The sequence below is a fragment of the Amblyomma americanum genome, chromosome 10 (assembly GCF_052857255.1).
Source record: "Amblyomma americanum isolate KBUSLIRL-KWMA chromosome 10, ASM5285725v1, whole genome shotgun sequence".
NCBI lineage: Eukaryota > Metazoa > Arthropoda > Arachnida > Ixodida > Ixodidae > Amblyomma > Amblyomma americanum.
Window position 1 is genome coordinate 118,535,005 of NC_135506.1, and position 72,089 is coordinate 118,607,093.

The following is a 72,089-nucleotide window of genomic DNA, read 5'->3' on the forward strand; positions in this document are numbered from 1 at the left end:
TGCTTGAATACCGCTTTACAGGAGCTTCAAACGCCATAAACAAGTGCTGCCTTCACAAATGCAATGTTGGAGATGTGCATGCATTCTCTGCTAAGAACTTTATGCAATAAGCCAGCAGCAACACAGTCAGCCATATGAAAGAAACAAAGTGCACAGATTTCAATGAATACAAAGGTATTTCAGGTAAATGAGCAAAGGTAAGCAGCTGCTCCGGCCTCCTCTGCAGCGTGGTGAAATAGAAGCAGTAAACATTAAATTTATGGGTCACTTTTTACCCTGCAAACGCTGTGTATGGCATCAATAACTTTGGAACATGACATATTTCTTAATCACTGATACCCCTTGAAAAACTCAGTATCATGCAACTTCTATGCGGTAGTTTGTTTCTCAAATGCAAGGCCTCAGTAACAAGTGAAAAAATGGCAAAGCTGCTACCTTTCCTCCACATATGCTACTGCACCAGCCTGACAGCAGCCAAATATTCTGCTTTTCTTACTGGTCACGCGTGCACAGGTGACACAGCCTGGGAGAACTGTTTCTGAGACTTGTTTCACAGTTCACACTTTTCAAGATAGGTTCTGAAAGTGAAAAGCCTGATGGAGCATACTGTAAAACCAAAATAAAGTTTTTCACTGCCTGCCTTTGGTACTTACCTGTTGGCCACCATGCACTACTGGAGACAAACGAGTGGCAAGCAAAGCTGTTAACTCTGTTATTAGCTGCTGCATTAAAACTGCACTTGTGCAGATTAAAATCAGACACATGTGCTGTAATGTGTGGTAGTCAAATGAGGTGACCTTAGGCAGATTTGGCACTTCGGCGCCTAGACTACTCTTTGTGCATCCTGGACTTTCCCCCTGGGTAGTACATGCAGATAGTCTTTGGCAAGCTTTCGGTGGCCTCCCAATTTTGTTCCACTTTCCCTCTAAACTTCCTGGAAGAGCTTGCAAGCCACTCATGAGACGATGCTCACAAGGATGATGGTCCCACAGCGTGCACCAGCTGCATGTGGCGTGTCAGGTTGATCTTCCAGGCGGAGGCGTACGAGCACATGGTGCACTTGTGCTGCTTCTCACCCGTATGGGTGCGCATATGTGATGTGAGGTGAGACTTTCGGGCACACGCGTACGAGCACAGCTTGCACACAAAGGGCTTCTCACCAGTGTGGCTGCGCTGGTGAATAACGAGGGAGCTCCGGTCCGCCGCACTATACAGGCAGACGGTGCACTTGAAACGCCTGTCGCGACCTTCCATGTGCGTTTGCATGTGCCGCCTCATCTGGTTTGCGGTGGTCGTGGCAAATGGGCAGTGGGTGCAGCGCAGTGGCTCAATACTGCAGCCCTGGGAGGCCCTCGGCTCCTTTCCTGTGTAAGAAGAGCCCAGGTCCAAGCTGATGCGGCCTCCGTCCAGGCAGTCTCGAGGCAGTAAGGGCTCATCCAAGTTGCACCTGGCAGCTGCGGCTGCTGCAACCCCAAAACAACTATGTAGTCAGGTTTGCACCTTGAACATTTACATCAGGCTGTACAGCCAGTGCAATATGAACACCAATGAAAAAATAAATTAATTGAGCAACTTATTTCCACACGAATCCATAAGTCAGGGGAAGGAGGTATTGAAAACAAATATTTCCTTCCACCTTGTGAGCATTTACACAAATCATTGATGTCACAAAATCAAAATGAGGGAAAGAAAAAAATGCTAATTAGCAAACAAACCACAGAATATTTTAATTAACAGCAAGAAGAAAGTGAAAAATCAATGCGACAACACGCACGACATACATAAAAATATTAGAGTTCAAACACTGAGGGACACCAATGAATCCACATCTACCGCCAACACCTAGGAGGCTATTCTGCCGTTCCAGTGACGGTGGCGGCACTACGCGGCCTTTTCCTTAAGCGGCGAGGCGGTGATCGCTCTGTGTGGCGTGTGCAACCGCAGTGGTTTGGAGCCAAACATACGCGCCAAAAATGAGCATATTCTGTTATTCTACAATCTGCTGATATTCCAAATAGCAAACATGTTGTTTCTGCCAACACGTAAAGAGTTCAAAAAGCAGTGATTAAGTTCACTTTGCAGGTTGGTAACGTGTTTCAGCCCAATGACCTATCTGTTAATCAGCGACGTACTCTGTTGACGCCACGACACCGTGTCGTCAATGCATTCCTATTCGGAGTTCTTCATGCTACTAGCGTACCCTATTACAGCTGCATGAAAGCAGTGTAGAGCTTAAACACTTAGCTGATATGGAGTATATTGGTTACATTTTAAGGCGGACATTTGCAGCAAATAGATTTTTCATCTCGCTTTAGTCCATTCTGGTCTAGACTAAACATGGCTTTCTGGCCACGACGTGATTGCTAAAGAGTGATATTATGAATGGCAAGAACTTCACAATTGTACCTTCATTCCGTGGGTATAATGCGCAAAGTGGTTGAATAATTGCAAACGCTTCTTGGCAACTGTCGTCTGCTCACTCGATCACAGTGTTTTCCCCACTAGTCAAAAACACATTTTAAGCGCTAATTTCGACTGTATTACAAAGTTCGAATGGCCCCCTGGCTGCCGCTTCAAGCAACAGCTACACTGCATCTTTTTTTACCACATATGTGACCGACGTACGCTGCAGACGGACTATAATAGGATACAATTAAATCTGCAGTAAAGCTCCGCCCACATTCAGGAGCACTGAACAGAATTCCTCCATGAGAAAATGGAGACCACTGGTAAAACTTTTCTGTTTACGTAAACAAGCAGCAAATCATGCGTCGAAATTGTAGGCTCAAGGATTTTGACATTTCTGGCTTGTTTGATGCAGCCCAACTTTAAAAAGTTTACTTTTATCCCTGTTGTAATTGGTAAGTGTTGTAATATTACGCTGCAAACCATAGCCAGTGTTACCAACTGCTGATTTTTTTTTTTCAGTTGTGTCCTTACAAGATCAGCACGCAATAAATACACATACCGTGTTTACGCCAGTAAGGGTCGCACTCGTGTAGGCGCGAAATATAGCGTCAGACTGTCTGGGTCATTAAAGTGGCTTATTTGCGCTTTCGGGTGAGTCGAAAGAAGAAAGTGAACGCGCAGAAAAATTACACTTTAAAGCGTTCGTCGCACTTCACCATGCTGAGTTCGCAAGTTTCAACGCCGAGGGGGATTTTGCGCGCGCGGCACTTGCGAAGGAGCGATTCCATGCTCATACCGATAAAAATTTATTTTGAGCCTGTAATGCAGCCAAACTGAAGCATAGGATCTTATTAATAACCAAGAATAATTTATGCTGTTTATCCAGACTCTAAAAATCACACCAAAGTTGCCACAGCGTCAAGAAGCCGCTTTGCTTCTATAGAGACGCACGCTATGGCGTCCGAACCATCACAGCCTCGTCCGCCACGTCGCACTGCCGCCGCGCCACCTATAGGAGCTGAAATGACCGAATAGCTTTGTGTTTTCAAAAGTCTGGATAACTGCCTCCTCTGTAGAACACATGCCATCTGTTTTGTATTGCCAGGGAATCAAAATGACGTATCATCTAAAAAGATTGTTTGAAGAGTGAAAGAACCTGCATATGTGCAGTAACAAGAAGTATTTACATTCATATGACAGTGCCACTGAACAGCGGTACCAGCAAAGCAGAATAACACATAGCAAGCACAACCTTTTAGATTTGTACTGCGGTCCAACATTAGGCTTTAATTCCTAGTAAATTACTCACACTAAATCTACCAAAAGCCGCCTCGGTGGTGAGTGGTTATGGTGCTCGGCTGCCGGCCCGAAAGACGCGTGTTCGATCCCGGCCGCGGCGGTCGAATTTCGATGGAGGCGAAATTCTAGAGGCCCGTGTACTGTGCGATGTCAGTGCACGTTAAAGAACCTCAGGTGGTCGAAATAATTTCGGAACCCTTCACTATGGCGTCTCTCATAGCCTGAGTCGCTTTGGGACGTTAAACCCCCATAGACCAAATCTACCAAAATCAAACTTCATGACTCGCATTAAAAATGTGACAAACTTTCAAAACATTCTTCTGTACAGCTTTGTAACAAATATAAGCCTGATAACTACAAAGGACAGGTGAGCATTGCTGCTTTGGAGAAAGAATGCGAACAGTGCTGAGTGATCCAAAAGATGAGAAGCATTGAGAAGTGGCCACTTAGCTGCTGATGTAGAGCTAAACAAAGCTCATTGTGTTCATTAGTGTGAGCTCATAGGTTTTGTTTCTAACAGTGGCTGCATAATAACCGAAACAAAGGCCCTTCTCACATTATATGCATGCTGGCAAACAAAATTTGGTGATACACTGTTTGACAAAGTGCCACCATTGTTCAAGATGGCCGTGATTAACGAAAGATTTACAAGCAGTCACAGGTTATGACAAACGCCCACAGTAAATATGGGTTGCAGCCGGTTGGCTTACGTTTTCATTTAACATGAATATCTCTCATTACAAGGAGCAGTGGGAGCAACAAGCATACCAGGTTACATGAAATGGAACATGATATCAGAACCTGCAACCTTGCAACAAAAATAAAGAGGCGACCACAGACCATAGCAAAAACAGAGCATACTTCATTTTCAAGCAAATAAAAGAAGTGAGTGCACACTTGTGCACCCAACAACACACATCACTAATTTGTGGTTTCAGCTAGTTATTCCAAGCTCAATCCAAACTTGAGGCGATACTTCAAGTTGCTAGAAAAACTCTCAAAACAGACTTAACAACACAATGGCAAAGTACAAGGCAATATGAGCTGCTAAAATGATAAGGACAGACACATGCATAATCATGCAGTAAACTAAATGTGCAGCAAGACACCTGCAGTACACAGCCGCATAGCTCAAATCTTCATAGAGTTCTTACTGCGCAGAAAAGATTCTAAAAGCAAGCAAGCATGCGTTATATAACAAAAAATAAGTCTTCTCCATTTCCATAGTGGAAACTTCTACTAAATTGTGGTTTAACTATGCAAACTCAGACAAACTATCTCTTACCCATTAGTCCCCTCCTATCAAGAAAAAATATCAGAGCTAGAATATTAATCCCCAATGAAAAGAAAGGTAGGACGAAGTAGTATAAAGTTTGAAACTATTAAGTGATGATGGCTTCTTTCTTCTTCTCACCTCCAACAATCAATAAAAAGAGAGAGAAAAACATGAATGAAAATTCCCAAAAGCATAAATATGGAATTGACATGGAAGTGCATGGCCCTTGCCATTGCAGCCCTTCTTTGTCCAGTCAGCTACCCTGAAAACAATGAAAAGTAGATAGTAACACATGTTTGTTCAGAAGCTGTCACAGTAACAATCAGAATGCAAAATAGAAACCTGTACAACCTTTGAAATCCACTTACTCAAGATAATAGGAATCGTGCAACGTGAAATGCAAGTCATCCTTTCACGATGAGACTTGCAAGGAAATGCACCACTCAAAACAGGTGGCACCGTGCACAAAAGATCTAATTAAGTGCCAGATACAATCAACACATAAAGCCCATATAAAGATGCCACTGTTCACTTGACACTTTAAACCTGACCCGCCGCGGTCTTTAGCGTTTGGCTCCTGATCCCAAGGTCATGGGTTCAATCCTGCCGCCTGCAGTGGCCGTATTTCGATGGAGACAAAATGCATTAACTTCCACGGCTGTCCAATGACTGTGTATGTCAAAGAACCCCAGGTGGTCTAAATTAATCCGCAGCCCTCCACTACAGCACTCCGATAGCCCATCTGTCACTTTGGGCACTGAAACCCACAATTTACAATTAAAATTTGCTTTAAATTTAATGCAAATGATCACTGATAATGACAATAAAAACAATGGCAAATAATAAAATTTAGATAGCCATCATGAAAAAAAAAACCCCAAAACTGCGTCACTTTGCACACATGCCAGTGAACCCACATAAGGAAAAAAAGAACAAGTCGTAAACAACCATATTTTCCAACCAAATAAATGGTTGCCCAAAAACGCATTACATGAAAACCGTAGCTCAGCAGGAAACTAAAGTGAATGAAGGCCTGTGCAAAAGAGTACAAGATCTTTTCATAGACTGCAGAATAACAGGGTACTCAGAAGTCTAACAAGGTACCCAAAAGAAGAAAGGTGGAGGTCAACAAGAAGTGGACATAAACAAGGTGAGGCACCAGCAGCCCTGATCATTTATAACTGAACACAGTCAATGCATGTCCTTTTTTTCTGGGGAGGAGGGGAAGGGGGGGAAGGGTAGTAAAATGCCTCTGGATAGTTGATGCATGAATGACTGAACAAGAAAAAAATGGCCTGGCTTAGCTAAGGTTAAGCCTAGGATGCGAAGCATCCCTGTCTGTAGGCGGCATCTCGCTGTATGACTGCCTCGGCGTGAGGAGCGGGAAGACTCTTTAGCCTTGGTGGTCGCGGCCGGGCGGCGACCGCGCGAGTTGAGCCCCGTTTCTCTACAGCTGGCGTGACGTCAGACCACGTGCTCGGCTGCAGCGCCCCTAGCGGGAGGAGCGGGAGTTAGCCTTGGTGGTCGCGGCCGCGCGGCGACCGCGCGAGTTGAGCCCCGTTTCTCTACAGCTGGCGTGACGTCAGACCACGTGCTCGGCTGCAGCGCCCCTAGCAGGAGGAGCGGGAGTTAGCCTTGGTGGTTGCGGCCGCGCGGCGACCGCGCGAGTTGAGCCTCGTCTCTCCTCAGCTGTCGTGACGTCAGAACAGGTGCTCGGCTGCAGCGCCCCTAGCGGGAGGAGCGGGAGTTAGCCTTGGTGGTCGCGGCCGCGCCAGGCTGGGCTATGGTTGAGCTAAGTAGTGTCCCTATTATGCTTCGCATAAAAAATAGCAGTGTTACCAATGACATGGCACGAAATAATAAAGCGGGAGCAAAATATTTGGCTAGAAGAGAAGTCATTATGTTATTAATAGCATATGGATACCACAGGAAAGGATATCAGCAAGAGCCCTAACTCAATAGCATTCAAAATGACAGCTAAATGCCCAATGAACGAAAACAGTTGCTTTTGAAGGATGACATTGCTGCACTAAATTACGCTGCTCATACACCCACCGACTAGTATTTTGAGTGCCCTGATCAATGACAAAAAAAAAATGAGAACAGTGCAGAGCTGTTGAAAGAAAAATAATAGGTGTAACGTTAAGCGACGGGAAGAGAACATAGTGGATCAGAGAACAAATGCGAGTTAATGACACCCTAGAGGTAATGAAGAAGAAATGGGCACGGGCAGGGCATGTAATGCAAAGGTCAGACAACCGCTGGTCCTTAAAGGTAACGGAGTGGATTCCAAGAGAAGCCAAGCGCAGCAGGGAGCGGCAGGAAGTTATGCGGGCAGATGAGATCAAGAAGTTTGCGGGGATAAGGTGGCCGCAGCTGGCACAGGAAAAGGTCAATTGAAGAGATTGCTGATGATGATGATGTTCAAAGAAACAGTTATACTTGAAAAAAGGAGCCATCCTTTGCTGACGCCACTAGTGGCCTTGTGGTAGCAATGGTTGTAATGTAAGGTACCCATGAGCACCTGAAGTACAAAGAGAGGCTTCAGGTGATAAAAACCAGCTCACTACATAGCGTGCAAGAGCACTTCTGGCGAGCGCCAATTGCTGTAGCCATGGAAGCGCTAACTAAACAAGACGCCAGGTTTGTGCAAGATTAGCTGCATCAGGTCAATCAATTCGCACCAGTCTGTAACCAGCGCCACATTTTAGCAGAGTGATCTCAGCAATACATTCACACACACTGAGTGCAGTATCCATCCCAGAGGTAAAGCAAGGGCTGTAAACACACAACAACCACACTACTGCAAAAAAAATGGATATGCACAGAGACCTCCTGCCGCACTTATACAGCAACAGCAGCCATCAGTTATGACTATTTCGGCAAATAAATTTTATCCCGCACTCTCCATCTTACTGCAACACTTGAAGAATAAGACCAGACCATGAAGGTTAACCTTAACAGGACTGGTAGTCAACAGCTTTAGAAGACAAAGAATCCTGCAATATACTACACAATCTGGTCCTAGCTCAAGTCTGTGGTGCATACACGGCGCAGGTGGTTCGGTATAATGTGCCATGGTGGGATGAATGAATAAAATTTATTTCAAGAGACACTGAGGACAAGTTATAGTTGGCCTGTATTCATAGGGTACCATGCTATAATCACAAGAAGACCGCCCTCACCGAAAATGGAGCTTTTATAAGCTAGAACAAACCAAGATCCGAAATACAGATGCTGCCATCATTGGCCAATTTCATAACTGAAATGCATGCATCCACACCAACTTTTGGGTGTGGATCCCGGCGGTTAGGCTAAACCTTGAATCACTTCACAATGGCAACAACCAGTCCTTCTCGACATAAACGCCACAAGCTTGCATCGGGTGGCAGGAATATCTTCAACCCTTGGAGACACGCATTGCATTCCCTACAGAGAAAAACTTCAAAATATGTGTGCATATATTTCACAAAACTAACAACATGTATGGCTCAAAAATTTTAGGAATTCACGCATGCTGCACACTTCCACACAGAGAATTTCAGCCCTCTTAAAACAAAAAAAAAACACATGCACAATTATTTTCTTTATCATCGGAAGCTGTTCCCACACAAAAAAAATCAGCTACAGTGGCCTTAGTAAAACACTGCACCACATGAGAGAAAAAAAAAGTTACAGCACCCTACAGCACTTCATAGGAGCACTGTAGAACTTTGGGACATTCATCTTAATTTCTTGTCCTTTAAAAGCAATCCTTTTCTTTCTAGACACGAAATGGTCCCATCATTATGTCTAGGAGTGATTTCAAATGTAGCCAGTGTCACTGACTTCATGAAAATAGCTCGACGCTTCAAAAAAAGCTTGAAAATTTGCTGCACAATCGAAGACGCGCAAAGGGTTAAGTTCAATTTTCACAGCCATAAATGGGCCTTTTTTTTCCGGACAAGCGCCAACATACCCGGAAAGAGCCCGAGAATAATTTTTACTCAGCACGATAAATGGATATAGTTGTCTTCAGACGACCAGAGTATAGTTTTGTAATAAAAGTTTTCCTCCTCCTCCTCCTTTCAGAAGAAGATAGACTGTGTATGACAGGAGGACGAGGAGGATTCTTGGTGGTTTGTGGCTGACCTTTTCTTGCCCTTGAATCAAATAGTGATTTGAGTTCTCAAATAACTGAGCTGATCTTTTCAGCAAGATTACGGCCTCCAAAACTACAAATGCTCTTCCAATTTAGAAGGCACCAAAGCTACTTTATGAAAATTTTTCTCCGAAGTTCAACACACACTGGTTTAAGTTTCATGCTGGCAGATTTATGCACATCATGCACTTCTCCCACAACATAAAAAAACTTCCTCACATTATTTTCCGACATCCACCAGAACCCAAACCTTCTGTGCCTTTGAATGAAGTTTCAAACTGAGCTTGCACAGCAGTCAGGTTTACATGGCGTGCTAAGTGGGAATAGGTTTTAAAAGGAATGTGTCTGCCAAGACTAAAATGTAGCCAGGACATAAGCAATTAACAATGTTGGTTACATCTTCATAACAAGAGATGCCAGAGAACTGCCACAGAGAGAGAGAAAGATGTCATTTGATACAGCTGATGCTGTCTATCAAATTAAGGACCTACTGACAACACTTTCTGCACATATACCTTGGTTCAAAAACTTCTATTCAATGCTGTAGGGCACTTCTTTGACTGCTACATCACCATTTTCACTCAGATTATTTTTTTTGTGACGAACCAAACATTTCAAAGTCGGAAAGCAGCTGGTGAAACCTACTGTCACAATCTAAATATGCCATAACAAATTCATTCGTACATTAAAAGTAATTTAGAAATTTTGAGGTGCCTGAAATTAAAAGGCTTTCGTCTTGCAAAGGACTTAGCTAGGGCTGATGATTATAATTGTTTCCAGAGATGCTGATGACAATACTACAACTCCCCAATAAAAACATGCTAACATGCTGATCAATAACAGGCTGGTTAGGCACTCAACGATGGACCATACTCATGCCACCAATCAGGTTATAGAGAAATATACAGAAAATAACACATCACTAAATATAGCTTTCATGCCACGATAGTAAAAACCAGGAACAGTTGAAAGCTGCTATCTTGGCCAAGTTTTTGCGTCAATGAAAATGCCATGCATGGGGAACCAAGTTCAGGGTCCTCCCTGCATCTGCAGACATAAAAGGCAATGTTCAGTTATGCACTAACACACACAAGACGATAAAAAAACTATCTAGCTCCTACAAAACTGCTACTCCGCCAGATTTCACCTATGAATTATAGATGAAGGCATCCGCAACTCTTTTTAAATGGGCGTTTACAGGAACTTCATTAGAAATGGGACTATAGATTTTTAGCTGCACCTCTACCCTTTCTTGCTTCACTTTACACCACTCAGGCTTGAGACCACACGAAGACAAAATTTGAAACTGACTGCAAAGAAGTAAAAGTATGTGTGTTGGGAAGTATTTCATTCTATTGGAACCTATTGGAAGGTGTTATTAATGCAGATATTTACACATTAAAGCACACTGACATTGCACCTCAAAGGGAGACTAAGGGCAAAGTGAAGTTGGCCAGCAATGACAGACTATGGCAGTCTAACAACAAAAAAATCAGTCTCACCGAAAAAGGCTCTTTTATAAGCTAGAAAACGCTCCCAAAAAATTAGCTGCAGTTTAACTACTACTGAACCTGGTTAGAGAACGAAAGCTGTGGTGCATCGGGCAAGTAGACGTAGCTTGGCGTCTTGAACGTTGAGCGAGTTCCGCACACTGGACAGGGAGCGCGCTCACCCTGCCACCCTGGCAGTTGAATTAATGGCTGATCGCAAGATCATCCAATGAACGCTGCCGCCTATTCTACTGCCCTCTACCCGCGAGCTGAAAGGTCAAGTGGCGCCACATTATGGTGGACCACATATAGCAGGGCCTATAGCCACACTTCACCTCTGGCTGACTTGAAGGACAGCCAGCAACGCACTAAATCTGCTTTATCTTGCGTAGTGAAGCTTTCGCTTCAAAATTGAAGCAGACACTTAAGCTCTGCCTTAACGATTACGACGTGAGAGCGTTAATGGGTTAATGCCTAAATATGTGGAATTGGTCATTCTTGACTTTACATTCATAGATTCGTGGCAATCCTCATACCACTCTTAGTGCAGTGGTGCAGCGGTTAAGCAATGCGCTCCTGCCCTGTGATGGCAGGTGCTACCACCGGTGGTAGTGTGAATCAGCTGCTCTTCCCAAACAGCCTATCGCAACCAATCACTAATTTCACTGCGACATTGGGCAGTTTGCTTTCAATCCAGACGGCAGGTTATGATGATGCCACAAGGTCACATGACCTACTTGGCCCACCTAGGCTGCCTCTCCAGGGATTTTTTGCTCAAAATGCCGACACCGCCGGATTTTCTGCAGAATGGAAGCCTTAACTCTTGAGCTTAAAACACACACAGGTTGTGGAATCACCAGCTGATGTCACAAAGAAATGTGTGCGTGCGTGGCACCTAATTTTTTACACCGATCTCAGAGGCCATGCTACACTGCCAATCACTTCAAAAAGGCAGCAACCAGTCCTTCTGGTACCAACTTCACGAGTTTGAATCGAGTGGCAAGAAGATTTTTAAACTCAACCTGCTCGGCCATAAATGTGTCTTCTGCTGCCGGACAAACATTAGCATACCAAGAGAGTTAATTCTTACCAAAAACAATAGCTTGATGGAGCTGTCCTCAATGTCCCTTTAAGATCCATTTTGTACAAAATACAAGTACCCAACAGAAAACCCTGCCGAGTGCTACTGGAAACTTTGCCAAAACAGAATAGATGCAGATGGAGCCTGCTGCTGCAGATATTCAGCACCCCCTTCAGGACTGTTGTACCAGCAGCAGCAGAAGTGATTTTATGACTAAAATGAAGAACAAGAAGGCAGACAGAAGATGTTTGCCAGGTCTGAAGCTGATGCATGTCTCTCAAGTACATTGTCCATGGCTGATCAAAATAAAAGGGGTAGCAAGAATGAGAGGTAGGTAAAGGCATGCACAGGTCTCTCCATACATAAGAGAGGGGCCAAAGTTCATAGTAGTGTCCTTTCACGTCTTCTGGATAGCAGGGGAACAATATGGTACAAAATTTGTGCCCCCTTCCCCATGTCTGTTGAGTTGGGGGGAACAGCCCCCTTGCCCCCCCCCTATGTAGGTAGGATGAAATAGACAGCAGGGTTAATGAAGCATAGTGGAGACAACTACTGTATGCAATTAAGTACAGTGGACACATTCACATAAACACACAAACGTTTTACAAAAAAAAAACTGCAGCCACACAAAGGGGAGGAGGGGGTACTTCCGCTTTCTCCGCAGATGAAAGGGATCGCAGCACCCTTCGGTGGATTCTGAACGGATGGAAACTATCCGCCAGACGGATTAGAAATAATGTCAAGGTAGCAGTGCATCACCATGTGCAAGCGCACTCGGCGGCCTCGAAGTGGGTTTATACCTGTTTTTTCACCGATTAGTGATGCCCAAATCACATCTTACACATCGATACATCACATACACATACGCATCAAACCATACAAGTGCAATGAACCATCTCAGAAATCAAATTAATCTGGTTAAATTATCTAATCACTAATCAGCATAGTCACAATTAACTATGCATGCATCAGTACATGTCCTGAAGACACCATACTAAGTCGAAGTCCACAGCGCCTTCACCAGGTCCATCTATAACCTGCTTAAATCAGTGAGCATTTGTGGCCTATTGATAGCGTGCCTATCTTGCAATCGAAGGGTTGTGGGTTCAGTTACTAACGTCCATCTACAAATCTCTAATTGCAGTCAGGTGCCTATCGGTCATAGTTAAACAGTTAATTATTAGAAATTAGTTAACCAGCTTACTAGCTACGATGATTCGCCAGTTTTAAGGCGCCCACCAACACTAGTAATACTATGCCGCAAAAGCCGTATTTTTGAAAATTACCTAAAGTCTTCCCTGAAACACCTGGTATACAGAAAGCAGGAGTGTGACTGCACTGGGGTGTATGAATTAATTGTGCGAGGTCATGTGATTGTGATGTCACGAACCGGCTCGTTAGTCCTAAATTTTCAGCCACGCCGCCGGTCAACGCCGACACCTTCCTATGACACAGGGCCTTGAATGCTAGCGCGTTAAGAAGTTAAAAGCTCCAGCCTTGCACATACGCAACTATAAGTGTGTCAGCAACTCGTGCAAGCGAGCATGTTACAACCTAATTTAAGACCCATTTTGCAAAATGAACGCAGTTTCATCGGCGCAGACAAACAGAAAAGAACTGATGGTCACTAAGTTGTATTCCCTTTGGTGACAGGTGTATTTATAGAACTGCGCCTTTTACTACATGGAGTGCACCATGATGGCTAGCAGCTGGTCTTTGTGGCATACCCTTTAATGGGGATGTGCTTGCATAACAGGCCGTAACAGTGTCACAAGCTTTTTTACATCCACAACCTATGCCCTTCATCGTCACTTCCTCTTTCTACTCTACATCCCCTCCTCTGGTTACATGCATTCCCTTTTTTTTTTTCTCTGACTAAAGAAAATACAGCTTTCAATGACATGTACTCCATCCCCCATTACTGAATACTGATGAACAAAAATAACTTATCCGCACTTTCTGCAGGTTCTGATATCCATTTCAAGGAAACCTGATTAAACTAACACATACCATGTGAACTCTACGTCATGCAAGCGCGTGCACCACACACTTTGCAACAGCACCAGTGGCATCAGAAGAAAGAGAACACAATTCTGAGATCAAATGCACTTACACGCATCCCTGGTACCAAGTTACAAACTAACAAAAAATGCTGAATTTTCCACGTTGCATAAAAATCAACGAGACCACTTTTAACGATTGTAGTTATTACAAACGCTCACTTAATAAGAGTGAGCACCTGGCTACTGTCAGTACATGCATGAAGGCTATGAAACTGGGTCTCACGTACAATGAACAACTCTGGCTGCACCACTCAGTTAAATCAAACGAGGGAAAAACACCTATTCCCGCAAGCTGGGACAACGCCCAGAAGGAACGTAGTGACCAAGAAACCAAAACAAAAGATGACATTTAAGCTTTAAATAACCACTGGCCAAAAGCACAAATACAAAGCCTACAAGGTCAATCAATGCGTGCATTTCTGTGTGTCGGCTGGGCAAAAGGTCCAAATTGGAAGCAGAAGCATGGTTGGCAAGCGACAGGGGCGGCGTTGAAGGTGCGACTACAGCACATTGTAGTCGATCAATCAGCAACGCAAATTTATGGCATTCGAATACCACCCATGACAATATCAGAATAAGGCGACTGCTCTTTCAAAGCGTGAGAAAAGGGCATTCTTGCATGACTGATTTGAAGCTTATAAGGGAAGCACCGACGTTTGGAACAAACTTAATTTATTCAGTCGTGCATCAACTGCATCTCCTGTCAGTGGATTAATTCATGAAGGGCACCACATACAAGGATCAGAATTGGCCGAAGCGTTTAATAACTTTTTCGTACACATTTTCGGTAATGTGCCATCATATGATACTATGGAGCTAGATATAAGACGTAATTCTGATAGTATTTTTCTTGGACCAACTGAAGAGCATGAAATTTGCACCATTTTTACCTGTTTCAAAAACAGTAAAGCCTGCGATATTGATGGCATTTAAATAGGACCAGTGAAACATGTTATCAGTCTTGTAGCTCCCGCATTTAAATACATATAGGTATAACCTTGCTTTGTTTTCTGGGCAGTTTCCTAAATTAATGCAGATTTCTAAGTTATTAAACAGTTTAAAAGTGCAGACAAAAATAATGTCTAATTATAAGCCCATATCCATCCTACCAATTTTTTCTAAAGGTTTAGAAAAGGTTATCCACAGTAGACTAAAGAAGTTTTGTGCTAAATTCTCCCTACTCTCTTCATACCAATACGGGTTTTTGGAGGGCAAGTCTACTAAAACCGCCCTGTTGATGCAAAAAATAAATTATTTTGAGTGCTTTTGAAAGTAAACAGATCTGTCTAGGAGTATTTATAGATTTTTCTAAGGTGTTCGACCGCCTTAATCACCACCATTTATTTAGAAAATTTGAAATTCTAGGCATCCGTGGCACTCCTCTGTGTCTTATAAAGTCGTATTTGCAGCACCGTCTTCAATTTGTAATGATAACAAAGCAGGCCTCACCTTTTTTTAATACTAAAATCAGTGTTCCCCAGGGTAGCATTTTAGGTCCGCTATTGTTTCTCTTGTATACAAATGACAACATGAACATTGACAACATACCGGAATACATAATATACGCAGACAATACTACTATGCTTTTTAATGGCGACACTCCTTATTCAATAATTCCTGCTGTAAATAGCACACTAGACAAACTGAGGGTTGGAGTGAGGAAAACTCTCTAATCATAAATAAACAAAAAACAAAAACAAGTCATATTCCACCCCAAGCAATGTGTAATTCCCCAAAAGTGTGATTTATGCGTGGGGGACTCCATTATAAACGTTTCACAATCTGTTAAAGCACTAGGAGTTTTTTTTCAAGAAAATTTGAACTGGAACGCTCAGATTGACAATGTTGTATCTAAACTTTCAAAATGTACAGGTGTTCTTGCAAAATATCGCTCCTGTTTACCAGTGCCGATCAAACTCATAGTGTACAATGCACTGTTTTTGCGCCATCTCAGTTATTGTTTTTTGGTCTGGGGCAGTACCACAGAGACAAATATCCAAAACCTTTTTCAATTGCAAAAGAAAGCCATTCGTTTTATTGCAAATGCAGAATACCGAGCCCACACAGATGAGCTGTTTGCCCGCCTGCGTCGTTGTGTATGCTAGCCGCCTGCTTTCACCTGCCGAGCGAAATTACTCGATTACCGAATGGGAGTGCTTCACACTGGTTTGGGCTGTAGCTAAATCCTGGCCATACTTGTTCGGGCGTGCTTTTTCTGTTGTCACGGACCACCATGCCCTTTGCTGGCTGTCCTCGCTGAAAGACCTTTCCGGGCGTCTTGGCCGCTGGGCGCTACGCCTTCAGGAGTATTCATACACTGTTGTGTACAAGTCCGGACTGTCTCGGTACCCTGTCGAGCCACCTGATCTCAGTGACACTGACGATATCCCTTCCCTGTTTGGCATTTCTGATCTACACAACATCACCGAGGAGCAGCGCAAGGACCCATATTTGCAAACCATCATCGAGGGCCTCAGCTCTGGAAGCTCGAAGCGCTCCCTGCAGCTCTTCGATACCAAAAGTGGCACCCTCTATCGTCTCAACTTCCGTCCTGACAGGCCCTCCCTACTTCTAGTCATTCCCCAGCAGCTGAGCTCTTCTATAATCGCAGAACTCTATGACCTGCCTGCAGCTGGACACCTTGGGGTGGCAAGAACCTACGACCGGATACAGCGCCGCTTCTTTTGGCCTGACTTAGACCGTACAGTCCAGCGTTACGTCACCACTTGCGACCTCTATCAACACAGGAAGAAGCCTTCGGCATCACCTCCTGGTCTTCTGCACCCTATAGATGTGCCCGTGGAGCCACTCCACCGTGTAGGGCTCGACCTCCTTGGACCATTCCCGACCTCGGAATCCGGAAATAGGTGGGTCGCAGTAGCCACCGACTATGCCACTCGGTACGCTATCACTTGTGCATTGCCTACGAGCTGCACGACCGATGTCGCTGACTTCCTTTTGCACAATCTTATTCTGCCATCGTTCATCTCACCTCATTCTTCGACTGGCCGCCACGTAACGTTTGGTGGAGCTTGCGGGGTATCATCGACATCCTTGTCTGGGGAGCTTCGGCGTCCTGCGTCAGCCATGGTCGTCGGCTGTGAGTTCTCGGCCGTGCCCCAGCCTTTCAGACCCGAACCTACCTCGCCGTTGTTCCCCCCTGCCCTGTCTCCCGCCCAGACCACTCAACCCGACGAACTGAACCCGACGCAAGGACCTGACCTATCGACCCCACATACCCGAGACGCCGCTTACATCTGAAGACACCGTTCCCCTGCCCAGGCCGTTCAGCACGTCCTGGGGCCTCGACCGTCTGCTCTTGGCGACCTGCGGCCCGGAAGCTTCATGGACCAGGAATCTTTCAGCCATCTCATTCATTGTGGCAGCCAGCACCTCACCCCTTTCTCCTCTCTATCCAACCATCCTCTTAAGCCCATAACCACTTCGCGCGTCTCTTTGTCACCGATCGGGATGATCGCTCGGTGGCCCCGGGTAGTGTGACAAAGACGACGACGAACTGTGCAGTGGTGCGGGCAGGAGCGCTCACGCTAGGTCAGCAGCCGTTAAATCATCTCATTGCCAACGATCATCATGTCTCCTTCTTCGGCTGGCCGCCACGTAACAATATCATCAAAATTCAGAAACTCTACGAATATTACTTAGCCACAAGGTATAAAAAGTCCCTTCACCATATCTGCGATAGCTTTCTAGACGTGTGCGCTAAAACTAAATGATCCAACATAAACTCTTCGAAACCTGAGTTTTGGTGGATCCCCTTCTCGCGCAAATGCTGCGCCTTAACGTTCCAGTACTGCTAAATAAACTTACTTCGAAGAACGTCTGTATTGACACGTGCAGTCTGAAAGACATCTGCAACATATGTTTACGATTGTAATCTCATTTATGTTGTTTGTACCTGAGACTGCATTCGATCACTTGATGCACTTCTTTTTGTGGTATATTTTTTAACTAGTGACTGCCTTGCTTGACATGTTTCTTGATTTAACAGAATGTACACCTTACGTGCCAAATGTTTTGCATTTTATTTCGCATGCAAATTTTAGCCGTGTTTTTTTTTTCTTTGTACACGTGTCCCCCCACGCTGCAAGCCATGTATATGGGGGGGTTCAGGCTGTTTCAAGTGGAAGTTGTTTCCACTTTTTGTCTGAGCCAACCCTCATCATTTTATGATGAAAATAAAACGATTGATTGATTCATTCATTCCTCCCTACTGGCCCAGCCGGCCCCATGGCATGCGTCATCTGCCCAGTCAGCTGTCCATCTTCTGAGCTGCTCTATTTTGCCACTGCATTTGTCACTATACAGTCATCAAAAAGAAGCACGCAAGAGGTTAGGGTGCTGAAAGGATTTCAAGCAATGAAGAAAAGAGCCAAGGAGGGGAATTTAAACTGTTAAGCAAATTTGGGGGAACCTGAAAGAGTTTGAAACCATGAAGAAAAGTTGCCTCCGGTTACTGTAAGCTGCACTAAACACCGGACGCACGCACGAGCACCTCAGTGCAGGTGCCAATATCTGACACGAACAGATATCTGCACTGCACTCGCACCTGCTCCCGTGACGTGCTTCACTCATGCACAGACCGGCTCCCACGTATGCCAATGCACGTAGGTCCTCCGTGCCTACGCCTCGTAAGTGTCCATAAGGTTAGAGCTTTATGTGGTCATTTATCTGTAAGGAAAGAGTTAAAGCCTCAACACAAGATGTCACATGCATATGGTACAATCTCCCGCTGCAGATACATATGCATGCATTTCCCCTTGGGAGGGCAGGTCCTCTTACACAACATCTACTTTACACAACTTTCACTCAGCACCAGCCCCCCAAAGAGTAACTCTGCTCTCTCTTATTATTTTTTCTCCTACACTAAATGTTAAACAAGCATTCTCGTGTCTGTCATAGCACTGTTTGCACAGTTAAACTTTTCTTGGCTGTGGAATATCTTGGCCTAGTTGACCGATTTTTAAATTTCAAGAGCTACCTAAGAACAGGCACACAATGAAGACGCACAGCCAGATTTGCTTCTCGAAATTAAGGCAGCGTCTATTTTGTCTTCAGCTGGGAGAATTTTCATCCCAGCACTCATCTCTGACTGCCTACAGAAAACCAAGTGACACTTCACCATGCTAAATTTTGTTCGGTACTTTAATGGCCGTCATTCAGGAAAGGAATTGCTCTGGACATTCCATGCAGCACCGCAGTTATAAATTTTCATGGAAAGAAACTTGCTTGCTTCTTGGGACATGAGAATCTGAAAGCAGGGGCGTATTTACGGGCGTCTTTTTGAGGTAGACTTCATGTGAGCCAAAGAACACCCAGCAGTCACGGCGTCCAATATCAGCGCATTGAACATCGAATTAAATGCAGTTTACCCGGTGCATACTCTCGGAGAAACTAATAATAAAGAGCTAGAAGGCTAAACAAGACAGGGAAATGACGTGCACCATTAAAGGGTTCAGTTCGCGAGCTCAAGGCACGCGCCTGCGCTTGACATGCGGAACTCAACGGAACTTAGCTGAACTTTTTACCGCACTTCGCGTTAAATATTGCTCATTGCGTCCACCTTTGGCTTCGTCGTGCCACATGGATCTTTTAAATGCTCGCTGAGCGAAGTTACTAGGACAGCGCCAGCACGTCTTCTCTGTTCACTACAGCACCTCTAAGTTCTCAGCAGCCAAGTTCACAGTAGCCGCAAGAAATAACAGGGGGACTACAGCCGTTGCCGATCACTGGCAACAGCCCGGTCAGACACGTATAAATTTCTCACGACGTTTTAACAAGCCAGTCAGAGGCGAGTTACGGGAGAATTTCAGCCCAGAAATTATCCCAGTTAAAGCAGGCATTCGGAATGCCCGCCTTGTGCTAGCTAGAAATATGTGCGGCTTCAAGAAGGGTACCGCAGCGCCGTTTTCTGCCACAGATGCTACTGCCGCTGTGGCAGGACTGGGGGCCGACTGCCGTCGGAGATTGGGGCGCGAGTTGCACGGCCCGTCCGCCAGCCACCGGCGCTTCGCAGAGTACAAATCACAGCATAGTAGTGGAGCACTACGGACGGCACAGACAACGGCACAGCTGGTAGCTAGCACAGGTCTTCATGTCGGCACTGCTGCAGAGTCGGCGTCAGCTGTTCACAGAAGTTTCAGCCCGGCGTTGCACCACTGCCGCGCACACATCGGGTGCTCGACATGGTAGCGAAACACACATTTTCCACCATCCGGGATACGTTTGCTATCAAACAAGATCCTCCTTGGTCAAACACCGGACACGTAGAACACGTTTTTCTCCAAAATTATGTGATAAAACTGTCAGTAACACGCAGTACTCTGTGCAAAACGCATTGTTTACAGAGCAATGCTTGGATCAGCTTGGATGTCGCGGTGGATTGGATTGACACGCTGCAACCATGAGCCGGCGGGCCGGCGTTATTTCGACCAGCTGCAGGTGAAAATAACGGAAAGCCAAGCCAAATCGTTTTTTTTTTTTTTTTTTCAAAGATTGGCTTGGCGTCATTTGTGATTTGTGGATCGCGGTCGTGCGGGCGCGGGCGTTTTGCTGCTTTTGCATCGCTTGCTTGTTTGGTCGGCCTCTGGATGCTCTGGACGTGTGGTGTGGCACATTCGTTGTGAAAGGACGCTTGTGTGGTTTGTGTGCTCGTACTTGTGTAGTGCCTGTGCCTGCGAAGGCGCTCCAGAAAAATGAGTCTTTTCGAAGATTTCTCAGGAAAATCTTGTCGTAATTGACCGTATGAAAATACGCTTTCATTTCGCGTAATTTATGGGTTGTTCGAGTGGCCATATGTGCGCTTATCCGTTCCGAGCTTTCTTTACAACGTGTGGCAATGGTCAGAAATACGATCAGGCACGGTGGTTCTGCCGTCCCCGAGGCATCCGTCGGTCGAAGCGAGCAGCGGTCCCATACGTACAGGGTCGTCCACCCTGAACACGCGAGTGCGTGGCTGCACTCTCTGGAGGGCCACTGCGTCCGGCACGGCCATTCATCGCAGTCGAGTGGCGCAGAAGTTGGACCTGGGCGTGGCGCTTCGCGTCATCTGCCACTTCGCTTCGATGCGCGGCCGTGTCGGACGCAGTGCCCCTCCACAGAGCGCAGCCATGCGCTCGCGTTACGACAAGAGAAAAAGGCTGTTATAGTGACACGTCGGCAGGACCAGATGGTATTCCGATTATGTTAATAAAGAAGCTAGGACCAGAATCCAAGCAAACATTAATAGATTTAGTGAACAAAATGATAGTGGATGAATGGCGATCAAGTAGAATGAACATGATATATAGGGGAAAGGGGGACAAAGCTGACATAAGCAAATACCGTCCCATAACAGTGAGGTGTGTGGTTTATAGGGTGGTGATGCAGATTATAAAGGACAGACTGCAGGCTTGGATGGAGAACGAGGGGGTGCTAGGGGAGCTACACTATGGGTTCCGGAAACAGAGGAGGTTGGAGCTATAGACAATCTGTTTTCATTGACGCATTATATGGAGATTGCTGATTGGTGAAGGCACATTGGATGTGCCCAGTATGGCACATCTAGTGGCGATCAAGTAGAATGAACACGATATATAAGGGAAAGGGGGACAAAGCTGACATAATCAAATACCGTCCTTCAGAAACGCACTGCGATGAGTCTCAGTTAGCCTGAGCAGCTGTCTGTGGAAGGTATTTAGCAATGAAGAGGGAGCATACCTGGAGCGTGCGAAGATGCGGTACGCGTGCTCTTCTTCGCTGCTATCGCGGTGGCAGCATTAATCCCATAGAATCATCGCTATATTGGAATCTCTAAATTGTGTATTTTAAGGTGCAGGCGACAAGAATAAAGCGGATGGCAGAAACAAAACTGTCAGAGCGAACCCACGCAAGCGCATTTCGTACAGCGCTGTTTGTGCCGTTTGCCGCGGCATAGTTTCGTTTTTGTGCTGTGGTTCGCGCTAGCGTCGCAGCGTCGATGTAACTGTGCCAACAGACGCACAAAAAATCACATGGTCTGTAAGTATGTTGGCGTTGGCCTGGGTGCTTCCAGACGTCGCCGAACGCAGCGGCGAACAAGTGCCTATATAGAGTACGTGTATAGTATCGCTTTTTCTGGCCGGCGTCGCCATTACGGGCGCATTGAATGAATTCCGGGACGGTGTAAACTACCATCGTGAGATGACTTTCGCGACGTACGACAAGGGAATTATGCAACAATTGCATTATGTAACAGATATAGGCGATCGAGCTTCAGTCGTAGGGGCTTCTGTGGCAGGTGGACTATCTGGCTCATATGAAAAAAAAACGTACCGGGAAAAACGCAGCAACCGCGAACATAACAGCGGGTTCTACTGGATGTTTGCTTTGCAAAGGGAAAAATTAATCCTGCCTCTTTTCATTGCGAGGGCTAGAAGCGCCAGATGCGGAATTTCCATCTCATATCGATATCACCGTTTCGCTGTGCCGCATGCAAGCACTATGATCAGTACGTTTAGTGGTATAACCTTTTATGCGCGATCCTTCCTCAAACACACGCTCACACAGTGAATTCTCGTTGTTTCGTGCTAACTTTTATACCTCAAACTTCGGTCAATCTATTGGAACTGAATTAAGAGCGCCAAGAGTGAGCGCGTGTGTGCGGCGGTGGTTTTGTAGTCGTGCTCCCTTTGAGCAGTCTCATATATAAATTTGTCGCTATAATAAACTTTTGAGATTTTCGACAGGTCTTTTGAAGATGAAGACAATATATCCAACGGTCATTACGTTTAGGGACAAATTGTGCGCGCGCGCACAATTTGGCGCGCGCCATGGGTGGGAAATATATATATGGTCACGTACCAATGCTCAGGCATTCGACACCTCGATACTTCAAACTATTAAGCGACCGAAAATTTGTTCAAACTATGCTGATTAGAAACAAAGGGTAAGGGAAAGAAAAATAGTTCTTTACGCAGAGTTCGGAATAAAGAGAGCCCGACCATAGGGGTTGGTACGGGTCTTTTCATTCTTATGCGACCGCTCATCAGCACTGTCAGCGGCGCCTCATAGATTCCACTCAATAGGCCCCGCATACGGTAAAGTAAACTGGTCCCACGTCGTGGCAGGAACAGGGGCGCAGCTGGGGAGAGAAACTGGACTTCGAAAGCACCGTGTGACAGGGGTAGTAGACGAGTGGTTCTCCATGATGGCCACATGCAGCCATGCTTCATCGGTCAGGACAGGTAAGCTGTACGGCCGTTGTGTATGCTTATATTACCGGCAGCTTTGTCGCACTGAAATACGCGATTTTGACGGGAGCGAAGTGCCAGTTTGTAAATACCGTAGGTTTGAATTAAGCGATTTACCTGTCTACAGTACACATACCCCTCTGGCAATAATGGCCCTCAGCAGCTGAGAAAAGAAAAAATCTGACATTAACAGGCGATGTGAATTCACTCAGCTACCGTTCTGCTTGAGGAAAGATAGGTTACAACAGTAAGAGAAGACTATAAATCAAATTTAGCGAATATTTAGGGCCTCTTGTTAGCAGTTAAAGCCTGATTTTACCCAGTTTGTGCACCCAAAACATAAATCACGAAAACCAGGGTAAACCCAATTCCTGCTCAAAAAGTGCCTTCAAGAGAAATGTAATTTTCCAGTGCAACAGTCTCAAGCTACCGTATAGAAACTGGCAGATGTCTTGAACCTGAAGGCAATGAATAAACTGGCCATGTGATGGTTTCCATGTCATGAATTACCGAGGAAGGCATCGTTTTCTTTATGCTCTTTTACAGTGCAGTTTCGGGTAATGCGAATTTCATAAACTGCCATCAAGAGCCCAGTGCTACAGAATCCACCTCGTTTGCAGCGAGTTGCAATCCCAGTAGCACTGCTATCTTGCCTTTGTAAAATACCTACAAAGAACATTCAATTCAAAGGGCCTCAATTACAATGTTCAGTGGGCTTCAGCACCCGTTTAGCAGTTGTCTCAAAGCAGTATGTTGGCGAAATTCATATTTTTTTCATTTGCTTTGTGGAGCATTTTCTGCTGCAATGGCATAAACAGGAAGGCAATATGCTGTTCTGCAGCAACACTTCAGACTGTGATGCGACACACGGCAAGCACTTACCTCAAAGATGAGTAGGTTGCTCAGAGGAAACAATGTGGTGGCTGGGTATGGCCTTTAAAAAAACTGCTTTGTAACACGGTTTTTCTATACGGCCAACGAAGTTGTTGCTCATTTATTCATACGCTTCATCAATTACTGACAAGGCGTGTTGGTAGGAACACTATTTGGCAAGGAAGTCCTGGCCGACGTGGGCCTATTGCGACTCTGCCTGTAGGCCAAGGTGCAGACTTGTGGGCACAATCTTGAGCCAGTAGCCTGGAACGGGGAATAGGTGCCTTGGACCAGAGAATGGCGTGCCATGCAAGGTCGGCTGCTGCAGTCCCTCCACTAGTGTCAGTCATACACAGGGTTGGATGCCATGAAAAGAGAAAAAAGTATGCAAGCTCAGAACGATAAAATGCAACTAATAAACCACTAAGAGAAACCCACAAACAAATACATAAAAAATGGAATGCATATGAGGGAAAAAAGATAAGGACATCTCCCACCAGATACAGCAGCAGCCCACGCGCTCCTGTAGTTGCTTTGCGTATGGACATTAGAAAGATCCTTTAATAAAAGGAACATCGTTCAAGATATGCCAGAGAAATCACACACAAAAAGAAGTGTTTACAAGGCAGAGACCAAGAATGAATAAAAATAGTCAAGACAAACAACGAAAGGGTTTCTGAAAGGCTTCTGACACTGGCACACAGGAGGTCACAAGCTCCATATGCTAAACCCAAAACCTTAAAGGGGCGGAGACATCAAATTTTTGGTTGGAGTGTTCTTAGTTTCAAACATTGCATACTCCCACCCGGTGCGTGGTACATGCTCCGCAATTTAAATATGAACATTAAATATTACCGCATTATTTATACTGAGCGATTTCGATTTCTGAGTGTCGGGGTGCATTATGACGTCACTCCCGAGGAAGAGCAGCAACCCTGGTCATGTGGGCTCCAAAAGTAGTGACGCAGGGACCGCTGCATCGTCTGCTCTCGTACACATGCTGTGCATATCAGGGCCTTTCGAAATGCCGGCCAGTACTGCGATATGCTTTATTTTCGAGTAGTTCAAATTATAAAACATTTGAAATTACAATACAAACATGTTTCCACAAAATGCAGTGATTAAAAGAAACATTTCATACAAATATTTCATTCCTCTTCATAATTTATGGAATCCTAAAGCTTACTGAGCGTCTCAGTGAATGAGGGAAAATCATGTAGAATGGTACAATTAGCCTGAGCCATAACTGTGTTCAGGAAAAAACATGACAGCTTGACTCTGTAAGCTGCCGAACGACAATTTTTCGGCTTTTCATTTCTCGGCCTTTTGGCGAAGATCATAGCACCGAAGCGCGACCTTGTGGTAGAGCATCCGCCTCTCATTTGGGAGGTGCTGTGTTCGATTCCCAGTGCCACCGGGTGCCCACCGGTTTTAAGATTTCCCCGCCATGGCGCTCGGCTCATCTAGGGTGAGATGTTTGGGAGAAGACTCTTCGACCAAACCGTTGCCTTGATGGATCAGATATAAGTTCCGCCGTCAAGTAACCCTAAATCCACCTCGTGCGGTAGAAGCCCATCTTTTTTTTTAACCTGTCATGCACACCTGCTGATGCGTGTGAGCCAGCCAAAACGATAGCAATCAAATACCGCCGCACTTTGCTCGAAGGGGGTTTGTGAGCGGAGAGTGCTTATGGCACATCTATCTTGAGGCTAGAGAAGTGAACATTGTGAGTTTTGTAACTGGCACAAGGCGAGAGTTTTGGACTGCGGGTTTGAACCATGTGGAGACGTTTTCGTGCCCGCATTTGACCGGAATTTTGAGGCGCAGTCTATCCTTCCCACGCAGTGCTGCCCTAGAGAGCTGAGCACTAGGCCGGTGGACCGCCTGTTCCTATTGGATTAATTGGCTGGTCGACCGGAGGCCGCGGGAATCGTACCCACGACCTCCCGTAGCCGAGGCGAGCACTCAAGCACGGGGCCGGGGCTGCGGTGGAGATGCTCGTCACAGTTTAGACACTGAAAAGGAGTATGACGTGATGTGGCATTGTTGAGAAACATTAATGACACAAAAAATCGATGAACAGCAGCTTGAGCTGGGAGTGGGAGCATTAACAAGATGACCTCTTCCACACTTTCTTGTGACACCTCCAGCTGTGGAATGCTGCCCCAGATGCAGCATCCTTAACGGGACATGGCCCACTTAACTCTTGTGTATGGGTTTTACCACACTGGAATCCCTGGCCGTAACGGACCCACAGATGCTGGCACATTTCAACTAGGAATCTGTGCTGAAATTTCAGCAGCTGTTTTCCTTCTCACTGGACGAAAAGTGCCTGACTGATCCGGACTCTTAGATTTGGAAGTTTGTTAGAATTATGCTCACAAGTTTTTGCTTTCTTTTAATGGTTCATAAGAGTGGTGGCCATATGTGCTGACATTACATGTGCTTTCACAACAGTAACACAACTCTACTTTGAGAAAATTCTGGAAAAATTCTAAACGGAACACTCTGCATGCTTTCAGGGACTCCATACACAGTTCATTGTACTGCACAAGAATATTTCAGGCTTTCAAGAAGGAACCCTTGAACAAGAGGGCTGACAAAGGTTGGTTTGCTCATCACTGAGAAGCACTGCCTTTTACTGCCTTTCCAATGAAGGCACACACTGGCATCCCTTTCGATAGCAGCAATGCCACAGGACAAGCATCAAGCGATTTCCACAAAAAGTAACAGCTTTTTACGACCTCGTCATCACAGCTCGAACCGCAGAGAAACTAGCCTCTGTTTGTTTGTTTCTGCAATTGCCTACAAGATTGACGAGGCCTGAGAGCAAGATTTACAGATCGATTTTGATGCCACACGGGTGGCATGGCACCTCTCATCAGTATACTGAAAGCGCATGAATTCTGCACATTCCTATGACTACGGCTTATTCCACAGAAAATACTTTTGAACGTAGCTGTGTCTATTCATATGCACCAGACCAAACTTAATGACGAGTGTGGCAACCTGTACAGAACCAACTAGTAGTATATACAATGCTCACTTAATTGAAGACACAAAAAAGACAGCTAAAACAGACAGGCTGTCATGCCTAATATATACTCATTAAAAGCAAAACTATGTCATGCCAATAAGAACGGACCGTGTGCTGGACACTCACAGTATCGTTAAAACTCGCAGCAGACCTCTGCGTTAATTTCAGTCCGTCCTTTTCAGAGACTTGACCACTTTTTTGGTGGTATCCCTCACAACTCCCAGATTTTTCCAGGTAAACGAAATGCCTCTTGACAATTATAGGTTGCTAGACACCCTTTAAAACCGTCACAGCCCTTCAAAGAAATACAGTAGAACCTTCCTGTTCTATTCTTGGTTCGTGTAATCTTTAGTATCTCAAAACGAAAATTTATGCGTGTTGTGCTATTTTTATTCACAATACAAATCCTGGATAACTTTTTGAAACAATTCCCTGGTATACATGTCCATAATTTTGCCAAATTCTGACCATATGATGCATTCAGAGACAAAGAGAAAATGCCAGCCAAGCTAGTCATCATTTTTGGATGCTTTGCCCACATGCAATTGAGCACTGCGGAGAAGACGCCGCTGCTGCCCTGCACAAAGGCAAGGACTCAAAGCATCTTAAGAGCAGCTGCGGCTCTTCCACAATGCACAAGTGTAACGGGACAAAGTATCTGAGAACGGTAAGAAATAGTTGACGGACTGGACATGCCATGAAACTTCACCCCCATGGAAAAAAAAAATATGGAAACAACTTGCAAGCGCTAGCAAAGGAACTTTTCAAAATTTGTGCCAGCACATTCACAAAAGTTTTATTGAAGTGAAAGTGCCAATAAATGCCAGGGACTAGGAACTGGCGCAAAACCTGGACATAGACAGTCACGTGCAGACCAGCAAAAAAATTTTTCATAGGGGCTAATTCAAGCTTGTTGCTAAAACATTGCATTCATAACATCCAAAAAAAACATATTAAGGGGGAAAGGGGAGGGAGAGACAAAAATAAAAGGGAAGGTGGCACAAACCTTTGCCTTAAAAATGCAAAAGGCGTTGTTTCGTACCATTTGCAAAAGCTATCATGTCAGGATTTCGCATTCATTGAAAAGCAGTGTTCAATCACCTTGAAATCAGTGTGTGGCAGATTAGCCAGCAATTAAATTACTGTAATAAAATTACAGTAATTAAATTACTTTTCTAGGTAATTTCTAATGTAATTCATTACTTTTGTGGACTGGCAATTTAGTAATGTAATGAACTACCTTCAAGCAGTATTTCCGCAGAAAAGTAATTAATTACTAGCGATATTACTCTTGCTGCATACCGAGTCCATGCTTCTCCTCGTATCTGCCATGCTTTCGTTCGCGTTTGTGGAGATGAGCATATACAAGGCAAAGATAGGGTATATGGGGGTTTAATGTCCCAAAGCAATCGACTCGGGCTATGAGGGATGCCATAGTGAAGGGCTCCGGGAATTTTGACCACCTGGGTGAAGTGCACTGACATTGCACAGTACAGGGGCCTATAGCATTACACCTCCACCGAAATGAGACTGCTGTGGCCAGGATCAAACCAGTCTTTCGGGTCAGCAGCCGAGCACCATATAACCAATGAGCCACCGCGGCGACTCCCAAAACAAGAATAAATTACTGAGGGCACTAGAGACTAGTTCCATGCTTTGAAGGCGAAAAACATTCACTTTTTAATTTATATTGTTTCCTTCCTTTCTAGTGACACACCTTCTCATTAGCATACAGTCATAGGGCAACGAATACAATAAATGAACCATTACTTGCCACGAAGCAATGCGGTTTTGTGGCCCATGGGTTATGCGATCGCCTCACAATCTGAAGGCCCTTGGTTCAATTCTCTGCACCCTCGGAAGAAATTTTTCTCTTTGCTGATGATGTCACTGGGGGTTGTGAACCACTTTTCCTGGACATCGACAACATAGCCGGGTAACAACGTAAATGTGCCACTTAAGGCTCTTGCCTTAAAAGCGCGCAACCAGTAATAGCCAGCACCCCAGGGAAGTGGCGTACGCGTACGAGAGGTGATGTGCGCGCAGGCGCCAGCACTGCCTTTGTGAAAAGTCCGCATATCAGTCACAGGACTGCTACGCATCTTCCTGCACTGCATACTGTTTCATACACAAAGGCACTGCATGGCCACCAGAAGAGCTCCATGACCAAGGCATGCCATATGGCACCTATGCACAGATGCACTGCGAGTGCTTGAGAAAGTACTTTGACATCACCCCACTGACAAGAAGTCTCAACTGACACGTTTAAGAAAGTTGGTCGTGAGTTGTCGGTATTTTATGGCCTCATTTGAGGCCTTATTTCTAACTCAAGGGCAACAAAGGCAACAGCGTCCCAGCAACATGCAATTTATTTGCACCAACTTGCCTGCAGAACAAATCAATTGAACATCAGCAGAACTGGCAGCTTCTCTGCACCCCTGTGCACTTCTGGGATGATGCGTGGATAAGCAGTCAATGTACTCCCGCTGTTTATGCGGATGACCAATTCTTCAAAATCAGGATGGTGGGACGATATTACACATTGAATGATGTACTTCTGATTGAAGAGTGATATGAGAAATACCATCTACATCAGCAAAGTGGCTGTTCAAATTGACTAAAGAGGGGCAAAATTTCCAACTCCCATTTTCAAGCTTAGTGGCAGTGCAAACAAAAAACTAGAAATTTTGCACAAACTATGACCAATGCAACACATTTTAGCATCAAAACTAAGAAGTAATTTTCATTACTTAAGGCAGGTAATTGTAATGTCATGTCATTATTTTTTTAGAGCAGTAATTTGTAACGTAATTTAAATACTTCTGTGAGATTTCTAGGAAAGTAATTAGTAATGAAATTTAACTACTTTTCAAAAGTAATTTTGCCATGTATGGTGTGTGGTCAGCGGCTGCGTAGGGAACTTGTCAGTGTCCTTAAGTTCATACGCAAACGATGATACACCACCCAGTTTCCTATTAGTGACAATGTTCATGAGAAAATGGAATATTGTGATGGAGACGACAAAGCTGGCAGTGGTGCGGTACAGAGCACTCGCTACAGAGCACTCGCATCCCATCCATGCAAATCATATCTCTGCCATCGTTCATCGCGCCTCACTCTTCGGCCGGCCACCACGTAACAATATTATACACCACACAGCATTTGCATTGGAGGGAATGGCCAAGAGCATTTTCCATTTGGTTTTTTTCATGTTATAGGAGTATAGGCACGTAATTGCGGTTGCATGTTTTATTCTCTACAATGATGTGGAAAATACTGCTACACAAGAATCACCATGTAATATTTGCCCACGGCCGCTAAATAAGTTATAATTTTTTCTGTCATGCTGTTTCGGTTTCAACAGCCAAACAATGGCGACGACGCTTTTGTGTCACGTGAGGCATGGAAAAACGCCCATATAATCGCTGCTTCATCGTTATAATTTACTGCAGTGCTGAAGCCAGCCTTCCTCAAGAGCCGGAATGACAACTAATGTAGAAGCAGCGATTATATTGCAGTTTTTTCATGCCTCACGTGACCTGTAGGCACACGTTGGCGTCATAGTCCTCATTTGGCAGTTGAAACTGAGACCAAAACAGAACAAGAAAGAAATGAGATTATAAATTATTTAGTGGTTATAGAAAAATACCAGATGGTAATATATTTAACAATGCCTCATGCATCCTTACAAACAAAAAACAAGCACCTGAAAGTTAGGTGTCTATACTCCTTTAATTCTTTAGACCCACCATTCTGCTCACTGATCTTGCTTTGCAGTTCATCTCCTGAGTGACTTAGCGACATCACCTGTGAATCGCAGATTACTAAGGTGTTCTCCATGCACTCTTATCCCCAACTGCTCGCAATCCAGGCTTCGGAATAGAGCAGGTATTCCTAAATACCTCCTGTTTACAGGAGGCATCGTGGAGACTCATTTTTTTTTTGCATGATTGGTGATGTATTAGACACTGCAGTCCAAGACTTCTTCAGCACAGTTTGGTATTGACACTGTTGCTTCCATCATTGGCAAAACGCCGTCTAATGAAAGTAATGCCTACATGGAAGCTGAAGAAAGCTAAACCCGTACTGTTGGAAAAAAACTGCATGCGAGCTAGACACTTGCTTGTTCACTCAAATACGGCCTAATAGAGCAGCAGGGACACGAGGACCTGGCTTACATGCCTTTGAGGCTGCACTCGTAGCTATCTGACTAAAAGGTTTTGCCTGCGCATTATTAATAGAGCAGGTGGGACCCGGGACCTGGCTTATATGCCTTCGAGGCTGCGCTAGTAGCCATGTGATTAAAAGGTTGCACATGCACATTCTTTGAAATGTCTCAGGTATCATCTTTTACCAGGTCAACGGATATATTCAGGCTGCTTTCAGTTTGGGCATATTGTTATGTGGCGACCAGCCGAATAATAAGCGGCGATGAATGATGGCAGTGAGATGATTTTAATGGGCGCTCGCCTATAGCGCAACTGTTCTGTTCCCGTGCCACTGCCAGCTTTGTCGTTTTCGTGACACTAACCGAGGCTGCCGAGCGATCGTCCCGATAGTGAATAGAAGAAGACACCGACGGAGAGATGCGCTCAGTGGAGATGGGTTCAGAGGACGGTACAACAGAAATGGCATGGGGGAAGTGCTGGCCGCCACGATGAAAGATATGTGTGAATGAATCCTGGTCCACGAAGCTTCCAGGTCACAGGTCGCCAGGAGCAGATGGCCGAAGCCCTTGGAGCGCACCAAATGGCATGGGCAGGGGGTGGTGTCCTCGCGTGTGGGCGGCATCTCAGGTTGCCGCAGCGTAGTCATGTCAACATGTCTTGTGGTCAGGGCAGGGGATGGGGCTGGGGTGAGCAGCGAGGTCGGTTCAGGTCCGGCGGGCTGGGGCACATCCGGGCGGGGTGAACCAGGTACACACGGCCGGCGGAGGACTCCGAAGCTCCAGGACCAGGATGTGGATGATGCCCTCCATCTCACACCAAATGTTACGTAGCGACCAGCCGAATAATAAGCGGCGATGAATGATGGCATTGAGATGATTTTAATGGCCACTCGCCTATAACGCGACCTTTCTGTTCCTGCACCACTGCCAGCTTCGTCGTCTTCGTGACAATATTGCCGCTTTGCACAGTTTTTCCGCAGTGCCACGAGGTACGTCTTTATTTATTTATTTATTTATTTTTTATTTATTTATTTCCTCAAAGGTCTCGGTTGAGACATTACATGAGGGAGTGGACGGTATCTGGCAAACAATGGTAAAAAATGTTAAGATGAAAGGTTGGCGACGCTCCGCTTGAATTCTAGTGGGTTGATGGTAATGGCAACTTCGGTGGGCAGGTCATTCCAGTCTCGTGCAGTACGCTGAAAAAATGACTGCTGAAATGTCACAGTATGGGCTTGTAGGGGATACACTGCGTTACTGTGGCTGAACCGGGCGATCCGGTGGGCTCTTTTTATGTAGGGGTTATCAAGAGGCAAAGAATGGAAAAATTTATGAAAAAGGTTAAGACGTACTATCTTACGGCGCGAGGCTAGGGGGGGCAAGTTGATTCGAGCTTTTAGTGCTGAGATGCTTGAGTGGTAGGAATAATTTGATAGAATGAATCGTGTTGCGCGGTTCTGAACCAATTCGAGGGCGTTAGTAAGATTAACGTGGTGCGGATCAAAAATAGCGTTAGCATACTCAAGCTTGGTACGCACAAAGGTTTGAAAAGCAAGCTGTTTAATAGGGGGAGGAGCGAGTGAAAGGTTACGGCGTAAATAACCTAGAGCACAATTAGCAGAATTTATAATGTGATTAATATGACAGGTCCAAGTTAGGTCACGCGAGATATGCACACCAAGATATTTGAATGATTCGGATGTTCCAATCTGCAGGTTAATAATATTATAATTAGGCACTACGTAATTACGACGACGGTGAATGGACATTAACACGGTTTTAGAAATATTTAATGGCATAAGCCATGTTTTACACCAGTCTTGTATGCGAATAAGGTCAGTTTGTAATGCGAGATGGGCGGTGGGGTTAGTAATGCTTCGGTAAACGACACAGTCATCGGCAAAGAGTCGGATATGAGAAGAAATGTTACACGGTGGGTCATTAATATATATCAAGAAAAGGAGGGGCCCGAGTACCGTTCCTTGAGGTACCCCTGAGAGCACAGGTGTTAAGGATGAAGAGTGTGAATTGGCATATACGAACTGCTGACGGTTAGATAAAAACCCTCGAATCCAGTTCAGAACACATGGATGAATATTAAGGCGCGATAACTTTAGTAAGAGACGACCATGGGGAACCTTATCGAACGCTTTTTCGAAGTCTAAAAACACTGCATCAGTCGGGATATTACGATCAAGGTTTAAATGTAAGTCGTGCAGGAAGAGTGCCAGTTGGGTGTCACAGGAATGATTCTTGCGAAAACCACGCTGGCTTGAGTGAAAAAAATGAACGGACGATAGGAAGGTAGCAATATGCGAGTATAAAACATGCTCCATTATGAGGTTTTACTGTCCATGAGGTTTTACTGTACCTGTGAGTACTTAGGTTGCTGAATTTGATGCGTCTCAATGTGAAATCTGAACCTATTCATACACCTCCTGCATTCATACGCCCATGAGCCAACTATAAAATTGAAGTTCTGATCTATTGCCATGCGATGCGTTCAGAACAGGTGCTGCCCTATATGGTCTCAGATAACTTTGACCACAATGGCAATACAGGCACCAAAGGTTGCCTCCAAACTATAGCTCTCCACCATTCATGGCAAGTTTTCCGCTGCTCTACTGTCTCTTTCCACAGTGGCCCACTCATAACTTACCTCAGTTCTGACTGCGGGGCCAATCCAGCAAACAAGCCTTACGCAGTGCTGTTTGGATGGACCTTATGGCCATGCCACTGCTCTAATTACACCCCACCACTTTTGCTCGGCCCCATGGCGACATTCCTAACAGAGGTGGGGGAAGGAGGAAGTTGGAGCACCACGAAAGCCAAATGTACAACAAGGAGGTAGTGCAGTGGCCTCACTCAAAGCTCTTGCCCTGAGCTCAAACAGCACAGGTACTTCTGGTTGAGCTTACAACTTAGTCATGCCTGAGCTGACAGCTCACCAGCCAGACACATCGAAAAAAATTTTAATTACACATCTATGCCACATCTATTAAGATACGGAAGATGATGTTAAGCCACCTATGCTCTAGCCAACCAAAAAATTCTTACCACTGTCAAACTGATGACCTCGATTCTCTTCGGCAATACATCCAGCGCATTACTGTTCACAGCTATGGTAAATTGTCATTTTTACCTCTCAGATTTTCTCATCAAGAGGCACAAGGGCAATTGGTTAACTGTCTGGTTCTTGGGACCAAGTGACATTAAGCAATCACTACAAGCTCTGGGCAAACACTTCCTGAAGGGGCCACCGAAAATCTTGCACCAAAGTTGCAAATTATACTGTTTGAAAGGGCACTACTTTTTTTTATCTATTTGTACCTCAAAGGCCCACAAGGGAGTATTACATGAGGGGTGGGCTGACATGTATTAAAACCTCCTGCCACAGAATTTTTCCCGTGCTTTTAATTTTTTAAATATGTATCACCAACTCGTCCACGCTTGTCCTGTGTTTTCTACTCTTGAAGTCCCCGTTTTCCGTGCTGTTAATTTTTTAAATATGCATCACCAACTCTCCCGCCTTGCTATCGTGTTGAAGAGCTAAACTATTAAGCCTTACTCACGCAGCCTTCCGTGGTGTTAATTTTAAGGGCCTCTACAATTTCCCGGGCCATCCTATCGAAAGCTCGCCCGAAAACAACAGTGGAACGGAGGAAAGGATGGCACTGCTGTTTCTTCTTCTTATTCGTGTTAGTATAGTGTTCGCATTTGAGGCAATGCAAAGACGGGTTCGAGCCGTCACTTCGGTGGCGGTAAGGCTTCGGTGGCCCTTCTCAAAAAAGAACTCGCCTTACTCAGCAATGGATTGCCTGCTTTTGTTGTTCAAATCTGATTAGTTCTGATAAGATTCTGCATGTGCCTATTCTTGATGCAATTTTTACTGTATCTATGAGCGTGCTCTTTTGTTCCCACACGTGGTGCTCTGAATTTTGTACGCTTGCGCCCTCTCTGTTTCTTAAGGCGGTGTATCTTTTCTGGAAATACAGTTGCAAGTTCGCGCTCGTGTGTGTGTGTGTGTGCGTGTTTCTCCCTCCCGTCCTGTGTTATTTTACGCAAAGTTTTTAATTATGTCGCTACACCAACTGGCCCAACGTTCTACCCTATGAAACTGAAACAGCACGAGAAAGAAATTCAGTTATAAATTATTTAGCAGCCGTAGGAGCAAATCACAAGTAATCCGTGTATAATAATGCCTTACACCTCACTACAAAAAAAGATTGGTTTGGTTTACGGGGGTTTAACATCAAAAGTGACTCAGGCTATGAGGAACACTGTAGTGAAGGGCTCCAGAAGTTTCGACCACCTGGGGTTCATTAACGTGCACTGACATTGCACAGTACATAGGCCTCTAGAATTTCGCCTCCATCAAAATTCGACCACCGTGGCCGGGATTGAACCCATGTCATTCAGGTCAGCAGCTCCCTTAAAGAACACCAGGTGGGCAAAATTTCCGGAGCCCTTCACTGCGGCGTCCCTCATAGCCTGAGTCGCTTTAGGACGCTAAACCCCCATTAACCATAACCTTTTAGCAAATAACTGTCATCATTTCATTAAATAACACGTGCCATACCTTCTCTGCTTCTTCAACCTACACATGGAGGAGTTGAGTGACTGTTTGAGGCGTCATAATGAAAACGTAAGCGGTCAAGTCGAGTCGCATGGGCAGCATTTCAGTGCTAATTCGTAAGTCGCCTGTGTGTATACAAGTAGAATTTCAAAGGTCGTCCGTTTCTTCGAGGATGGTTCACAAACCCTTCCTCTAGTGTCGTTCGGCTTGAAACATGAACAGGAGGCGAGCTTGTAGATGATGACAGCAGAGCATATATTTACAACATACATATACAGAGAGTTAAACTGGAAAAAGCAGAACTGAATTTACAAAAGAACAAACTTTGCGCTACTTTACTCATCGACCGGGCAGGTTAGAGCCTAAGTAGCATCACGTTACATGCTAAGTATGGAGCCCCAGCTCAGACTGGACTGGACTGCATCCGTTTACATGCGCTTTTAAGCACTTCATTAACAAAGGACTAAGGGCGGTCTTTTTCAGTGGCCCGCCCTGAGCATCAATTCTCCAATCAAAAATAACATGAGATGGGGACAACCCCTCGGGTTGGGCTTAGCCTCGAACCCAGAGCCTTGTTAACAACACAAACTTAATAAAAAACAAATACGCCACCACTCTCTCTCAAGTGACAGTATCCACACGCTCTCCCTTCGGAGCTAATCCTTGCCTCAGGCATACCGCCACCCACCAACGGTCCGCGTCGCCCGTCAGCAACAGAGGAAGGGGCGAAAGGGCCCACGATGTTGCCGCGCTACCGACGGCGGGACACAGCTAATATGCATGAAGGGGTTTGTCTGCCGCTCCAGGAAACCAGATAAGGATCGCCCCTGTCTTCCCACATTCTTGGTGAGCACTGCCTGTCCGCCATGACAGGTGTCCGTCACGGCCCTCCTGGGAATGCGCTTTTGGCTCACGAGGCACGGCGGGAAGCTGTGGGTGCCTTCCCGGCGATAGCCCACGTCGTAGGGGGGGGGGGGGTCTGTGCTTCAAGCGACCATCTTCGTTCCCCGTATGTACTCGGGGGCTCTCGCTTATACTGGGGAGCGGTTTCCGCGAGTGCCGGTGTCCTGCTTCCTGCAAAGGTATGCAGCTGGAAAAGTTCGGCGGCCTTACACGCCCCCTCTAAGAGTATAAACCGAGCTTGCTTTCAGCTCGTTTATGCTTCCTAACAAAGAGGCCGCAGCACTTTCACATTACAAATGTCAGCCCTCCCGGGGCAGAGTTTCTCCTGGGTACTCGAATCTTCGAGAACCAAAGCAAAGAAACAATCAATAAAATAAACTAAAGCGCAACATTTGTGCATGCTGCTGTACAGTTCACTGAATGGGCAGCAACATCATGCACTGCGCAGAGTCCACATTAGAAGCACACACAAAGCCACATTGTTCATCACTGTTCACAAGTCTGCGCACAACAATCACGGGCACCGTTTATGCAGACGCCAGGCAGAAGTCTCTTCGTAAGTGCCCTAGTTCAACACACGGAACCCTGCTCACCAAGCGCCGGTTGAGTGGGAACATTCACGCCTTCTCGAGGCTGGCATGGTGGTACCTGACTCCCATGTCAAGTTGGGGAGCCTGGATAGCGCATCTGTGTTTCTATTCTTAGTGCGTTTCCTGTGTTTCACCGTTATGTTATAACGCTGAAGTGGCAGCGCCCATCTAGCCAATTTCGCCCCGTGTGGAGTGCACGTCGTCAAGTATGACAGGGGGTTGTGGCCAGAGACCACATTGACCACGGCACCGAAGAGCCAATAATCGAGCTTCTTCAGAGCCCCTATAATAGCGAACGCTTCGCACTTTATGGTCGACGACCTCGCCTGAGTCGCGTCGCAGCGATGACTCGCGAACGCTATAGGTATTTGCCCTTTTTCGTCATTTGTGTCAAGGAAGCCCCGGCAGCCGCTGCTGATGCGTCAGTGAAAAGCCAATACGGCTGGTGAGGTTGTGGAGTGCTCAGCGCCACTGCTCTGCAGAGCGAGTCTTTGAGCTCTTCTAATGCGCACTGCGCATTTTCTGGCCCCTCATGCGTCACAAATGCGGTAAGCGCTTGGCTGTGCGCGCCCATCGGTACCTGCCAGTAGCCACACCTTAAATCCACTAGCGTGATAAACTGCTCGCGGCCGACCTGAAAAATTAGCTCCTGGGAGTTAGTCCTCGGAAACGCATCTGAACGAGTTCCTGCATTCAAAGTTCGGTAGTCAATACACAGTCGCACCGACCCATCTTTCCTTCCCACGCACATAACTGGATGTGCAAATTCACTTTTTACAGGATAAATTAATCCTAACCTAAGAAACTCCTTTACTTGGCGGCTTACTTCTTTCTTGAGCAGTTCAGGCCCAGTTAATGGGGGGATAGATATGTTGTCAGTGTGACACCTGCCTGGGCGGATCTGGCAATCATGACAAGACTGGCAGCACTCTGAAATCTCCTTTTCCATACCGGGCCAATAGAAGTTGTACTTTATGCGTGCCTTCGTCTTACTTAGTCCCAGGTGTCCACCCCACGGCGATTCGTGCGCCAAGGACAGAACTTCCTTTCGTCTCTCTTGGGGAAGGACCAGTTGTCGCACTTTAGTACCCGCTATTGAATCCCAATGGTGTAGCAATCCCTCAGTAACGAACATAGCCGCCTTTCCGTGCTTAGAATTTTCCCTTGCCTTCCTCAAGCTCTCGTCAGCGGTCTGCGTTGCTCGAAACATTTCTCGCTGGTTAGACAGTGAAAGTGCATCTTCCCTCCCAGGTGGCTCTGCTTCCTCGCGTGGAACGTCGTCATTTGGTGCCCTGCCAACTTCGCTTACCAGTGCCTCACAATTCTGATTTGCCGCGTTTGTAGGTTCTTGATTTGCCGCCATACTGACTGCAGAACTAGTACTTGTGAACGCTCTATCGCTGTGCTTCTTAAGCATCTGCCAGTCTTCTGACGACAGCAAACAGTCCACCCCCTCAGTAAGCTCATTGGTGAGGGCACATACTATGCCTATCTTTTGATCGTCTGCGATTGTTCCTGTATGAGATACACTTAGAGGGACCGTCGCCAATTTCGCCTGAATAGATCTGCCGAAAGCCGACACTAGCTTCACTGTCCCCGATGGTTCCGTCAGCGCCTGCGGTAGTATGCTCTCTCTTATTACCGTCATTTCACTACCCGTATCAAGCAATGCCTCGGTGCAGACGTCTCCGCATACAAGCTCTACGAACTGTAGTCTCGATGCGGCTGCCCTTGAATTTTGCATAGGCACTCCTACTTTAGCAGTTAAAGCCGCGCCTTGGTTTACCGCTGCGTCCTTTACTCCTGTCTCATCTACCCGCACGACCTTTTGCACCCTCCGCCTGTGCCCATATGCTTGTTGCTGGCGCGGCTCATTTGCTGTTACTCGCGGGCAATTCCTAGCGCCATGGCCCAGTCCATGGCACTGGTGGCACTTTACTGCGGGTTTTTCAACATTACCCTGCTTTTGGCCCGTTTGCAGTACTGGCACTGTAATCTGTCTCGCAGACCGCTCTTTACCTTTTGCTTGCTCGAAGGTCTGTAGGGCCTTTGATATTTATTTAGGCTTCAGCCAACTCTCTCCTTCTCGAAGGTGCACATATTCAATGCCCTCCGGGCTGAGGCTTGCCTTAATGCGATCGGACACCATGAGGTCAGTCAAATCCTCTTTTGAGTCTACCTCTCTAGGCTGGATGTAGTACATTAAATACGTTTTCACGCGAGACGCAAACTGAGCCCACGTCTCCTCCTTCCTTTTCGCTGCTTTCTCAAATCTCTCAAGGTACTCAGTCGGAGCGAATTTTAATTCTTCTAGAACCGCTGTTTTTACAGCCTCATAATCAGTGCATTCGGCTCGGTCAAGGTTGCGAAGTAAGTATCTGACTCGCTCTGTCAGTGCCGGCAAAATTAAGTGCACTCGGCTACTGTCTGGAACATTGAAAGTAGTGAAAAGCTTCTCCACCTCCTCAAACCACAATGGTACATCTGCATCGCATGACATTCTGTAGCCCTTAAGGACTTTCGCACATTGTGATATTGAATCTGAGCCTATACACCGTTCATCACTCTGTCCCGACCCAAGCGGTGACATTTGACCATTCGACAGCCCAAGCTCCATCTGCTTAAGTGCCAGTCGCTCCCTGGATTCAATTTCACGCATTCGTAGTTCCATTTCCACTTTTAACTCCATACGGCGAATAGCCATTTTTTCTGTATCAGTTCCTCTAGCACCTAGTGACAATGTCTGTCCCTGGTCGTCGGCCTGTAACCTGCTCTCCACACTGAAATCATCCTCCATAGTCGCTCCCTCGTTCTGATCCATCCCCGTTTCTACACCGCCCTCTAGCGATTGCTGCTCCTGGCGAGGATTCGACCTCATTTCATTCTCAGTATTAGATTCGCTATCTTTAGCGGCTAACGTTCTCCTCGTATCGACCATGGGTCTTACAAACTAACCACCATGCCTGCTTCAACAAAACGCAAGAAATCCCACTCACCCGGCGCAGATCTTCTGTTGTCTGCCGCCCAGAGCCCGGATGATGCGTCCGTTCCACCAGCGTTGGCAGCAGCCGAGGTGGAGTCGTCCCTTGACAGCTCCTCGCTGCTCCGTGTCGGATGGCCTGTGGTTGTCGCTGCGATGCCTGGCCTTGAGATGAGTCGTGCCGAAGCCTGTCGTGCTGCGCCAGTAGAATTTCAATGGTCGTCCGTTTCTTCGAGGATGGTTCACAAACCCTTCCTCTAGTGTCGTTCGGCTTGAAAGATGGACAGGAGGCGAGCTTGTAGATGATGACAGCAGAGCATATATTTACAACATACACATAGAGAGAGTTAAACTGGAAAAATTGGAACTGAATTTACAGAAGAACAAACTTTGCGCTACTTTACTCATCGACCCGGCAGGTTAGAGCCTAAGTAACATCACGTTACATGCCAAGCATGGAGCCCCAGTTCAGACTGGACTGGATCCGTTTACATGCGCTTTTAAGCACTTCATTAACAAATGACTAAGGGCGGTATTTTTCAGTGGCCCGCCCTGAGCATCAATTCTCCAATCAAAAATAACATGAGAGATGGGGACAACCAATTGGGTTGGGCTTAGCCTCGAACCCAGAGTCTTGTTAACAACACAAACTAAATAAAAAACAAATACGCCACCACTCTCTCTCAAGTGAGAGTATCCACACGCTCTACCTTCGGAGCTAATCCTTGCCTCAGGCATACCGCCACCCACCATCGGTCCGCGTCGCCCGTCACCAACAGAGGAGGGGGCGAAAGGGCCCACGATGCTGCCGCGCTACCGACGGCGGGACACAGCTAATAAGCATGAAGGGGTTTGTCTGTCGCTCCGGGAGCCCCTGTCTTCCCACATTCTTGGTGAGCACTGCCTGTCCGCCATGACAGGTGTCCGTCACGGCCCTCCTAGGAATGCGCTTTTGGCTCACGAGGCACGGCGGGAAGCTGTGGGGGCCTTCCCGGCGATAGCCCACGCCGTTAGGGGCGAGGGGGGGGGGAGGTCTGTGCGTCAAGCGACCATTTTCGTTCCCCGTATGTACTCGGAGGCTGCGGTTTCCGCGTGTGCCGGCGTCATGCTTCCTGCAAAGGTATGTAGCTGGAAAAGTTCGGCGGCCTTACAATACATGCACCGACTTTTTTTCTCTGTGAAATGACGATTTCCTAGAGCAGGTTCATGGTAAGATTTCTTTGCAATTTGCTGCTTGAAAATTCTTCCAAGTGTTTCAGGATTTTGGTGGTCGTTGGTGTCGGAAGCATGCAGTTGGCTGCCCTTTCGTGACGACAGCAAGGCTATCAGACAATCAGGCCTGCACTCGACCATTCGTTTTGGAAGCGGCCAGTGCCAAGCTGCATTTGAACTGTCTGAAATGACGCTGCACGCTACCGGCACCACCGCAGAACTTCTCAGAACTAGTGCAGAGAGTGCAACCAAATCAAAAAAACCTATCATGACCACAATCTTAACAACATGGTAGTTTGGGCTTGTTGGTATAGCATATTAGAAGACAGCGCAGCACAACGGGACAAAGAAAAGGAGCACACAGGGCGAGCGCTTATCCTGTGTGCTCCTTTTCTCTGTCCCATTGTGTAGTAATATGTCTTCTAATATCACCACAATGACCTGTCACACACTGCAACAGTGCCTTGTGAGCTTTATGGACCTCACAAGCTTCCAAACAGTCAAAGGACATCATGCACATTGTCCACAGTGTTCATCTCCTTAAGGCCTTAAAAGAATGCTTGCTTTTCCAGTTGCCTCAGGCGCTCCATGCTAGTTGGCCACTTAAGTCCAAGCACCTTTCCCACGTAAAACCGATGCTCGGCGCAGGTGGCACAGCACTCATTTTAAAATTCTCACAGAAGGTTGAGGGCTCACCTTGTGGCGCCTTAGAGCCTTTGCTGCCTCAGCATTTTAACGTCCCATTTGTTCAGCCTCTGCGCCAGCAAGTGAACGCCGGACTCGAAGCAGGAATAGGGAAGGCCCAAGGCACCGTGCAGGAGTAACTCCGGTGCGATGCCCGCGCCCCTAGCGGAGGAAAGGGCAGACCGGGTGGGAGACGCGCGCCGGCCCGTGCCGCTCAGATGCTGCAAAACTGCCCGGGTGAGCGTTGTATTTTTCCTTCGCTCGTTGCTTTGGGGATATTCTGTGGTCAAAGATCAATTGCTGTGCAGCAGTCTACAATAGCACATACTTGAACTCACCAGGGACAATGTTTTTCACGTCCTCAAACAAGTTCTATAATCCGAAGCGACGGGAACAGTGAATGGCTCTCGTCCCGACGGGCAGTGAGGAGGCAATCATGTCAAGATTCGCCGCATGACGTTCTCAAAAGAGTGAAAGAAGGCACTCACAAACCCCTGCATTCCTAATTTTTCTCACTCACCATCCGAAAAAATTGAGCTATTCGGCAATGTTGCCCTTGTATTTTGTGTACGATCCCATTTAGCCTACTCGACAGAACGAAAGGGCATGCTCTAGGAACCACAGAACGCGTCTGGTGGCGCGCGCCGACGTAGATAGTTTTTACACAACGCTCAATTAACCTGTGGTTTGGTCACGATATTAGCAAGTGTTTGTCAGCGCTTTTGTTTCCTTTTTTTGATTGTAAGTTTTTTTCCGGGAAGGGCCCCACAAACACTCGGCTCCGACACAGGCTAAATAAATTGTGTCCATTTTCCAATAATAATACAGTCTTTAAATCAAACGATACGAAATTTTATAGTTACAATGATTTCCTCAATCATCATACAGATGCGAAAACAAAAATTTTAAAGAAAGGTGTTTCTTGAAGGCAAATAAAAAATTTAAATTCATATGTTCCAATCGGAACATTTGTAATGAAAGGGTCAACATACTATACTGGATCAGCCACTTCCTGTGCGCATACCAGTGCAGTGTGGAGAGAATGATCAAAGGGCGTCTTATTGAGATTCGCTGCGGAGACCACCGCTACATGCCGTACGTCCTTTAAAAACTATTCTGTCATCAGAAGAAGATGAATCCGACCCACCGGAGAGATAATTGAAGCCTTTGAAAAACATTCTGCCAATCTACTACGTCCGTTATCTCAATTATTCTCACAGGCAGGGAGATGTCGCTTTCTATGAGCCTAGCTGGCCGACGTACGCGAATTTTCAGGCCTTTCGTCAGCTTCTCGTATTTTTTCTCCGTTTCAGCTGCCCCTCCGTTCATTCCGCTTTTTCTTCCGTACCCTTTCCTTCCTTCTCCATCGCCACTTCCTCCGCAGCGTTCTTTTTCTTTTTATTCTCGCAGCTTTTGCCTAAGTACGTCCCCACATATCACAACAATCCGGCCGTCCCGCTTGATCGACTTGCTCGTGGCTGGCTTTGTGTCGCGTTGTACCACATGTGGGGGGGTGCCAAAAAACTTGCTCTGTATTTTTCTACTTCTTTCTTCACCGTACTTTTTATGCCCTCCCCGATCGTTCGTTGCTGTGTTTTGCTTCTTGCCCTTGGGCACCCTTCTCCTTGTGTCGTCTGCTCCGTTTCTCGTGCTTTGCTACTTTAAAACAGACGCCCAGCACAAAGCCAGGGCTCCACCATGTCTCTCTGTGTGGTGTCTTCATGTTCCCGCACTGTTTATTTATGACTGTGTCACTCCAACTAGGCCAAATCGCCACCACTTCGCAGCAAAAATCCCGAAAACTTTCCGACGGCCTCCCCAAACTGGGCGCGCGCCCGACCTAGGCGGCCGCGACTCTTCCAACGCAACTGCTCCGGCGGCCACCGGCGGCGCTGCCTGTTCGCCGAAAGTCAGGTACCAGGAGGTATAGAGTCAGGTACCAGGAGATAGACACTTTGTGCATTGCGTGCGGAGAGGAGGAGGAAACAGCTGAACACTTGATACTTTTCTGTAAAGGGCTTCACGCTACAGTGGAAGGCAGCAGGGCTGACTTACCCAAGGCATTGGGGTTTAGGGATAGTGAAGGGAAAGCGGATTTTAAGAGGTTAGAAGTAACCAAGCGAAGGTTATCTGATTGGTGGCTAAAAGCAAGACAGGAGTAAAATTTCACAAGACATGGCTAGGTGGCTTGAGCCACCGCCCGATGTAAAGGGTTCAGCCGTATCAATCCATCCATCCATCCATCCATCCATCCATCCATCCATCCATCCATCCATCCATCCATCCATCCATCCATCCATCCATCCATCCATCCATCCATCCATCCATCCATCCATCCATCCATCCATCCATCCATCCATCCATCCATCCATCCATCCATCCATCCATCCATCCATCCATCCATCCATCCATCCATCCATCCATCCATCCATCCATCCATCCATCCATAGTGCAAAAAAAAACAGCGCGAACAAACGGGGACTAGACGAAGAATACACAGGAACAAGCGCTGACTCTCAACTAAAGTTTAGTCACAGGAAGCACACTTATAAAAGGAAACAGAAAACGAAAAAAAACACAAAATCAGAACGCATGTGTTACTATGTGATGTCCAGATATGCAACCTCACAGTCACGCAGGAGCAGGGATGGTTGGCTGACACATAATCTTGGTTTCTTTGTCATGTTATACGCCTCGATAATTTCCCTGGTCAACTGGTCGGGGTGTTTGTACAAAATGTCAGTAAAATGCAAGGACGGAAAACATGATTGACACTCTCGGCAATGATCAACTAGATTAGTGGAGCGATTAGATTCTAATGAATTGAGATGTTCTCCGAGTCGTGTGTTAATACAACGTTCCGTTTGCCCAATGTATATCTGACCACAGGATAGGGGGATTTTATAAACTACCCCTTTGGAGCACGGCACAAAACATTTAGCGTGCTTAACACCACAGGACGCTACAGATTTCTTGGGGTTGCGGGACTTATTTTCTACTGCTGAACAAATTTTACTGAGCTTAATCGGGGCCGAAAAAACCACATCAATTTTATACCTATGGGCCACATTTTTAAGACCATGAGACCGGCGATGCACATAGGGAAGGACTGCGAACTTTTTCCGTTTCTGTTCTTTCTGTGAAGACGGCAGTGTGACATTCCTTGTGTGTGCTACGAGGTACATTCCTTGTGTGTGCTACGAGGTACATTCCTTGTGTGTGCTACGAGGTTCCGCGTTTTACGGCGCGGCGTAGACGGAGACCCAGATGACAGCGGCATCATCAATTACCCAGCCGTGCTCTTTGAGTGACGACCAGAACGAAGGGACCCGCCGCCGTCGCCGCGGGGAAACGGGCTTATCCTCCCCAATTGGCGTGGCGGTTCCAGGGGCGGCCCTCGCGAGCACATTCCAGGACAAAGGAACTGTCAGCGGGCCAGAGCGCGCCTTACCACAGCCGACGCTATGCGCTACCTCGAAGACAACATTCTTTCCCTCGGACTCAACACGTGAGGGGGGCGAGACAATAAGTGCGGTGGTATGTTTGTGCGCCCAAGTGAAAGCCCTAGCCCCCCCTCCTTCCCCTCCGGCGTGGGCGTCCTCGCCCTAGGGGGTGTGGAGAAGAGGATATAAAAATCGAGAAGCAGTACGGAAGGGGGACGCTCAGGACGACATCGTTCGCCAAGAGGGCCTTCAGCGCCGAAGCCCGACGGCGTGCAGCTTCTGCCAGCAACCGCTCGAGCCCAACTCCGGAGCCACTCCATCGCCCCCATGAAGTCGTCGGCACGTAAGCTCGGACGCCCCAGCCTCTGATGTATAATCTTAATCATGTGTAATTATTGAATATACCTGTTTGTTTAAACTGAGCCATACGGTGTCTCTTTGCCTCTCCGTTCCGTGTGGACCTGCGCATTATGGGGGTCATCACACTGGTGTCAGAAGTGGGGTCTCAAAAGCAAATGTCCTCTGAATGCTGCGACTTTCATGACTTCAAAATTGTAATCAAAAGGGAATCACGGGACTGATTGTGGGACTTTTACCCCCATTTGAGAGGCTTGAGGCACCGGAGGGCTTGAAAAAAAAATGTCTTTATCTGAGGGAGCTCCCACTCCACAGCCGTCGCTCGGAGCAAGCATGCTGGCATTAGGAAGCGTCATTCCGACGTTTACGGGAGATAAGACAGGGGTTCCAATCTGCGATTTCTTTTCCATGCTAGAAGAGATTGGGAAAATGGGGGGATGGTCCGATGCTCAAATGCTGGGAATGGCGAGGTGTAAGATGGCAGGAGCTGCTCATGATTTTGCATGGCGAGACGAAAAAGTAAAATCCACAAAATCATTTGCGGAATTTAAGAAGCTCGCGTTTGAGCATTTTGACACTGAACCACGTCACGTGCGAGTACAGAGGTTCCGTGACGCCGGACAAATGGTAGGGGAGGACGTGCGAACGTTTGCGTCGCGGCTTCAGCGCTTAGTTAAGCAGGGAGGAGGAAGGAGACCAGCTTAAGAAGAAATACGCGGAGGATATACTTAAAGAGGAAATGACCGCTTTGTTCGTGGCTGGTCTGCAAGACCCCGTGCGCCGGTTCGTGCTGTCGCGCAAGCCGAGCAATTTCGACCAAGCCGTGGAGGCCGCATTGGATGAGGAACAAAATGAGGCGTTAACGACAGCCGCAGCGAGAGTACGCGTCATAGAGAGAGCGGTGCTCAACCCTGAGGTTGCTCTCTTGACAGAGCGGTTAGATCGCTTAGAACAGCTGCTATCTCAGCAGGTAGAATGCCAGGTTGAAGCGCGCGCTCAACAGCGCCCATTCGCTGGAAACCGGAGACCGCCACAAAGCTACAGGCGCGGTATGCGAGATTTTGAAGAAATCGTATGCTTCGCTTGCCAGGGTCGCGGACACATCGCCAGGTTCTGCCAAAACGTGCGCCGTGGGGAGCCACAAAGAGAAGCAGGCGAGACACGCCCTAAGCAAGCCTACAGCGGGGCTCCAGATACCGAGACAAAAAACTAGTTAGTCCTCCCCAGCCTGAGGAGTGTGGGGAGGGAGCAGTAGATGATGAGGTGGTGGTAGTTTGTGTGGCCGACGAGGCATGCCCTGTTGTGCGTTGCAAGTTAAATGGTTGTTGTATGGAATTGTTGATAGATACGGGGTCAAAGGTGACATTGCTTAAGGAGAGCAGTTTTAACACGCTTCGAAGGAAGGGGGACCGCGAGGTGTTGGAAGCGTCTGGTGGTATGGCAAACAAATTTGTAGGCATAACGGGGGATCCTCTTGGCATAAGTGGACTCTACCGGTTACACTTCTCTCTCGGCGGAATTGCATTGGAGCACCCCTGCTACGTATGCCCGGACACGGTGTCTCTGCCAAACGGAGTGTCAGGTATATTAGGGCAGGATTTTTTGAGAAAAGGGAAGGTAGTAGTCTCATTCTCTGAGGAAGAGGTTAATGCGGGCGGCTCAAAAGTTCCGTTTTTGAACAGGAGAGGGGCTGAGATTCGCATTACCGATATTGACACCCGTCAAACAGTGGGATCATTGGAGAAGGTATATTCGCGGGTTGCCGTCCGGCTGGTCGAGGAGGCGGTCGTCCTTCCTTGGTCGGAGCACATTTTGTACGCGTTTGTGCCTTCAGATGTAGAGAGCGGCGCCGTGGGAGTGCTTGAGCCGGTCGACTCTCTCAGCAATGGCCTGAAGGCAGCCGCGTGCCTTGTGACAGTTAATGACGCCCACAGAGTGCCCCTACGGGTGGTTAACTGTAGCCAGCAGCCACTGAGCCTTCCCAAGAACAAAACATTGGCTTTCTTCACCTCTGCGATAGAGCAACGTGAGCCCACCGATACGGTACTCGCAACTGTAGAGCATGCTAGTCCTTCGGCTGCTCCAAAGGTGTCGTTCGATCTTTCTCACGTAAAATCCAGGGAGAGGGAGGCTCTGGCTGGTTTGCTGAACGACTACTCGGAGGTATTCGCCGCGTCCAACCTGGATTTGGGCTGCTGTGGCGTTATAAAGCACAGGATAGAAACCGGCACTTCATCGCCCGTTTACCAGCGTGCGTACAGGATTCCTTACTCCCAACGTGAGGAGATGGAGCGGCAGGTGCAGGACCTGATTGATCGCGGCATTGTCGAACACTCAAAGTCACCCTGGGGAGCACCAGCACTATTGGTGGAAAAGCCAGATGGCTCGTATCGATTGGTAGTGGACTACCGCAAACTAAATGCCGTAACTCGCATCGATCCATACCCCATCCCCAATATACAGGAGACGCTTTCTCAGCTGGGCTCTGCCAGGTACTTCACGGTAGTGGACATGGCGGCGGGATTCTGGCAGATAGCAATGGATCCGGCAGATGCCGAGAAAACGGCATTCAACACGCCCTCAGGGCACTATGAATGGAAAAGAATGCCGATGGGTCTGGCCAACAGCCCTGCTGTCTGGCAGAGAACCGCTGATGTTATCCTGGCAGGTCTTCTGGGGAGGCTGTGCTTCGTGTATATGGATGACATTATCATATACAGTGACAGTTTTGATAACCATTTGCGCGATATTGAGCAGGTTTTGGTGCGACTAAGAGCAGCGGGTCTCAAGCTGAAACCCTCTAAGTGCCAATTCCTCAAAAACGAGGTGAAATACCTCGGGCACGTTGTTTCAGCTGACGGCGTGCGACCGGACCCTGAGAAACTAAGGTGTGTCTCGGATTTTCCATCCCCGACTAGCGTCCGCCAGGTCCGGCAGTTTCTCGGCCTGATCGGTTACTACCGAAGGCACATAGAGGAGTTCGCCAAGCTCGCTAAGCCGCTCACCGCCTTAACAGCCAAAAATGTCGCCTTTCGCTGGGACGAAAACGCGGAGAATGCTTTTGGGGCCCTGAAAAGGAAGCCAATGAGTGCACCGCTGTTGCGCCACCCGGATTTTAGTTTGCCCTTCGTTATGGCCACAGATGCGTCAAAGTTCGCAGTTGGTGCCGTGCTATCTCAGGTTATCGAGGGCAAAGAACATCCCGTTGCTTTTGCTAGCCGACAGCTGAGCCCCACAGAGCAAAAGTACGGAGCTACGGAAAGGGAGTGCCTCGCCGTTGTCTGGGCAGTAAAGCACTTCAGATGCTACCTTTACGGCCGCAAATTCAAGCTAGTCACAGACTGCCATCCTCTGAAATGGGTGATGAGTGTCAGGGACCCTAGCTCGCGACTCGCTAGATGGAATCTACACCTGCAGGAATACTGCTTTGAAGTTGAGCTCAAGTCAGGAAAGACACATCTGAATGCTGATGCACTCAGCCGCACAGCTGCCGTGGCAGCTATAGATGAGTTTGTCCCCGTAGTCGACCCCGCCGAATTACGCACAGAGCAGTGCAAAGATCCTGACCTGAAGCGAATAATCGAAAGCTTAGAGGGCGCACCGTCTCACCCCGAACAGCTAGGTTATTTCATTGACAAAGACGGCACCCTGTGTCGGCGCACGAGGCCAACCAGGAAAGGGAGACCAGAGAAAACCGCTTGGGAGAGAGTCGTCATACCTCGGTCGTGGACAGAAAGGGTTCTTCGCGCGTTTCACGATGCGCCATGCGCCGGTCATTTTGGCGTAGCGAAGACACGCAGGCGTGTGGAGCGTTTGTACTTTTGGAGTGGCATGCGACAGGATGTTAGAGACTACTGTGCGAAGTGTCATTCCTGTCTCGAAAGAAAAACACCCAAGGGACGAAGACCAGCTCCAATTCAGCCGTTCTCTGAGGTTTCGGCTCCCTTCGAGCGGACAGGTATGGACATAATGGGCCCATTGCCCACGACCACTTCCGGAAACAAGTACATTTTAGTATTTGTCGATCACCTTTCAAAATACGCGGAAGCGGTAGCACTCCCAGATCAGAAGGCAGACACGGTTGCAAGAGCATTTGTCGAACAGATCGTGCTCCGACATGGACCCCCGAGGCAACTCTTGACAGATCGGGGAACGAACTTCGTGTCGCAGCTAATGAGGAGAGTTTGCGAGCTGCTTAAGATCGCTAAGAAGCAGACAACACCGTACCATCCGGCTTGCAACGGCGCGATGGAGCGACTGAACCAAACCGTGGCCGGGTTCCTGTCGCATTTTGTTTCGCGCGACCAGCGGGACTGGGACTTGTGGCTCCCGTATGCAATGTTTGCCTACAATTCCGCAGCACACGAGAGCACGGGCGAATCGCCATTCTTTCTTCTCTACGGCCGAGACCCGGACCAGCCTAGTGAAGTGCCAGAGGGCCCCCGTCGTCTCCCATACGCTTCACTGGACGACTATAAGGTTGAGCTAGAATCGCGCTTGCAAGTGGCGAGGGACATCGCAAAAGAGGCCTTAAAGAAAGCGGCGAAGCGCAGGAAGGAGGTGCACGATCGCAGTGCTAGAGACGCGCCGTTTAATGTGGGGGACAGCGTGTACATTGAAAACTGCCAAAGGCAGATTGGGCTAGCTCGTAAGTTCCAGACGAAGTGGAGAGGACCGTGCGAGGTTGTCGAGAAGCTTTCTCCGGTAAACTTCGGAGTCCGAGACGTGAACCGGCGCTTGATAAGGATACACGCAAATCGCCTCAAGTCGGCACCGGTTCAGTATTCACGAAATGAGGAAAGGGAAAGCGCGGATTTTGATGGGGACAGAAGTGAAGCGGAGCGCGCAGATAGTTCGCAAGAAACGCCCTCTCCTGCATTTGTTCGGCAGGCGCCCGAGGTGACGGCCGGAATGCCACCGGATTTACTTCATGCATTGCTAGAAGAAGAAGCGCGCGAGGTTGCCGCGCAGATAACGCCAGGAGAGGCTCCTGCCACGAGCCCTCGCGAGTCCCAAAGCAGACAAAGGGGCACAGACTTACTTAGTATGACTCATGAAGGCCGATATCCGCTGCGAAATCGGAAAGCTAAGTCGGACTAATGGCGTAAACAGAGCGGAGTTGTGAACTGGTTAGAATTGTGTAATGCCACAGCTCATAACATTGCTATGTGCTTATGTGTTAAGTTATCGGAGTTGGTAGTTAAACCTTTCTGTCATTAAGTAACACCTTCACAGGAGAGCATGCGGAGCGCATGCAGAACCTGCCCTACTTCGTTTCGTTATCTATATTTTTGTCTGTGCCGTGATCGTGCTAGAAGTGGGAGCTCCTTTGTAACTGTGGTAAATTTATTTCGTCCAGTTTGGACTAGAAAGGAGAGGCTTGGGTGCTGAGTTTCATGTTTATCTGTAAAAGAAGATCAGAGCTGCCCCTGGAGACGCCAGTTATGACAGCGGAGGCATATGGTGTTGTGCAGTGGTGTTGAGTGCAGCGAAAAGTGTTTTGTCGGACGCACTGTGCGAGGCGATTCAGAAAGACAAGGGGAGCTGCGTGGACTCAAATGTTCGGAGAACATTCTTCTGGAGGGTGAGCGAGTGTGACATTCCTTGTGTGTGCTACGAGGTACATTCCTTGTGTGTGCTACGAGGTACATTCCTTGTGTGTGCTACGAGGTACATTCCTTGTGTGTGCTACGAGGTTCCGCGTTTTACGGCGCGGCGTAGACGGAGACCCAGATGACAGCGGCATCATCAATTACCCAGCCATGCTCTTTGAGTGACGACCAGAACGAAGGGACCCGCCGCCGTCGCCGCGGGGAAACGGGCTTATCCTCCCCAATTGGCGTGGCGGTTCCAGGGGCGGCCCTCGCGAGCACATTCCAGGACAAAGGAACTGTCAGCGGGCCAGAGCGCGCCTTACCACAGCCGACGCTATGCGCTACCTCGAAGACAACATTCTTTCCCTCGGACTCAACACGTGAGGGGGGCGAGACAATAAGTGCGGTGGTATGTTTGTGCGCCCAAGTGAAAGCCCTAGCCCCCCTCCCTCCCCTCCGGCGTGGGCGTCCTCACCCTAGGGGGTGTGGAGAAGAGGATATAAAAATCGAGAAGCAGTACGGAAGGGGGACGCTCAGGACGACATCGTTCGCCAAGAGGGCCTTCAGCGCCGAAGCCCGACGGCGTGCAGCTTCTGCCAGCAACCGCTCGAGCCCAACTCCGGAGCCACTCCATCGCCCCCATGAAGTCGTCGGCACGTAAGCTCGGACGCCCCAGCCTCTGATGTATAATCTTAATCATGTGTAATTATTGAATATACCTGTTTGTTTAAACTGAGCCATACGGTGTCTCTTTGCCTCTCCGTCCCGTGTGGACCTGCGCATTATGGGGGTCATCACAGCAGCAATGTCGGCGCTTTAAGCTTTTTAATTATTTTATTGCAACCCAAAGTGATAAGCTCAGCTGGATATCCTGCTTCCTTTAGTCTCTTAGCCTGATTATCAAAGCTTTCTTGCATAGCATGGTGACAAGATTTTGACAACGCAGATGACAAGGATGAAACAACAATTCCACATTTCACTACCTTAGAATGATGTGACTTATAGTTCAGCAGCGGTTTGTTGGCACGTGGCGCGTAATTCCAAAACATGTGTCCCTTCCCCTCAGTCAAACATAAATCTAAAAATTGTATCTGGTTATCGACCGGTACCTCAATGGTGAACTGTAAACCCCGACCAGTTGACCAGGGAAATTATCGAGGCGTATAACATGACAAAGAAACCAAGATTATGTGTCAGCCAACCATCCCTGCTCCTGCGTGACTGTGAGGTTGCATATCTGGACATCACATAGTAACACATGCGTTCTGATTTTGAGTTTTTTTTGTTTTCTGTTTCCTTTTATAAGTGTGCTTCCTGTGATTAAACTTTAGTTGAGAGTCAGCGCTTGTTCCTGTGTATTCTTCGTCTAGTCCCCGTTTGTTCGCGCTGTTTTTTTTGCACTATGTATCACCAACTCGCCCGCTTATCTATCCTGTTGGACATCCATCCATCCATCCATCCATCCATCCATCCATCCATCCATCCATCCATCCATCCATCCATCCATCCATCCATCCATCCATCCATCCATCCATCCATCCATCCATCCATCCATCCATCCATCCATCCATCCATCCATCCATCCATCCATCCATCCATCCATCCATCCATCCATCCATCCATCCATCCATCCATCCATCCATCCATCCATCCATCCATCCATCCATCCATCCATCCATCCATCCATCCATCCATCCATCCATCCATCCATCCATCCATCCATCCATCCATCCATCCATCCATCCATCCATCCATCCATCCATCCATCCATCCATCCATCCATCCATCCATCCATCCATCCATCCATCCATCCATCCATCCATCCATCCATCCATCCATCCATCCATCCATCCATCCATCCATCCATCCATCCATCCATCCATCCATCCATCCATCCATCCATCCATCCATCCATCCATCCATCCATCCATCCATCCATCCATCCATCCATCCATCCATCCATCCATCCATCCATCCATCCATCCATCCATCCATCCATCCATCCATCCATCCATCCATCCATCCATCCATCCATCCATCCATCCATCCATCCATCCATCCAAGTGCTGCCCCCTGGGTTCCTGCACGGTGCCCTAGAAAACTGCATGCCAGTTTTTGAAGTGCTGTTTTTTGAAATAAACATGAATTTAAAAGAAGAGCATGTTTCGCTCTGCAGACACCAAAGCGTAATCGCTTATCTCGTCGCAATTTTTACGCCTGTTTTAGAAAGCGAATTGTAAAAGGAGCACACAATTGTGAAGTGCAATTAAGTCAACACAAAAAAGCTGACAGCGTACAAAACTCATCGCAAAAACGGTTAGTTCTACTCACGACCGGCTTTATTAGTAATAAAGCCGGTCGTGGTTTAACTGGACTGTTGTCAAAAGTTTCCCGCCTTTTTTCGGGAGCACGCAAAAGCTGGTAATTATGCGTGTTTTACATGACCATGAGTTACGTTGGGCTGGGTTGACAAAATATATAATAACACGCTCAGCGCAAGCTCTTTTTTGTAGACCTGCACAGAGCTTTTGAGCAAAACTTACAAGTAAACAGATCAGCCTTTCCCTCCGGGCCTTTGGGTCCACTGCCGGGCAAGCGGGCTCAGTGCTATTCCTGGGTAATCTGCGAAACGAAAAATATTCGGGCGCAAGGAAGTTGACAACGGAATGCCGAGTGTCAGATAAAAAGCAATCACTCAGTATGTGCTTACCAAAAGACAGAAAGAACAAATTACTCACGTGCAACACGATCGCGCAGTCTTACCGCCAACCGGTCATAGTGCTACTGAAAGCAATGCTCGGCTCGGCTCAAACATGGCTCAAACAGCAAAAAATTGCCGGACGTGACGCATTTTCTTGAAACCGGCTTCGACGTCATGGGTTGAAATAACTCTTGCGTTATTTGGACCTGTTTGCAGCAGTCACTGTCCCAAAAGGACAAGGACGTTGACGGAGTGACAACACAAGTGCTCACACTAACAACTAACAAAATTTATTAGAAGCACATAATATATATAGAAAAAACCAGCGGTTACATGCGCAGTCCAGAACAAGGTTACAAAAGCGCCAGGCAATTGCACGTGACACAGCATCACGAATCTACCTGTTATCACGAGTTTGATTCTCTTTTAAGATAATCAACCTCAGCGCCAAGTAGCAGCATTGATTGCGAACTGACGCATAGGCCGCCATAATCTCCCGGGAAGTTTTACCTTTATGTTACCCCCATACTCCCCGGGTCTTGTCGTGCAGGGGTCTTTGGCCCGTGTTCCACGGTAAGCGGTTGGTAAGCCGGCCTCCTTCGGCGGATGGTTCGCACACAACATATATACACAAACACGCGCGCATTCCGTCCCTGCTCCTACAAGGGTGCGAGATGGCGCCGGTGGGTGTTTTTGTTTATTTTAGTTTGAGAAAGTGTATGTCTTTGCTGTCGGCGTGTCTTGAAAAGATGGGCTCTGATTGGTTTCGATAACGGCTTTCTTGATTGGTCGAAAGAAGGGTCGCTAGAATGCTGGTGAAGTGTATTTAAGAGCGGGATTTTCAACGCTAAGGAAATCAAGAGATGAACGCTTGCCTTTCGGCTGCTACTCGGCACCTTCGCTCCGAAATTGTTGCGTGCCCCAGGGTATGACAGACTGTGTTGCTATATGTTCTTATATATTTTTCTTAGTTTATAAGTTTAACCACTGATTGAAATCTATCTTTAATAAATCAGCTTGGTCAATGCATCTCATCGACGCCTGCTGGATCACTTCTTCGATGCGGTGGAGCTTTCGTCCCGGCACGGAAGCACGCTTCGTTACACTAGTACCAACGCAGGTGCGGCGAGAAAGGTATTTTGATGCTATGAGATGCCCGACAGCGCAATGATCAACGGCGGTCCCAAATAATTTTCTATCAAAATGCTGATCAAATCAGGCCCATCTTGGTGCAGGCCGATTGATGCCCGTCTCCTTCGTAACGCTTTACCAAAGATATTATCCCAACAATGTCGGGCACGCATGAGGAATTATGTTCAACTTGCTTTTTTTACACCGAAGCTCTTTGGCCCCTGTTCCTCGATTGCTCGACATAAGTCGTCGGCGTTGGCGTAACACACCAGCTCACAACACAACTATGGCAGGTAGTAGCAGACTGAAACGGCGCCCTCCACGGGGAAAGCAACGGAATGGACAACCGGAAGGCGGCTGCCAATGGAAGGTCCCAGAGGGTGGCTGGCAGCCTAACACGCCACCTGACAGCGGTGGCAGGTGGCGTGTGAAGAGCTTCGCTGAAATTCCGCATTACCGACTGGCGTAATCTATCAGTTTTTTTGGTTTTCTTCATTTAGCTTAAACGAGAAATCACCTGTACGCTTTTAACTGGATACCCGCATAAGCTAGCAGAGAGCTCTGCTGGATATGCATAGTGTACTCAAGCAAGTTTGAAAACCGCGTTTCACATCCAACCAATGTCAAGTGGTCAGACGATTTTCTTGCGACGCACATTCTTGAGGTATCGAGTGAAAAATTGCTTTATTTGAATATCGAAGTGCAAATGAGCAGTGCAGATAAAATGTCAGACAGGACAGGTCGTAGTCAACAAACGAGGCTCCTGGCGAACTGCTGTGGTAATTCTATTCCAACATGCAGAATGTCCGAAGCCCTACTTTCCCATTATCACTGTAAACAAATATTTGGAAATGAGCTCTGCGTAGCGACACTGTTTTCGGCTGCTTCTGTCAAGGAACTCATCCAGGGAGCGCTGCTCCAGAAGAAGAGAGTGCGCTGAGCGGCGAAGCCACATTTGGTCTCCTGTTCATTAATGCGAAAGCATTATATGACGCATCGGGAAGGAAACGCGGCCTCGGCGCTGACCAGCAGCATCGGTCCCAAAAATCCCCGATGGATATCAAAGAAATATTGGCGGTAGTTTAGCTCTGGTTAAACCTGGAGTGACGCAATAGCTACAGCTGGCCGAGTGGAACTTGGTCACGTTACCAACCACGTGACGAATCACGTGATCAGCCACGGCGCCGCGCCACCGGCAGCTGCTCCGCACCACATGACCTACCACGCGACAGCGTGGCGGCGCAGCCACAGGGTGGCCCGCCGCCACTCTGGAGGCTCGTAATGCTAACGTTAATGCAGCTATTGATACAAAACAATTTCTTCCAAAGGTGCTGGTAATTGAACTCAGGACTTTAGGATTGTGAGGCGAGCATACAACCATATGCCATAAAACCACGCTGCTTATTTGCGAGCAAAGATGAACGTAGTATATGCGTTGCCTTGCGACTGAATGCTAATGAGCAGGTGTGTCATTATAAAGGAAGCGAAAAGAATAAGGAGGTAAATAGAAATTAAAAGCAAAAATACCAAAAACTACGCTTTCGCAATAGCAATTAAGTAGACCTAAGTGCACTCCGAATTTTTTTTTTCCAACATAACTCCCGCAGTGTAAAAACTTTCACTTTGAGACATATATCGAAGCAGTGATTATGTGTCCGTATCTAAAATGTCACTGATTAGCCAGACAACGCATCAATGCGCAACCCTGAAAAGAGAATAAAACCTGTGAAACTTTTCCATTTATCTCTCTGCATTGGGAACCAAATTGTTAATAGTGAATATCCATCAGATATCAAGAATAGTACGCCTCGCATGACGCTGAATAGAGAACGCTTATTGATGTGGCCAAGTGCATGTGATTGTACACCACTGACAGGAGCATATTTCTGACATCGGCACGTCTATCTGAAGATTTCAATCCCTGGACCGGACAGGTGCTCTTTTAGGCTGTTTTTATCTGTAAAGGTGGATGAGCAGAGGGTACAGCGATAGCCCTCCGCGCTAGCATGCGTATGCATATGGCGGTTTAAATTTACTTGCTGAGACGTTGAATAAGGGCATATGTGACATTTAAAGGGTCTTTTCATGGTGTGCGTACGCTTGTGCTGAGTTAGATGGTCGGAGAGAGCAGCTGTAAAGTGCATATGTCGGTGTTGCCGAGCTGCTGCCTGGTCACATGCCAATGCAGGTCGCATGGCGTGTGCGAATCGCAAGTATGAATCGGCCACCGGATGTTTCTCGACTTTCTTCGACAGTCTAGTGTGTACCTATATTTGTAAATACCTTATGCCAGCAGGCACACTGTCGCAATAAAAAAAAGTGTGAATCGGCCTTTAAACCCACTCGAGGACCGCACGCTGCGACCTCGCTTTTATCCAAAACCCTACCGGCACGTTCCGACACGCCGCCTTCCACACATACCTCCCTGGCGTTAACCTTTCCCCCTCTGCGGCTTTTCGCCCTCCCCATTTTCCAGCCTCTTTCCACTTCCACGGCGTCAGTCGACGGACGGCTTTCCCGGCAATGGTCGCTCTAATGCTGACATATTCAAATTAAAAAAAAAAGAACGCTGTACCGTGGAAGCTAATGGCACGGATTCTGTAGTGCGTTCTGTTAGTCGGCGCTGGTCCACATGCGCCGATGCCATCGAGTGAGCGAATAAGACGGCGCTTTTTACATGCGTTCCGAAAAAAGAGAAAAATTACAGCCTGGTAGCAATCCGTTGACCATTTGCCTTGTCGTCTTTTTTGCTGTTGTCCCGAATTACGTCAAAACAAAATGAAATGAAAAACAAAATGAATGGCTACAATTCTGGCCCCTGCACCAGGCACTGTCGCTCTATTTCCACACAAAGCTGTTGGCTGCCGGGTAACGCAAGGCCTGAACTCCCATTCTTTTCCACATCTCAAAAGGTGTCGAAGGTATGGAACCGCGACAACCGTCGACACAAGAAACAAACAATTTATTAAAAAAAACCATTAAAACAATTCATTCCACGTGAGAAACAAGTAATCTATTCGGTTCCCTTGAAATGTGAAATGCACAGGCCAAATGGACAGGCGTCCAAATGACCGTTTCCGTGTAAACAAAAATGATGCCAAGCATCGTATCAAAGGTCATCTTACATCCCACTGCAGAAAATGCCGCGCGTGCCATTCAGATTTCTAGCACCGCAACGTTGTATGCGGCCACGAACATCAGCTTGCAAGAAAAGTGATTTAGGCTTCGCAATATCACCATAGCTCGCGGTTAGACGGAAGCCCCCTGACAAGGGAAAATCTGCGTCTGAAGAAACAAGCACTCGCCACGGTGAATTATGAAGAAAATGGTTGGATGGTTTATGTTCTTACGGGGTTTTACGTCCAAAAGCGGCTATGAGGAAGCCGTAGTGAAGGGCTCCGGAAATATCGACCACCTGGGATTATTTAATGTGCACTAATATCGCACAGTACACGGGCCTCTAAAATTTCGCCCCCATCGGCATTAGACAGCCACGGCCGGGATCGAACCCGCGTCTTTCGCGTCAGCAAGAAGAAAAGCATAAAAGATTGACCATATGTAACAGCCCATCTGTTTCTGTCTCATTGTGAACAAGGCACCCGTAGCGGTTCCGAAACGTCAATATTTTTGCGTTCTCCTTCGTTATTAACCTTCTTGAGGGCTTTTTTTCTACAGATGTATGGTCTTTGCCAAAAGAAACCGAGCAGTCGCGCCGGCGGCGCTGCAGTCTCCGGCGCTGGCCGCTGTTCCCCGGCAGCGAGTGCGAACTGGCTGTCGCAAGCCTGCGCCCTCTCTCTCTCTTTACTTGGATAACAAGTAAGCGGGCAGCATCTGAGACAAGCTATTCCCCGCCTACGAAGCGCTGTCATACTGAGCGAGGGCGCAAGCTCAGTTCGGCCAGTTTGCACTCGCAGCCGGAGAAGCCGGAGACTGCAGCGCCGCCGCTTGGCTGCCAGTCTGCTCCGGCCGCCGACGCGGCCGCTCGGTTACTTTTCAACCGAAAGCTTTAATGGCCTAATCAAGCCAAGGTCATCGGCGCCGCAATTTGACCTTCGAGTGGAGGTGTGGCAACCACGTGGCATACACGTCACTCCTTGCCCGGCCGGCAGCTCTGACTCTGGACGACCGGGCGTTGCATCAAACGCAACCTGCTTTCCGCTGAATGCATTAAAGTGCCCCTCCGCTCCTTGCAGAGCCCACTTTCGTGCACTGTGCATGTGATGCCGCGTGTGTGACTAAACAATCAGGAATAAAAAATAAACAATGCTAAACAATGCAAAACATGTGTTCGTCTTTATGAGCCTAACCTGACTCATAATAAAGCACAAGACATTTCGCTTGCATAACCACGTTTGGCTGAGTTAAACTGAAACCGTTTTTGCAAAGACGGTATACATAGTATCAAGTTAAGACACGTTTGTGAGTGCACTCGGTGCTTGTATCCGACAAAGAAATGTTTCTTTCGGCTAAGAGGTGAAACCTTCATGACAAGTTTTTTTTTGACTGCCTCATTTCCTTCATCTTATGCGTAATTTTCATATATTTTCCTTTTTTTGCGCCGGTCGCCATTACAGTTATGCGGGCAATAAAATTACACTTGCAAGTCAGCGCCTGTGTTTACGCCCTTTCTTCAGCCCTTGTCTTGTTCGCGCTGTTTTAAGGCAAAAGTTTTCTTTGCCCATGAGTGTGCGCAAGACCTGTCCGCACGAAACGTGTACAAGACGTGTCCGCTCCACCTGTCGATCAAAGGGAATGAAAAAAACGAAAGAAATATATTAAGTAAAAAATAAATAAGTGACAACAAATAGAAAATTAGAAATAATATAGCAAAAGTAAATAGAAACCAAAAATAAAATGACAATAAGGTTAGAAACATCTAAAATTTCGAAAAAACAAAATAAGCATAAAAGAACATACCACAAAAATAAAATAAAAATAAGAAATAATACGAGGAAAAATATAAAAATAAAATAATAAAACTGAGATAAAAGTAAAAACACGGGAAAATATATCAATGAAAAAATAAAAAAGAAAAATATAAAGATAATAAAAATGAACAACGGAGAAAGGGGGGGGACAGAGGACAGGGAAAGGCTTTCGCATTTCCGCTCGCAAGCAGACTTAGTGCAAATGAATTTTTTAAGAATGAAAATTTCAAAATCGCCTTACCCTCGCTGCTAAGCAGGTCGTTATGTATTTGAAGGCCACATTCGTTGTTCAACACGAGTGAGCGCTGATTATGGTTTTTTTCAGCCGGTAAAAATTTGCACGCAAGGGTGGTCAAACGGGCTAGTTGGTAGCTCATATTTGGAAAAAAACAGCGCACCTTTAGACACGGACAGAGGCAGATATATCGACACAGCGCTGTGTCGTTATATCTGCCTCTGTCCGTGACTAAAGGTGCGCTGTTTTTTCCAAAAAATTTACACAGCAGCTAAGTATATTTTTCATAACACTGCACAAAGCTGATGTTTCCTAGGATTTTGGCGGTGCTCTCTACAAATATCTCGCAGTTTCAAGAAGGTGAAAGAAGCGGACACGCAGTGTGTCCTGAGAATACAGATCCGACCAAATGTTTGGCGTCTCCAGTGAGCGAATAAAGCGTTCTTCCCTTCCTCTGCTTCATATTTCGACACATGCTCAGTTTGCAGAGGTCGGCCAGTGGCGCTGAGATCGCGCTTCCCGGTGCTGTGTTTGAGGCAATGCAGGCCGTATGATTATCCAGTGTACACCTGGGAGCCCACGATGAGTGCACGTTTCTTCAGCAGCGTCAATTGTGAGGCTTAACAGTGCGGGTGGGGCCGCGGGGGACGAAGAGCCTTCAACTCTACGAGGGGCATCCTGACAAGTGGGAGTCGAGTACTGTCTCTGACGAAGCAGAGATATGCGCCTCTGGGTTCATTCCCGCGCACGCAACGATATCCATCAGGCCGAGATTCTCGATAGTTGCGGTCAAGGCGTACTCGAGGTGACGCCCGCGTTCAACATCGTCCCCGCCTCCCGCTCAGCTCGGCGACCATAAAAAAATGGCAGTGGCTTAGCTCGGCTATGCCAGGATATGCGTAGCGAGAGGTACGTTTCCCTGGCTGAGCTTGTTGCGGTCACTGTATGTTTGCCAATGAGAGACATTGGGTATGCACATTTTTTATTCATTTTGCAAGACAGAGATGAAGACTGCCCCGATTATCTGTGAAGTATAGCATGCAGCGGTCTCATTTATGGAAGAGTTAATCTTCTCTTGTCTATACCGCCGTTTGGCAGCGGCTGGGCTCTCCTTCTCTGCATCCATGTCAAACGTTATACAGCCGCTCACTACATCTCAGCCTTTTATTTATTTATTTATTTATTTATTCATTTATTTATTTATTTATTTATTTATTTATTTATTTATTTATTTATTATTCCTCAAATGCCCCTTGGTAGGGCAATGCCGCGAATGCGACGCGCGGTTCGGCTAATAGAGCGGCGTGCAGCGACGAAGCGCGCGTCGCACCTGTGGGTGTCTCTCTGGTTACCATGCTATTGGCGCATGCGCACAACTGCTCATCCAAATGACGTAACGCGCTGCTCCGACGATGGAGCGGGCGCGCAGCCGCGGCGAGGGCGAAGTGCACGCCGCACCTGCTGCTCTTCTCTGGTTGCCATGGTAACAGCGCATGCGCACAACTGGCATCTTCCGGCCACCCCGAAATGCTGGAATGGTATAGGCCAGTGTAGCTGTCGCTACAAAACTGGCTAACCCGGACTCCAAGCATCAACGAGCCAGGTTCTGTAAGCTTCACAACTCCGGAAAAGGCGCAGTACCTGTCTCACATCTCGGCGGAAACCTGAACCACGCCGTAATGGGAGGGATCAAGGAGGGACTAAGAGAAAAAAGGAATAAAGAGGTGCCGTAGTGGAGGGCTCCGGAATAATTTCGACCACCTGGGGATCATTAACGTGCACTGACAACGCACAGCACATGGGCGCCTTTGCGTTTCTCCTCCATCGAACCCGGGCACTCCGGCTCAGTCGACAACTGCCCTGACCAGTGAGCCACCGCGGCGGGCCGAACCTCCTTTCAATGAAATCACTCAGCGAACTGAGACGGGTGAGGCAGCCGCCACATTCCACCCACTCGCGGCAGCAAAACGCTGCCATCGTGACCTCACTCGCACAGTTGCATGTCAGGGCTTCTGTCTTAGACGCAGAGAGATGACCGCTGCACGAGTTCTTGACTCCTCTAGCGCCATCTCCAATGCAGCTTGATGAGAAAGCGCAGTGCTAGTTCTTCATGTCTAAAACAAGATTATTTCCGCGTCTGCACCACCAGCGATTACTGGCCCGTCATTCACAATAGACCCGGGCGTCCATACGATATAGACACTGAGCCGTCAACCTCCGGGACGGACTGACTGCTCCACATTGCCGAGAAGGCTCCGCTGGGCGTGCAGACGCTGGCGGACGAAGTCGTACAGCTCGAACTCGAGGCTCCGGTTGCGGCGAAGAAGACCGCGCACCCACTGGGCCACCCGGCTGGGTCCACTACGGTTGCGGTTCTTGTGTAGCCCTGCGAATAGGAAAGACTCAGTGACAGTGGAAAACAGGCTGTTCTCACCAATAATATATAAAATCATTATGCACGGCTGCGAACCTTATCCTTTTAAATGACTCTGCGCGAAAGTAAATATACCCCTACATGCCCCTTCTCTGCCTCAGTGGTTCGGCATTTGTCCCTGAGCGGTGAGCGTTCATGAAAATATATGTATTGGTTAATGCGGAAAAGTTTATCACGTCCCTACGGGTTGCTAAAAATCTAACTTGTGGCACTGCATTCACGTGTGTGAACCATTTTTGTAACAATACTCTGGAAGCATGTTGCGTCGTTTTCAGGAAGTCATTTATGCCGGCTACATTTGAAATCCCAGCTGGACAAAATTGCAGAACCACTGTGCGTCTGGAAATAATAATCACTTTTCCACACCTATAAGACATTGGAGTCGCCAAGTTGCGCGGCCCGCATAGGAACTGCTGTCTTCTTCTTCTTCTTCTCCTCAAGTAATATGGCACATACCCACGTGGAGGGGATTGGCCAAGGTATAGAGTAGAATGCCAAGGAAGCATTTGCGCGGGGAAGGAAACGTCAGAAGACTGAATCAAGATAAAAAATTGGAAAAATAAAATGAATTCAAGAGGTATGAGTCATCCGGAATAGAATCAATCTAGCCTTTTTTGGACATGCGAAAGAATTTTGTATATAGCTAACAAGATAATCGATTAGTTGCACTTATGTAATCGTGAAGGTAGCCGCATACACTGCTTAACGGGAATCCCTTGGCGCTCGCACCGAACGATAGAAGAACTGTAAGAGACAGAGGCAGTCCTAGTCTCGAAAGAGGAACCTCCAGATATTGCTTTCTCTGAACCGCGAACCGCCGGCAAGAGAGGAGAAAATGATCGATTGATTCAACTTGCCCACATGATACACAAATGTTTGTCGCAGCGAACCCGCACCTGCATAAGTACAGGTTTAAGTGAGGGATTCTACATCGCAGGAGCGTCATGGACACTTCACAAAGCCTTGACTTACACCACCGGATATTCCATGGGTACTTTAGGTGTTGAATGTCCACGGTATATTGAGCAACGGATCACTCAAAGTGGCTGAAATATGTTGGAACCGCTGGAAACGTGAAGCTGCTAAAAGAATGAGGTGAGGGACGGGATATATTACAGGTGCGCTGAGAGCTGACCTTGCCAATAAATCAGCCACCTCGTTAAAATAGACGCCTGAATGCCCAGGTACCCAGACCAAACGGATCTCGCGCACTGTTCTCGGAACAAAAAACCTAAGTGAACAAGTCAAGAAAGATTTTTCCGAATTTTGGAGAGAGACAATAACTGAAAGGCAGTCTGTAAGAATAAGAACCCGTGCGACATGTCTGGGAATTTTGAGAAGAGCCAAACCAATGGCCAAAAACTATGCGAAGAATATAGGAGTATAATAAGGGATACGAACGGAGTAGCGCCAAGCTAGATCCTGCGAATATATGCCAATCGCCGCCTTCTCACAGCTGCCGGAGGCATCAGTGGAGAGAACAGTATGATGTTGAAAATTCTGTAGGTGTTCAGAAAGGAGACCATTTAGGGTATGTGCGGGCATATGCTTCGCATGGGACGGGAAAATAAAGTCGTAATAGAAGACGGGATCAGCCTGCGTGTCAGCAACTCGTTAAAAGGAGATCAGATCAACCTGAAGCGGAGCTTACAGATTCTGCGTGAACCTAACTTGCGGAAGCTGATAACGTGACCAGTGATTAGTCAAAAAAAGGTGTGGTTGGGATACAAAAATTTGAGTACTAACGCCTGGGGCCGGGTCAAAAGACTTGAGGAAAGTACGCACTGTTAGAAGTTGGAAGCGGGAATAGAGGTTGGGGATACGGGCTTCCAGATAAAGGACAGCGTTGGAAGCTGATTTTGGGAGCCCGAGGCATAGCCGTAGGGCACGCCTTTCCAGTAAGGCTAATGGCTGCAGCTTGTAGTTCGCGCTACCAGAGAACAAGGGGCAACCAAATTCCAGAATCGGTCTCATATAAGCCTTATAGAGCAACAGTAGCGTGTCACGACGCATGCCAAACTTTTTATTGCCAACTCGGGTCAAACGGCCCAGTGCACGTTCCCCTTTAATAACATTATTCTTAATATGGTGTCGCCAGTCCAAATTTTGGTCATAAGTAACACCTAGGTATTTAACCGACTCCACCTGCGGAATTGGAGTGGAGCGGTAGGCTAGCGAGATGTACATAGGAGCGTCGGGTGGAAATACCAGCACGCCACATTTGCTGACATTAAGTGATAAATTGATTTGGTCCAACCAGACTTCAAGAGCATTCAGATATGCCTGCAAATACCCGTAGAGCACATGAATATCCTTTGCTGATGCGAAAAAAGCTATATCATCTGCGTATACATAAACTAACGTTAGGATGAATGGGGATGTCCCGAACTAATATGTTGAAAAGCAGCGGAGAAAGAACAGAGCCTTGCGGCACACCTCTTGATTGACCATAGGTATCAGAACAAAAATATCCGTCTGTACAGAAGAAAAATCTATCTTTTAGAAATTCACAAATCCAGGCGTAGAGGTAATGCGGTGGTTGTAGTTGAGCAAGATTGTTAATGAGGACTGTGTGCTCCACGCTGTCATAGGCCTTCGCAACGTCAAGCGTCACCAAGGCCGAAACTTCTCTCTGGCGCATTGAGAGTCGTATTCGGCTCTCGAGATCAACATGCGCGGACCATATGGAACAACCGCGACGAAAGCCAATCTGTGCGGGGCTGAGGCCGTTAATATGATGAACATGCTTTGTGAGGCGACTGTGTACTACTCTTTCTATTAGCTTTACTAAATTTGAAGTTGAAGCAATTGGCCGAATATTGTCTAATTGATATCCATTGTCTGCATTTTTTAAAAGTAAAATTATTTTCGCAATTTTCCAACTGTGAGGAATCCAAGAGGTTTCCAATGACGCATTTACAATATCTAGGAGGTGAGTTGGAAAGTCGTGCGCTAAAATCTTTAACATGCCCACAGTAATGCCGTCAGATCCCGGAGCAGCAGAGTGCATCGAGGAAACAATTTGCAGGAGCTCCGACACGTCGACCTCAGGATAGTCCGAGCTGGGGGTAAGAGTGTGCAAAGGTTCTGCGTTCTGTGCCTGGAAACGTAAGGCCAGCCCCTGCGCGATGCGTTCAAGGTTTCGCTTAGCCTCCTGCGGAGACATTACCATTGACCTTATGCGATTGGAGGGCGGAGAGCTGTTATTCTGCGCCATGAATCTATAGAGAGCCTTCTTATTCTGGGGTTTTGAGAGATACGTGTTTAAAATTTGATTATAATCCTCCTTTGCCTTTTTAACAGTTCTTTTGAAACATGCAGAGAAGAACTTATAATTTATCCAATTAGCTGGGCTCTGATTATAGGAAAGGCTTTTCCAGGCTGCTTTTCTACGACGATAAGCTTTCTCACACTCCTCCGTCCACCAAGGAGACGGCTGTCTGGCAGGAGCAGTAGTGCACACCGAGAATACAGAGCTCTCAGCAGCATCTTGCAGAAAGGTAATTGTCCGCTGAGCTCTTTGTGCTCGACCTGAGCTAACTATGGAGGGGAGTGAGGCAGATATCAATTTTTTGTACATAATGTGGTTTACAAATTTCATGGTTGCACCACCTTTTCTGGTAGGCGAGGATATAATAGAAAAGGTTATTGGAAAGTGGTCACTAGATGTACCTGAGTCTTCAGTTGACCATGCAGATACGCCAACCCCACGAGATGCTAATGTTAAATCTATGATTGAACGGGATCCTCCTCGCATAAAGGTTACTGGTCCGGAATTACAGCAGCGCACTGCATTCATTGACATCCAGGACCACAGAAGCTGGCCGCAGGAGTCAGAGCGACTATCCCAGACACTGTGGTGCGAATTGAAATCTCCTGCGGTGACTGTGCTGTTTGCGCCGCTCAGTAAGGTATCCAAACAGTCTGTCCTGTGAACACCGATTGGGAAGTAGACGTTAGCAATAGTGACTTTGGCGCACTGTGGAAGGGAGATTTCAACCGCCAACAACTCGCAGTCAGGGCGCATAACTGTCTGCGAGATTGATGCCCGGTGACATATTTTCGTAGAGATCATAGTTATTAACCCACCACCCCTGCCATTAACGCGATCTATTCTGAAAACACGAAATTTTTTAAATGTGAATGATTTAAGTGGAGATAGCACGTTTCTTGTAAAATCACTATATCTGGATTATGTTTATGAAGAAGTAATTCAAGATCCGGTAAAGAAGAAAGTACGGAGCGACAATTCCACTGCATAACTTTTAGACCCGCCATGATTATCGACTGGTTAAAAAGGTATCAACAGCCTCCTTCAGCACATCAGTCTGGGGAATTAATTTGGGGGGTCCTTTCTTTGCTTTGACTTGCGGAACAGCTGACTTCGAGGGTGAGGAAGAAGCTCGACGCTTCTGGGAAGTGGTGAGCATTTCAACGTCCATGCTAGAAGTATCTACGTGAGCGACACTGTCAGGAGCGCTGTTGGCAGGCGGTACTTGGGGCACGGTAGGAGGCGACATGGAATGACTCTTACTAGCAGCACTTGGGAGTGATGCCGGCGTAGCCGCCGAAACATGTGATTCAGTAGGCAGAGATTGGCCAGCAACAAGTTGAGATAGAGCCTCGGTGAAACTGCCCAGCATTCGCTCGACCACCACAGAAAGAGCCTGTTCTACTGAGGACACTATTGAAGTAGTCAAACTTGACGGTATATCAGCAACAGAGCTTCGCGCACGGCTGGCATATGTAGTATCCCTCCGATCCAGAAGTGCATAAGCATCGCTCTCCAACATCGTTTCGCTTGAATGATATCGAGCAGGCTTTGTTCGTCGGCTCGTTTCGAGCAGTTGACATCATCAGCTGAGTGGTTGCTCTTGCATAGGCAACACTGGAGCTGATCAGAGGCGCAGCTGTCATCTGAATGCCCTTCTCCACAAACACGGCAGCGGGTCGCCGACTTACACGCTTTACCACTGTGACCGAAACGCCAACAGTTGTTGCACTGAAGAGGACGGGGCTGCAGAGGGTCCACACGATACACTATTGGCCAAACCTTGAGTTCAGAAGGACAGGAGGAACCAGCAAACGTAGTGATAACTGACTCTGTCGCAACACGCACACCATTGAATTATCTACTGCACCGGTAGACAGAAAGAACCCCCACACCTGCATCCTGAAACTCCTCCAGTATATCCTGCGGGGAAGATGCTGGGTCCACGCCACGAACAATACCTTTGGAACATGCGAGCTGTTCCGGGATGAAGGCTTTAACCGCTAATGACTGAAAAATTTTGCACTGGAGCAGGTCTGTGACACAATCAATGTCAGCGGACCTGCAAACAATGCCTCTCCGGCCGAACGGTCGCACCTCAGAGATCTGGAGGTAGTGGGTAGTGAGAGATCTTAGCTCCTGCTGAAGGACCTTGGAGCTTTTCATCTTGATCGTTCCCTCACCGATCGGCACGAGAGCCACGGGGATGATGTCAATTTCATTTTTACGAAAATTTTCTAGCGGCAAGCTTTGGGTGGGCAAGCTGGCAAACCAGGTTGCCGACCCTCCACCCGGGGATGTCAGCGACGTATACCTGAGCCAAACGCACCCTCAAATGCACATTAACCTGGCCTACAGACCTAACCTGAGACCTGGCCAAATCCCCCACGCAGAACGGCCTCACCAGAGATGACCACGTAGGCACCACCAGGACACCACAATTGAGCTCGAAGCCAAGCACCAGCAAGAACACGTCAGCACCGTCGCGCTGTGCATTGCACCTAGCTGTCTAGTGCTGTCTACTACTGTCTATACTGCTGTCTAGTGCTGTCGCTTCTTTCTTTTTTTCCACGAAGTCTAATATTTCAATTAAGGACGCTGCAGCGGATTTTCCGTTGCGGAAACAGGTTTGAATTTTAAAGGAAATACTTATTTGGGCACATATGCACGTTTCTTTTTTTTTTTAAAAAGGCTCCAATTTTGTGAGCGTGAAAGTGGGCGCCTTGCATAAGTTTCAAGCTATACATGTTGTTTTCGCGGAATACGGGGTTCTAAGTTGCATGCACAAATGTTCTATTTTTTCTCCATAGTAGAACATAATCAGTTTCGGAAGAGGTTGAAGCATACTTTTACAAATTTAAATTCACCAGCGCACCTTACTTGAACGCATATATATATATATATATATATATATATATATATATATATATATATATAGTGGAAGCAGTCAGGGTTGCTCAACGGGCCAGTGAAAACTTGCACAGTGAAAAGGTCACAACTGGTTCGATTATCTAGGTTTATTCACCAACGGTTTCAGACGGTGGACCGTCCTTCATCAGGGTTAAGTCGAATGAATACACAGATGTGCGCATTTACGGTCCTAAATGCAGAGGGAGCGGAAGCACTTTCTCTCTCCCTGTGTGTGTCGGCGTCCACTAAGGGGAAAGGAGAATGGATGTGAAACAAGTTAAAAAAGCTAGTTAAAATACAGAGGTGACAGACATGCAGCAGAGCTGAGAGGGTTGGATTTTCGCCGAGAAGACCTAAGCAAGAACGGTTTCCTTCTGCGGAAGCGAGAAGTTCGAGCACAAGGGGAAAATAACGAAAACCCGGAAAACAAAAAAAGAACACAAAGGAAAACACCAGAATACACTGAAACAAAACACAAAGGCGCCCATAGCATGACCCGCTCCCCAGCGGTGCAGATGTTAAGAACTCTTGTAATGTAATTTACTGTCAGCTGTCAAGACCGCATCATTTCGCCTTGTTCAAGAGGCACCAGTGACCGTTACGTTACGAGGGCGGCGTGTCGCCTCAGACGCCATGTGGAAGCCCGATCCCGCAACTAGCCGCCGCAGAAAGCAACCAAACACCGGCCGTTCGTCAGAGGGCGCCTGTGCCGCGCGTCCCACCGCTGACAATTCGGAGAAGGGGGCTAGGAGGACAAGCAGGAAAAAGGGAAACCGGCATGGAGTAAAGAAGAGGGAGGGAGGGGGGCGCATGGTGAGCAGGATAAAAGGAAAACAAATGGAAAATAACAGACCGGAGCTTCTTTCTCAATTGGAATGGTTTTTGAGGAAGGCAAAATTGCCCAAGTTCTCATTAATGCCGTGGGTTAATGTCCGAAATTTATGTATGAAATACGATTCCCTTTGTTCTCTTTGGCGGCCGGTTTGAAAACCCGACTGTAGGAGGATGACCCGGATGCTTTCAAATGAGTGCTGTGGCAGACATAGGTGCTTAGAAAAGGGTAGGTTTGGCAGTGTGTGAATGTGGGCCTCGTGGTTATTGAATCGCAACCTGAACGGAGTTTCTGTCTGGCCGATGTACTCTCTTGCATGTCTCTATTTCGCGCCGAGTGCGCCAGCCGCCGCCGGCCCGGCCAGACTGATTCGGCTCCGCGGCGAGGTGCGCGTTGTGACGTAATTCAATAACTTTGGCAGTTGGGCGGAGCTGTTCTTTTCGAGCTCTCGGCTAATTTGATCCATTCACGGTACACGTCTGAAGGTACATGCAAGTGGGCGAGAGAACCCGATCCAGTGGACCCGTTGGATCTAGCGGAAGCCGTTGAAGCGTCGTGCGTCGGCTTTAGTTTCAAGGCGCCTATTTTAAACTCGACCGCCCTTGGGCACCTATCTTTTTTTGTGGCAATAAAATAAATAAATAACTTGGCCCTTGCAACCGTGGGAGACCTCGACGCCGCCTGCTTCCCCGTGCAGCCGCGCCGTTCAAGGAATCCTAATCCGTTGGCCCCAAAGCCCCGGCTAGCCTCCGATTTGCGCAAGGCGCCGACATTGTCCTGGCGCCTCGCGACTCCCCGCACTGGGGTTATGATATTTAGTTTGCAACGGTTGCTCACTGAGGAAGGGGGAAACGACCCGCTGGCGCCAAACATAACCGTGCTCCCTCAAAAGCATCGCACGCTCTGTGGGGCTGAGGTCGCTGAAATGCAGGCCGGAGATTTTGCGAGAACTACGTCGTCGGGTTCGGGAACGGCATCCATCGCTACGCTGGCAAGACGCCGGTGCAAACGTAAACAGAGCGACTGTAGCGACCCCCGATAGATGCGCTCAACGTGCGGCGGCGGTAGCTTTCATTTCGGCAGCTGCTAGACCGCACTGCTAGCCATCGGAAATCACGGAGTCTTCGTTTACGTCACGTTTCACGTCACTCCGTCCTGTGACGTCATAAGAGTTCTCCGTGTCGTCATAAGAGTTCTCGAGTTTGAATCGGAGCGGCGGGAAAAACTTTGTCAACATCGAATCCAAATTTCTTTGAAATAAATGCATCTTTCGCTGCCGGACAAGCGGCAACAAAGCCATGAAATGCCGAACTATCAGATTTTGCGAACAAAAAAATTTGGTAGGGTTCTCCTCAGTGTCCCTTTAAAAGGAAGGTGATGTCATCCAGAGTGAGGACTCGAGGCAAAGACGAGGTCGAAAGGCGGGTCGCAGAATCTGCGCGGCTTTGTGGGCTCAGGAGGTCACGCGGGACCCACTGAATACGGATTTGCTGCGGGATGCGTGCCGCTAGACAATGGATGTCTTGGAAGATTTCTGGGGTGCGACTGACTCGTCGTAGTAGGCGTGTGACGTGAAGAGCGTCGGTGCGAATGACAATGCGGGCCGTGGGTAGCATGGGAACGGCGGCAACAGAGCAAAGTGCTTCTTGAACCGCAAGCATCTCCGCACAGAAGGAGGAAGGAGGTTCTGAGGGGCGAAACCTTGACGTTTTGTTCAGAGCAGGCTTGCAAGGACAGTAAACTGTCGTTGTTGTTTCACAGGCCTGGATGCTTGCGTCAACGTACATAACGATGGAGCCATGCGGCAGATTGGCGTCTTGCTCTGTAATTCGGTCGCGAAACGACGATGCCGCGCGGGTGGATGATGGCCGACGTAGATCAGTTGGCTTGTTGTCGCTTACGCCAAGGAGGAAGAACTGGCAGGGGCGGCTGTAGAATGGAGTGCGATGAAGCATATGCCCTGAGTGCACACGTTGTGTGTGTAAGGCTTGACTTAAGGCGGCGAGCATCGCGTCTTTGCTGCACCAGCTCATCTAGTGTATTCAGCTGCGCGTGTTCTTGGAGCGCCACGATCGGGGTAATGCGGGGAAGGCAAGTGATCACCCTCATTGCTTCTCGATTAACAGCTTCTAGACGATCCCATTGAGCCCTCGTCAAATGCTGGAATTGGGCTTGGCAAACGAGGCGCGGTTGCACAACCGCCCGGACCAACTGTCATGCAACATAAGAGCGGGCTCCGCCTGT

At 47.4% G+C, this 72,089-nt stretch overlaps 1 pseudogene; it reads right to left on the reverse strand.

The window, feature by feature from the left end:
• Positions 1 to 969: 969 nt before the first annotated feature.
• On the reverse strand, positions 970 to 40,257 carry LOC144108663 (uncharacterized; annotated as a pseudogene).
• Positions 40,258 to 72,089: the final 31,832 nt, after the last annotated feature.